This window comes from Petromyzon marinus, chromosome 3, assembly GCF_048934315.1.
Source record: "Petromyzon marinus isolate PM22_M1 ecotype Great Lakes invasive population chromosome 3, UKy_Petmar_22M1.pri1.0, whole genome shotgun sequence".
In the NCBI taxonomy this organism is placed as follows: Eukaryota; Metazoa; Chordata; class Hyperoartia; order Petromyzontiformes; family Petromyzontidae; genus Petromyzon; species Petromyzon marinus.
The window spans coordinates 14,998,647-15,070,735 of NC_133669.1; the positions used below are offsets into that span (position 1 = coordinate 14,998,647).

A 72,089-nucleotide genomic window follows, 5' to 3' on the forward strand; every position below is an offset into this window, starting at 1 on the left:
GGGCATCGATCAGCCTCCCATTATATCTGTACCAAATGGAGATTCCCCCGGTACAGCTATTGAAGGCTTCACGAACTACGTGGTCAAAATAGATGTTAAATAATATGGGAGCCAGAGGACATCCCTGTTGCACCCCAAGGTGAACAGGGAATGGCTCTGACTCCCGGCCACGTAGTTTTACCCGGGCCCGCTCACCATCATGAAGGTCCTTAATGATCGTGAGCAGAGGGTCAGGGACTCCAAAAGCACGAAGAACAACCCAGAGCCCAGGCCTACTGATGGTATCATAGGCCTTGACCAGGTCAATAAAGCAGAGATGTAGGTCTTGTTGGAATTCCCTACACCTCTGCTGTAGCAGACGGATAGAAAATATGGCATCTGTGCAGGACTGCCCTTTCCTGAAACCGCATTGGGGCTCTGCAAGCCTCTCCTCAGCGTGCCTGGCAAGGCAATGTTGAATAATCCTTGCCAGGACCTTTCCCGGCACACTGAGGAGTGAGATGCCCCTGTAGTTGTTACAGTCTGTGCGGTCCCCCTTCTTAAAGTGGGGGACCACCAGGGCATCCTTCCAATCCTGCGGAACCTGTCCAGTGGTCCAGACTGTTGTTATGATGTCATATAGGGCAGTCTGTGCACAAACGCCACCCTCCCTCAGCATTTCGCTTGGGAGATCATCTCTACCCGGTGCCTTTCCTCGTCTCAGACTCCGGATCGCCTTCAGTACTTCCTCAACAGATGGCACCTCAGCCAGCCACTCACAGGGGGTGACTTCTTCCAATATTTGAAGCACTGCAGCCTCAGCAGGGTCATCCCCACTTTGTGCCATGATGTTTTCCTGGCTGAGGGATTTCCCCTCCCCTAGGACCTCACAGAAATGCTCAGCAAATCTAAAAACCTGTTCCTGGGGGTCGGAGATTGGATCACCGTTTTTTCCCCTAATGATGGTAATAGGTGTGGCGCTGCAGGTTACTTTTTTGATGGAGATCACAAATCGAGATTTGTGATCGCGGGCCACTGAGGCAGACTCCATCTCCTCAGCAACCCGCGACCACCACCCATCCTTGCAGCGCCTCACGGCTCTCCGAACCTCCGAGCAAAGGTTGCGGTAAGCCTCCTCATTCTCTGACGTGGGATTCTGTAGCCGATGACAGTGGGCCTGTCGCTTTTTCTCAACCATCCTGAACACCTCCTCTGTCAGCCAGGGTTTCTAGGGAGGTCTGGACCGCGTACCCAAAGCGGCCATTGCAGCTGCATGAGTCACAGCCCTAAACCTTGCCCATTTACCCTCGACATCAGGAGGAGTGTGGGACGATGCCAACCTCAGCCGCACGCGATGATGAAATTCTCGCTTGCAACTTTCATCAGATAACTGAGACCAAGCCACTTTAGGTTGGAATGGGGTCCTGGGTGTACACCCACCACCGGAGTGGAAGAATGACAGGCGCATCTTACAGATGACTATTCGATGGTAAGAGGGCAGATCAGCTCCACGGTAGGTCCTGGTGTCAAGGACATGGGCTCACATCTGCTGGTCCGTCACTATGTAATCCAGCAGATGTTCTTGCTTGGACCCGGCATGCATCCATGATGTTGTGTGGATGCGCCGATGCCGGAACAGCATGTTGGTAATTACAAGCCCATGGGCTGCACAAAAATCTAGCAGCCTCCTACCGTTGTTATTGAGCTGATCTGGCCCATGCCCTCCAATCGCTCCAGACCAGGTGCCAGCATCATGACCAACTCGGGCATTGAAGTCACCCAACAAGATGACTATCCGGAGGGGCCACTTTAGCCAGCACCTGTGACAGGAGGTCATAGAAGGCATCTGACTCATCGGCTTTGCCTGCATCCCTCCACGGATGTTCGTCTTCGGTGGGGCATAAGTAACCACGACCACCACTCCTCACCTCCAGTTGATAAAAAGGTGAGCCAAAATTAGCCTGGGAATTACAGCTTCCCACACCTCACCGCCACGTTCCCACGCCCCCTTCATTCTTTTGTTCAAAAGAAGAGCCACACCCTGTTGTTTGGCAGTCTGCTGCCCCAAGTAGAGGACTGTCCACCCCTCATGGTGGCAGGAGCCAGAACCGGTCCTCCGGACCTCCTGAATGCCACAGAGATCCAGGCGGTACCGATCCAGCTCCCAACAGAGGAGTGGCAGCCTCTCCTCCGCAGTGAGCGTTCGAACATTCCACGTGGCCACACGAAGTGGCTTTTCCTTGTTTCTGGAGGAGCCCCGAGGGTAGAGATTTAATCTCCTGGCTCCGCCAATTGGGGTTTGGCCAGGAGACATCATAGACGCCTGTCCCCCCGGGGCCTCCGGCACAAGCTTATTAGTTAGATATTTTAGTGGTAAATTTTTGAAGGTGGAGGGGTTACCAGCCCCTCGCACCCGTCCAGAGCCCCCGTTTAGCCACTGTGGTGGTCACAGACGACATGAGGGGAGGAGCCAATCGGAATTGGCCCTCCCCCCACAGCACTGTCCACGACAGAGTTGCCCGTCCGGCACCGCACATGCGCACACATATTCACTCACTTTGAGTGAGATCCTGGGACTAATTACATCTCCCGGAGGATCGCTTCGTTGAACAAAATATTTTCGTGGTTCGGTTCACAATTGCGAGTTCGCAAGTCGGATGGTTAATAGAAAATGTATGATGGAAGCTCGTTCGTAAGTGCAGATGTTCGTAAGTCGGGCGTTCGTAAGTCGGGGGCTGACTGGAATCTGAATCCCACACGAGTCAACGTGTCGCACGTTATCCTTTCAGCGCCATATCACACACATAAAACAAGATGGCATTTTCACATTCGTCAGGCCCACAAAACCACGACACAAATCTTTAAATATGATTACGGAAATTTATTGCATTATCCCTGCCATTCAAACATTGTAAACACGTGGAAAGTGATGCTTTATTTCCAATTTTAAACACGACTCAGCAAATACAGCCAAAACAAAATCTAAACTGCACGTACAAAAAACATTCACTGCTTCCAAGCCACCTGCCTGACGTGTATACTGCTAATAAATATTGCTACTGTGCTTACACACGTTCAAACAGAGCCCGATCAGTGATACATATCTTGCACAGCATTGACAGATGCAGTTTAGAAACGCAGGGATAGGGATTCACACCCTGACAAAGCAGCCAGAGCATATGATATCCCTTTGGCGAGTCGCCCCAATGTTGGTGATGGAGACATTGGTGCCTTGACTCGAAAACTAAATTAACATTTGTCGCGGTGTAACTTTTAGCTCATTCATCTTGATGCTTCTATTCGGTTTGTTACGATTCACTTCCCACAGCGAGTCGATGCATTTTCACAATTCGGCACGACAATTTAATTCGCGAATTGATCATTTTTCCATCGCTTTTACCATTTTACGTCCGTTTTGTTTGATGTATAAGCCAAAATCCAACGTGAGCATATAATCAGCCGAAAGTAGCAAATTCTCACATGCACAATGCGATGCGTGTTTTGGGCTTAAAACATTCTTTTGATAGCTGAATTGAAGCATCTTTACGTGCATTTTTGTTTTACATTTCCATTAAACTTTGTAAGAAAGTCACTTGGCAAATATACCCATTCTAAGAGCTTATGTTATTGAGATGTTCTTTGTGTATATGGTTTCAGAGCTGCTCTAAACCAACTGAAGATTTAAAGAAAAAATAACATTTAAGATATGGATTTTAAACGTTGTACATTCGTGACTGGATTGATATGGACAAACCGGCTCAACGAGAATAACCTTATTAATCTCATCCCCGGACTTGAATCACAATCTCAGTGGTGTTGGTTCAGTGCTCTGGCATGGCCCTGAGATGTTAACTCTCGGTTGTAAGATGTTCACCCTCTCGCCTGTTATACAGGAGGCCGTGGGTTCGATCCCGACCCTGACGCCTTGGGGTTTTCTCTGGGTCCTCCGGTTTTTCCCTCCGAATTTAGAAACATTTATTGGGAACATTTGTCTGATATAAATGTCCACATAAGCCACTTCGTTGAGCTATCATATGTGACCAGGTTAGTTCTGAAAAATAGCTGTATAGCTCAGTGGCCCTTACCTGGTAAAATAAAATAAAACATTTTAGAGTCACCTCAACTCTAGGTATATTCAGATGACATGAAACAGAACCATGTTTCACATTTTGAGAATTTAAAAGTTGGTTGCTGCATCACTGCACAATGGCCAACTGCAGGCATTGGTTTCAGCAGCACAGTCTTGAGATTCACCTGGAATATGAGTTTCAGGCTCACAATCTCAATACTCAGCTCTATAAAACTGAGTTTCAGAATTCACTCGACTGAGGCTGGTCTCCAGGAAGCTACGTTTCAGAATTGGACACCCGATTTCAGTTTCAACATCTTGACTTTTGATAGCATTACAAATCTACGACTGAGACCTGGTGTGTAGAAGGCTAGGCTTTTTTGAGTCTCAATTCTACACTCTGAATTTGAAACCGAATAAATTTTGACTGAAATTGTATTCACAAAGTAGCCTCAAGTTTCCTCAATTTTAAATCATCTACCTATAGCAGTGCTGAGAGATGACAGAGAGATCATCATAACACATAATCAGCAAGCGAAATAAAATTAATAGCTTCAACATTTCCAAATTTTATAGACAGAAAAAAATAGAGAATGTGTATCATTCCTGATTTCATAATACAACGTTTTCCAATTTGTTCCTAAAGATGTTCAATGCCACTTCCCCCCCACCCAGATGCCTCTACTTGGAAATGGAACAGTCTGATGTGACGTCACCCATGTCTGTGCAGCAAACACGAGCCCCTTTTATCTAAAATGTAATCAAACTTCATTTCGTAAACGATGCAGGCATGGAAGCGCGACCGACCAGACTGTTCACACTATTTGCAATAACCATCCGGGCCTTCTATAGCCGCAGTAGTGACACGGATATCACTCTGGCCATGAGTGTGTTGAGATGGAATGATACACTGAGTGGCCACGAATTTTAAAACCCCAACGCCGAACCTGTGCATAGTTGTTTTTGAAATTAGCATATAAGGTGCATAGTTGATTTATTATCTTTTTTTCTGATATCTCAACAGGAAAGACCAAGTCATCAGATTTTATTTTCAAGAAGAGACGTGTGGCCAATTCGTCCTTGCCTCATTTTTTTTCTCCAATTTGTGCCCTGCTTTTCCAGGCACAACCCTTCCCGGTTTGCCTGCCATTTGCAGATTTTCACAGTTTTATTGTACAGCCGTATATCGTCATAAGATTGTGTTGCTTCATTGCTGTAATGATTAGTTGTCACGATAGGCACATATCCTGCTAAATGCAGGCTTGTAAAGTAAGCTGTGATGGTGCTGTTTGATGAGCTTTTTCATAACGCCAATGTGTACGGGATCCTTTTTTTTTAAAGTAATTCGCATATCGTTGAGCACCCAGTGTGTTTGGATACAAGCATTGCTCACGCATTTGCATGGGATATAACTTCACCGCACCCATGCCTGCCCCGTGCGTTGGGAGGATTCAGCGTTACGCGCGATGGCATCTTCACGTTGTCTTTCAGCCCGACCGGCCAACGTGAACGCGGCAAAGCCGTACGCGTGGTTTAAGGGACGATGAAGTTACGCCTCAACATGGGTTTTAATTATAAGTCAAAGGGGAAGCCATCTAGCAATGGAGGATTCTAGCGATGAAATATGAGCATTTATTCCAGAAGATTGTCGTTTCCATTGCTCTGTATTCGATGTTATTTTCTCACATTTACGAGGCAAAATGTTGTTAATCTGAAAAGATGACAAATTTCTAATAATGTCCTCACCCAGAGAAACAATTTTTCATGTATTTTTTTGTCCGATGTACCAAATGGGACATACAGAGCGTGACAGACAATTACGGATTATATATATTGGTACTCCTACATAGTGACTGGAATTCCAGCAAGTTAACTTTGGAAATTCGCACCTGTTTTCAAGAAGGCAGACTCCTGAGATTATAGGAAATTCAATGAGGACCCAGCCTCCATAAACTGAGAGTGCCGTTCCCAATTATTTGAGTATTCTGGGTTTGATTTACCTGAGAATCCTGCTCAATGTTAACAGATACCTGTCATAAAATTGTGAATGCTGGCCTACATGGGTGTACAGCTAAACGCTTGATTAGTAATACGTCTCACTTACAATTATCAAGAATCCTAAAGCTCAATTGAATGAAGACCCCGGCCTTGATTGTTGTTGTCTCGACCAAGAATTAGCCAATAAAGTTGGACGGCTTTAGGAATGCTTAGACACGATATATTTTTTTAAAGGAAGTTGATACTAATCTTGAGATTCGGCTTAATTTAAATGTATTCAGGATCAGTGTTTAAGACTCTGTTTTGACTGTCTAAAGACGAGGCTCAGGTTTCAGGATCAATATCTTCAGACTCAGGATTTGGACAGAAAGGACGAGGCTGGGATTGAAGGGGTCACTGCTCTTCCAGATGCCTGTAGGAGTCAGAGTAGGAACTTCCTAGCTGTGTCTTCACGGAATAATTGTGTGTGCTGGCTGTCAGCCGTTGGAAGGCCCCCTCCACGGCACATGCAACCGCCTTGCCTGCCCGCGACACTGCATTTCCAACCTTGGACTCCTTCTAAATGCGCGAGCATTCGGTGAGGGGACATAGAAGAAACAACCACACAACATGATCACGTTAATTCCCTGAATTAATTTAAGAGCTTAATTAATATTGTTGTTATCGAAATATATTCCGATTGTGCTATCAGCATCACAGTCAAGAGATGAAAACAAATTCGGTGGACGACTCTTGCAGATAACAGTGCACCAGTCCAGATGAATAGACCAACATACATGCCAAAGTAAATGTATTAATGGCGGTGGAGATTCCGGATTTGCTGGTCTCACCTGAACGGTGTAGGTCCCATGCCGACCGATTAGGAACCGCGATAAAAATGTGATGACGAGCAGAGCAGTGGGAACCAGAACACAGAGGCTGATGACCAGGGCCCGCCAGTCTGCACCAGACAGGACAACAAGAACATAATTGAGCAATACGAGGAGGAGGAGAGCAATGTGAAATTGCCACCACTTTGTGTTAAATTTGGAGTGCACTGAGCTGTCAGCGTATTCCATCATCAATAACGCCCGAGCCTGTCCAATCATCAGTGAGCGTTAAAGAAAAGAAGCACAATATCCTGTGATCGTTTATTTATTTCTGATTGGCCAATGATGTGCATGACAAAGCTTCCATCCCAGGTGCCCACGAGGAGCAATCAGAATTCACCAAATTGAGTCGACTAAATTTGTTTTACAATGGGCATTGATGTAGAAATCATTGCCCAATGGCAATTTCCGTCAACAATTGCCCTCGTGTATCATGGCCCTAAATTACACTGAGGTCTGCGAACGTGTGCTGTAATGACCTGTGGCCACCGCTTGCTGCTGAATGGTGTCGTGTTGTGTTATTTTACTATTATTTTAAGTGCTTGTAACAGAGCGTACATTTGTGTGAGTGAACAATTGTGCACGCATGCAATTGTGCCTATACGTGGATAACCAGGTGAGCCCATTTGTGATTGTGTTTGCAAGCGCATGGTACTGTCTGTGCACTCGTGTTTACGTAAATGCGGCTAAACTGTGCTGCAATAACAATCACCTGTGTTCAATGCCTGTGCCAAGTAGTATCTTAACTTGCACTGGGCCACCACTAGGTCAATTCAGACTTAAAGGAGTACATACCAGAACTGGTGTGAACATTGATAAAGAGGAGACAAAGTTGGCTGAGCGTGGTTATGACCAACCACTTTTGTGCGACGTGCAGGCCACATTGGATGCTCACTAATAGCATTCATGCCAACAATCTAAAAGCTCAAACTTTGGATGTTTAAATAATGTCTGGAATATTGTGTATAGATGTATGCCTCAGGGTGTTAGTGACGTATGCGCTTGTGTATGTAATGGTGTGTGTCTGTTATGTGTGGTGTGTGTGACGTGCGTATGTGGATTTCAGGATCACTTACTCCACTCTGCAGTAGGTGTTGATGGTGAGGTGCTTGAACTTGATAGAGGTATGGTGGTTGAGATAGGTGTGTCTGTGCTTACCAATATGCCTGAAAACATGATAGATGAAAACACTTCTTAATACAAATCACATTATAATATTACTAATTCATCGATTACTCATAAGTTTTATATATATACTAAATGACCTAAACTATGGCAGCAAGGGAAATGTCACACAAACGTGTGATTAAAAGAGCCCTCAATGAATATAATACAGAAAACTTATCACACTATCAGGCTTCAACAAAGAGCCTTCATCTTAACGAGAATTGTCTCATCTGATACAAAAATTAAAACACCGGCACGTTATAATTGTGCACTTATTGCACTGGTACATAGAATGCTACATTGCAAAACATCAAAATGATCTAAGAAAAAAACAATTTATTGACCAATCTCATGCAGGAATGAACACTTTTTGGCCCTTCGAGAAAATCTATAGTTTTTTTTTCACCAGCAGAAATTCTAAAACACACGCAACTCCACGCACCCTTTAAATAGGGTGTTTGTTATGGTTGTGTGATGGTTGCTTTTGTTCACCTCCGTAATCCTTCCCAACCATTTCGGACCCTTTCACCACAATGCTCTATTCTTACAGGGATCAGTGACGAGAGACTCCTGCCCTCAGCGCGATCTGCAGGTTGTGAGTGTGGCTGGTTCTCGTGACCTATTTGCCTGTGCTTTGCTGAAACCCAGGTGACAGCCCATGGACGTGTTTGAGCCTCTTTGGCTCACACCGTCACGATGTGAGCATATTTTATTGTTGTGGCAATAAATATTTTATTTTACCAGGTAAGGCCCACTGAGCTATATCTCTTTTTCAGAAGCGGCCTGGTCACAAAAGACAGCTCAACGTCTTTTCATGCAGAAATTTATAGCAGCCAAATACTACGACATTAACAGAAACATATGGCATCCTCCCTCAAATGACAATGCTCCAGAGAACTAAACATCCGTTTTGGACGACAGACAATGGGTTTTTGAAAATTACTCTTGCTATGTGAGTGCATGTGTCGGAATGTACTGGTGCAACTGAATGTGTGACGTAAACTATGGGTTATATATTGTATCTGCGGGGTATGCGTGGGTGTATTAGCATACATATTGTGTGAATTAAGTGTAAATTAGCAAACAGCTTATCCTGCTTTCAATTAGTTTGAGCATCACACTCTCTGGGAGGAAAATTACTTGATTCACTGATGATAAGGATATATGTATATATAAGTGTAAGAATTTTGAGCTGACCTGAAGCTATAAATAAAACTATTAAACCTGTAGGCCATGCGTTTTATAAGCCCACAATTAAAAACTAATTGCGGTATTGAAATTGTTCTTTTTACAACAATCTCAACTTGCTTTCTATTTTAGAACTTCACTAGACTATACATCCCTCACTAATTTCTGTTGTGTTTTTATGACTATATTACAATTTTTCGATTTAGAGCTTTCGTGACTGGTTCTTTCGGTAAAGTCACGTAGAAGGGAAATAATAAAATAATACAAACAAAACAATAAAATTCTCAGTGACTTTACTGAAAGAACCAAGAATATATATTACAATTAATAAACGTATTGATATTCTTTTACATATTGCTTGGCTTAAGAACGGAATTGCATCTGACAACTTCTGCTCCTACCACTGTGTGTCAAATTTAAATCAGGATAGGAGCCATTTGTGTGAGGATGATGCGCTTGGCTGTAGGTGACCTTGTAGGCAGTGGCTGTGTGTGGTGTAGGAGCCCAACAGCTGTGGCCGAATATATGTTGCACTTCTTTCGCACCGTACATAGCCAACCATGCTAATCGGAGGTTGCGGAGGAGGGGCAACAAATTGAACAAGTATACACGTGTGTTGCGCGTGTGTGACTCCTTACATTCCGTGCCCTGCCTTGCGCCCTCTGTTGTTGTGTACGCGGCCCAACAGCTGCACGTGAACAAGCCCGCGCCGCTGGGAATGCAATCGGCGTGCGGGTCGCAGTCGTTGCTATCCGCCGTGTCGTTTGCGCACGGGTTAAAGTCTGCATGGACACACAGACACACACATAGCCCACACACGTTTTACACACGTATACACTACACACATATACTATACACGTATTTACGATGCTGCCCATGGTGTTAGAATTGGCACGTTGGGCTTGCGACCCCGGAGGTCGCTGGTGCGATCTCCAGGCGCGGCAGTTTCTTAAATCCCCTCCCCAGACCCCTGCTGGTAGTACAAATGGGTACAGTACACCAGTTCGTGTGTGGGGGAGTTAAAGATGTGGGCAATGCCACTCGGGGGTGCAACTGTGGGGGTCGGCAGCGTGATGCGACGCATAGGGGCCAAACGAATCAACAGGTGAACAAGTAAAATGTGTTGAGAAAAAAAACCATTCAAAAACATTTATTCATTTAAAAAAATTACCTGTGGTTTACCATGCACCAGGCCCAGTTAACGCATCCGGCTATTATATCAATAGAACAGGATTAAGTTGCGCGATCCACAGCCCCTTTGAGTAAATCCTCGACCGATGGGGCTGGCATGGAAGCAGGCTGCATGATAACTTAATTGTGAGTATTGTATTGTACCCTTAATAAAACAAATGTTTTATTAAAACTGTCACTGTGAGACTGTCTTCCTCTAAACCCAACACACGGTGCAACCACAATAATATCGCTAGTTATAGTCTACGTATTATTGTATACGGGTCATCTTGCACAGCACCCCCGTTCAAATCGGTAGTTGCACCGCTGGGTGTGATGAAGAAATTTCACGGCTGCACCTTTATCACATTCTACCCCCCCCCCCCCAAATTAGCCTTGGTTCTCCCCAGTGCTCTTGTTTACTCATTCAAGGGCAAGTCGACCAAAGAGCGGTTCAGACATTCGCCACTGACATTGGTCGCCTGAGCGGGAATCGAACTCGGGTTTTCCGGATTCATAGCGCTGACCACGGCACCACCGCTCCCCACATATTGACACACACACGCACCTCCGATACGCACGGTTGACTGCGTACTGTGCGAAATATGTTCAACATACACCTACAAAGACAAAGATCCCCCGTATAGCCTTAACAGACTGTTGGGGCGAGTGCTGTGAATGACCACCTACAAAGACAAAGATCCACCGTATAGCCTTAACAGACTGTTGGGGCGAGTGCTGTTAGTGACCACCTACAAAGACAAAGATCCCCCGTATAGCCTTAACAGACTGTTGGGGCGAGTGCTGTGAACGACCACCTACACGCACACATTTGACCCTGGCTACTTCGTCGTCCTGTGTTTGACCTCGCTCAGCCTCCCCTTCCCCGTGTATCCCCCCGATCCCGTGCCCATGTCTCCTCCTTCCCTTCTTTAACCGCGTTCCTCAACTCTGACGTAGAGCGTCTTCAGATGTGCTTGCATTTAGATGCTCTTCATGAATTGCTGCTGCTGCTGTTGTTGTTACCCAGGAACGCGTTTTGAGTTATGGTCCTGCATATTGTGAATGGTTTAACCAATGCCACTCATGGGCAGCATGTGAGTAAGAGGTGACATGTAGTACGCAGATAAAATCCAAGCACGTGAAGGCACGGCAGTCAATCAAAGACGCCAACTCGCCGCCGCCCGATGTCCCCACGTACCAACCGGGGCTCGTATCTTGCTCAGCGCACGTTGACGACAGTTTTGGGTCATCGGCCACTCACCTGCCACTTTCACGTCCCCGAAGCTGTAGTCTGTACTTTCATTCGAGATGGACTGCATCACTTCGTCGAGCGCGGGGGAGCTCAGGTTGAGGGCTGTGTCCGTCGCCATGCGGACGTTGAAATCGCCGACGGTAGACACAGTGTCGCGTGCCTCCCGGGCGCGCGGGGACACGACGTTGCGGGCCACGCGACGGATCACGGTGTTGAACCTGTCCACTTGCAGCGTGAAGTTCACGTCGCCTCTCATGTTCAAGAACTTGGCGCGCATGCGTCTGTAAAGCTGTGACGGGGAGGAGGCATACGGGCTCGGCTCAGGATCTACGTTGTAGAGACATTACCCGTGTGGGTCTGAGCTGTGACCGTTTCTACATTAGCGTCAATACAACCAGCAGTTGTTTCCACCCGCTTAAGAATAACAATAATGATCATATTTATTTGTTATACAGCGGTGGCAATGCAACTGCATCACGCGCAATGCTGCGACATCCGCAATCTACGGAGGCGCGTAAATGGAGATGTCTTCAGCCATTGAATAAGTGTTTTACGTGTTGCCCTTCCCCGGCGCCTCCGACTAGTACAGGTGGCTCCGTACGGTGCGAAAGAAGTTCAACATAACATTAATGTGTTTAACACGTAGGCTTTCGCGACCAATATTATTCATAATAAAGGTTTTTGGGTTAGACCGCGAACCAAAGAGTAAGTTCAACATACATGCATACAAACTGGAGAACGGAGTGAAAATGCAGGAGGGACAGATGATATAGGGCCACACTCGCTGGAGTGTGGCCCTTTTCCTGGAGGTTTTCGAAAGAATTTGTGCAATCTTTTTTGGTGGATTAGAGGCGTGCATAGCCACCACTGCCGACTTTACTCGAACTGATGGAAATGACGGGGGGGGGGGGATTTTTGAAGCAGCGTTTGACAAAGTCTATTCCTCAAAATCCAACGCCATATATACATCTTTACCCGTTTACCTTCTGCCAAATTACAAATCGTTTCTTTTTTTTAATGCTACGCCCCCCTAATGCTTTTCAAACATGTATTTCGTGACGCAGAGGGTCCAGATTCAATGTAAGATATGTGCAGTGTGTGTGTTGTGTGTGGGGCACGTGGAGCAATAATCAGGCGTGTGCAGTGTGCAACGACGCTCAATTTGTATTTGAATGGAGTCAAACGAACCAACTGGAAAATACCGGAAGTACAAAAAGCGGAATTTGGGAAACCATGACAATATGTTGTGTTGAACTGACTTCGACTAAAAACAAAACAAATAGAAAATAAGCCTTTGGCCTTGAAATACAGATGCATGCAGAGGATGCTTGGATTATCATGGTTGGATAGGGTAAACAACTTGAAAGTTCAAAAGCGAATGTAGCAGGACAGCATAGTAGGAGGGCAATGGATTCAACATTCCCATCGCCCCTTCCGTCAGTACCCCCCCCCCCCCCGGCCCCTTCCAGCTATTGATTCAACCAGAAATTCTGCGAGCTCCAACTCAATTACGAATTAGGGTTTCAAACGAATGTGCAAAGTCAAATTTATAGTGGATGCAATACAGAAGAGATTTTCATATGAGGTACAGGAAGATTGCATCTGAGTGGAACTAAAGAGAAATAGAAGCTCCTGATCTCCTACACATTGGTACATGAGGATGTTGGGAACTTAATTCATGCATAGGGTAACACAACTTGGAATACTGTAATTTAACATTGAATAGCAGTGCATGGGAAGCAAGTGTGAACATCAGAGCACAGCGTGGAAGTAAAGATGGAATCATATGAGGCTGCGATGGGTGGTACGTGAAGGATGGAGGATGCAGGTTACTAATCAAGGCATTGGAGTGGCACCCAGAGGCCAGTGACCAATGGGAAGGCCTGAAAGCCGGATTATTGTCAATGCAAGTACATGTGTGTGTAAAGCGATGTTGAAGTTGATAGTGTTAGTATGTTGTTGTTGGTGTTTGTGATGGTGATGTTGGCAGTGGTATTATTACCTCTGTCATGAAATCCTTCTCATTGTTTCCAGTGTTCCAGTTTTTGATGGAGAAGGTCATGAGAAACACCATGCCATCTGTGAGAAACATAATCATCAGCCGTTAAAACACCATCCCTATTAACACCATCACCACAAACATCACCATCATGAAAATGTACACCTCTATCACGATCATCACCGGCATCATCACTGTGCTTCTTTCGTATCTACCGCTACTCCAACTGCTGTCACATCATCACAATCATCGCCAAACTACACTGGTATCTAATGCTCTTCCAATGCTGCCACTGCTGTCACTACTGCTGCTCGTGGTGCTCACTAATGATCCTTGTGGTGGACACTACTTCTGCTCGTGGTGCTCACTACCAATGCACGTGGTGGTCACTTGTAATGCTCGTGGCAGTGGTGAATGCTGCTGCCCGTGGCGGTCACATACCAGTGCTGACCGAGCGGTTGAGCTCCAGGCCGCTGCAGTATTTGGCTCGGAGTGTCACTGTGTAGATAGTGCCCGGGGACAGTCCGTCCATGGTGACCATGTTGTTCGATGTCTCCACGGTGGTGTTCTCGTGGTTATCGCCCACACGGATATAATTCCCGACCGGCTTGAACGTCACCAACATTGGGACAGGAGCCGTACTCCGCCGGCCAGGCCAGGTCCACGTGACACTCACAGAGTACATCGTTTGGTACATCGGATAAAAGTTTGACATCTTGATGCCTGGGTGTGGAAATACAAGAGTAGCACACATGCGAACACACACACACGCACACAGATATATCATCGTCCTTATCATCATATTTATATAATATTATATATAACATATATGGGGCGTCGAAGTGACGCGCTATTATCTCTATCGCCTGCTATGGAGGAGGTTGTGGGTTCGATACCAGAACCCTGCAGGGCCTCCGGTTTTGCCTTCTACATTTAAAAACATGCGTTTACATAATTGGTTACAATAACTTCCCATATATTATAAAAGCCACTTCGATGAGCTGGAATGTGTGGCCAAATCGCCTTTGATGAAATTGATTATTTACCTGGTAAATAACATAGTAATATAAAATTTATTCATAAACACACATTTTTATATTGCTGATTGTATCAAAGCCCCCTCTCGAACGCCTGCAGACAATGGGATGGCCAAGAAATCATCCCAGACAATAGGATGGAGTCTTGCGACTCGATTATGCTTTCCTTTATTGATACGTAAATAGCATTTTTATTAAGGAGTAATATGTGTCTCGCTGACACCTGCACCAATACAATAGCGAGCCCCGTCTTTGTGTCACTGACACCTTCACTAGGGCAGGAAACTCCATTGCTGAACTCTGTACATTTCTGACAAACAAGCCGGGCCTCACCACATTGACTCTGGCTGGTTGTGGACTTGAAGGTCGGACTTGTGGTTGTGGTTCCAACAATGCCTGCTTGTCCAATCGTGGTCGTTCCAGAGCTGCTCTTCTCGGTGCTGTTGGCAGTCGACGTTTGAACAGTCGTTGGTATTTTGGTGGTGATCGCTCCGATGGGTGTCTCAGCAAGCGTCGTGTTCAGCACTGAAGCGGTTGCTGTGGCTGTGATCATCGTTGCCTCGCTGCTGTTGTGAGTAGATGTCGCTGGATAAGTAGTCGTCGTGGTCGCCGATATCGTGGTATTTGCTTTGCTAGTCGTGTCAACTGCCACGCTTCTGGAAGCCCCCAAGGTCGTCATTGTTGTTACCATAGGTGCAGTTAATAGTATACTGGCGAGAGACTGGTTACTTGCATTGGAAGATAAGGTAGCCATCTCAGAGTTCAACAGACGTGTGGTGGTGGAGATTGGACGTTGGGATGAGTTGGTGGTTGTCAGGTTAGCTGCTGAACTGCTCGACTTCTCGGATTGGAAACTGTCAGTTTTGGTAGATGGTGAGTTGACTCCAGATGTTGCTTGAGCCTTGGTTACGTTGGTGGAAGTTGCTGTGGTCATCACAGTTGCCTGGGTAGTTGCTTTGCTAGTTGAAGCAAACATGTTGATGCCTGTTACGGTAGATGATGCGTTTATTCTAGATGTTGATTGAGACCCAGTGACGTTGCTGGAAGTTGCTGTGGTCATCACAATTCCCTGGGTAGTTGCTTCGCGAGTTGAAGCAAACATTCCAATGCTTGTTACAGGAGATGATGAGTTGATTGCAGATGTTGATTGAGCCCCGGTTACATTGCTGGAAGTTGCTCTGGTCAATATGGTTGCCTGGGTAGTTGCTTCGGTAGTTGGCGCAAACATTCCAATGCTTGTTACAGGAGATGATGAGTTGATTGCAGATGTTGATTGAGCCCAGGTTAGATTGCTTGAAGTTGCTGTGGTCATTATGGTTGTCTGTGTAGTTGTTTCATTAGTTGACGCAAACATTCCACTGCCTGTTATGGGAGATGATGAGTTGATTGCAGATGATAAATGAGCCCCAGTTACGTTGCTGGAAGTTGCTGTGGTCATTATGGTTGCCTGGGTAGTTGCTTCAGTAGTTGATGCAAACATTCCACTGCCTGTTATGCTCGACGATGAGTTGATTCCAGATGTTGATTGATCCCCAGTTACGTTGCTGTTAGTTGCTGTGGTCATCACAATTGCCTGGGTAGTTGCTTCGGTAGTTGACTCAAACATTCCACTACCTGTTTCAGTGGATGGTGAGTTTACTCCAGATGTTGATTGAGCCCCTGTTACGTTGCTGGTAGTTGCTGTGGTCAACACGGTTGCCTCGGTAGTTGCTTCGGTAGTCGACTCAAACATTCCACTGCCTGTTTCGGTAAATGGTGAGTTGATCCCAGATGTTGATTGAGCCCCTGTTACGTTGCTGGTAGTTGCTGTGGTCAACACGGTAGCCTCGGTAGTTGCTTCGGTAGTTGACTCAAACATTCCGCTGCCTGTTTCGGTAGATGGTGAGTTGAATCCAGATGTTGATTGAGCCCTGGTTACGTTGCTGGTAGTTGCTGTGGTCATCACAATTGCCTGGGTAGTAGCTTCGGTAGTCGACTCAAACATTCCGCTGCCTGTTTCGGTAGACAGTGAGTTGATCCCAGATGTTGATTGAGCCCCTGTTACGTTGCTGGTAGTTGCTGTGGTCAACACGGTTGCCTCGGTAGTTGCTTCGGTAGTCGACTCAAACATTCCACTGCCTGTTTCGGTAAATGGTGAGTTGATCCCAGATGTTGATTGAGCCCCTGTTATGTTGCTGGTAGTTGCTGTGGTCAACACGGTAGCCTCGGTAGTTGCTTCGGTAGTCGACTCAAACATTCCGCTGCCTGTTTCGGTAGACAGTGAGTTGATCCCAGATGTTGATTGAGCCCCTGTTACGTTGCTGGTAGTTGCTGTGGTCAACACGGTTGCCTCGGTAGTTGCTTCGGTAGTTGACTCAAACATTCCGCTGCCTGTTTCGGTAGATGGTGAGTTGAATCCAGATGTTGATTGAGCCCTGGTTACGTTGCTGGTAGTTGCTGTGGTCATCACAATTGCCTGGGTAGTAGCTTCGGTAGTCGACTCAAACATTCCGCTGCCTGTTTCGGTAGACAGTGAGTTGATCCCAGATGTTGATTGAGCCCCTGTTACGTTGCTGGTAGTTGCTGTGGTCAACACGGTTGCCTCGGTAGTTGCTTCGGTAGTCGACTCAAACATTCCACTGCCTGTTTCGGTAAATGGTGAGTTGATCCCAGATGTTGATTGAGCCCCTGTTACGTTGCTGGTAGTTGCTGTGGTCAACACGGTAGCCTCGGTAGTTGCTTCGGTAGTCGACTCAAACATTCCGCTGCCTGTTTCGGTAGACAGTGAGTTGATCCCAGATGTTGATTGAGCCCCTGTTACGTTGCTGGTAGTTGCTGTGGTCAACACGGTTGCCTCGGTAGTTGCTTCGGTAGTCGACTCAAACATTCCACTGCCTGTTTCGGTAAATGGTGAGTTGATGCCAGATGTAGATTGAGCTCTGGTTATGTTGCTGGTAGTTTCTGTGGTGATCACAATTGCCTGGGTAGTTGCTTCGGTAGTTGACTCAAACATTCCGCTGCCTGTTTCGGTAGATGGTGAGTTGAATCCAGATGTTGATTGAGCCCCGGTTACGTTGCTGGTAGTTGCTGTGGTCATCACTGTAGCCTCGGTAGTTGCTTCGGTAGTCGACTCAAACATTCCACTGCCTGTTTCGGTAAATGGTGAGTTGATCCCAGATGTTGATTGAGCTCCGGTTATGCTGCTGGTAGTTTCTGTGGTGATCACAATTGCCGGGGTAGTTGCTTCGGTAGTTGACTCAAACATTCCGCTGCCTGCTTCGGTAGATGGTGAGTTGAATCCAGATGTTGATTGAGCCCCGGTTACGTTGCTGGTAGTTGCTGTGGTCATTACGGTTGCCTCGGTAGTTGCATCAGTAGTTGACTCGAACATTCCGCTGCCTGTTTCAGTAGATGGTGAGTTGAATCCAGATGTTGATTGAGCTCCGGTTACATTGCTGGTAGTTGCTGTGGTCATCACGGCAGATTGGGTGGTGGTAGTGGTAGTTGCTCCAGGAGTTGACTCAAACATTCCGCTGCCTGTTTCGGTTGAATGGGATGTCACGAATGCTACTGCTGTTGACAGGACAGCAGTCGAACTGGACATCAGACCTGGAGACTCTGAATAAATATCTGTTGACCCGCTTGTTGTCCCTGTCTTCACCGTCGTAGTCGTATTACTGGTGGTGGGCGTGGTTAGTACCCTCTGCTCGCTGGTTCGCTCCGTTGGCAAAGTCGCTGTTGTGGTCAACTCCGAGAAGCCGCTGCCATCGTCAGTCGTCATGAACATTCCTTGGTGAGTTGTGGTCGTATAGGTGGATGTGGTGGGCTGGTCACTCAGCGACAAGGTGGAAGCAGCAGTCAAGGCGGTTGTGGGAGTAGTGATTGTGGTCTCATACCAACCACTACCAGTCTCGGTCTCTTGAGTCAGACGCTGGGTGGAGGTGAAGACAGCCCCGCCAGTTGCCCCACCAGTGTGGACCGATGCTGTGGAGGCCGCCTCAGGGTGAGAGGTCGTTTCATGGAGGCCGCTTCCATCTTCCGAGCCCCACATTGTCATGGTTGCAGCCGTGGTTGTTGTCGTTGATGCAGATGTGGCGGTGGTTGTGGTGGTGGTGGTGGTGGTAGTAGCCGTGGTCGTGGTTGACAGGGTTGGAGAAACTGAACTTGTGAATGTAATCGGACCTGAGAAGTTAGGAAAACAGAATGGCTTTAGCATACACAACTGTTGTCTCACCAAGTACAGCAATGAATGATTGACTGTATAAAGAGATTTGAGTGTTATCCCATTGTTATTCAATCATAGTTCTCTCAGGGTATTACAGTTTCCTCCCACATGCAAAATCATTAATTGGATTGACCAAATATCACGTGGCAGGAACTTCTGAAAAAGAGTCTTATTGACAACACACCGGTGGGCTAAAGTAGTGAATTATTTGTCTTTTGTCAACGTGACACTTTTTTTTTGCTGATTGGCCGTGTCGGGTGGTGGAGGGTTACGACACATTTATAAATAAACGCGATATAACCCAAAAACCTTTATTATGAAGTGTTCCAGTTTTAAAACATTATTGCATCATCTGGTTCCTATAATGGATAGGTTTTCTTAATGACATATAATACATCCAAACAAAATAGGTTGTTAAATACCATCAAAACAACACACCATATTTATGAATGCATTGATCGTTCACTGACAATTATAGTTTCGAGCTTTTAGAGCTGAAACATGCTAATCAAGTTAATAAACGAATGTTTTTGGATTGGTATACAGTCACTGGTGACCGGAATGAGCATGTCAATTCACTGAACGTGAGAATTCACTACAAGGATGCAACTGGAACATAATTAAGAAGCCAGGGCCTCAATGGTTAGTGCTTGGACACAGCCATTTTGAGCCACATAAGCGACCAGCTCCCCCGTCTCTCCTCACCTTCACCCGAGAATTCCTCCGTCACGCCACGAGGATGTCGCACAAGCAATGGCGCCTCCACCTTCTGTGTCGTGGAAGGATTCGCCATCTGGACGTGTAAACTCCTGATCACACGGCGTTGGACTTGAGCTTGCAGCGATGACTTCGCTAATGGAGTCGGGTTGCTCGTCGAGACGCTTCTCTCCTTCGTTGTTTTTACATTAGACACAAGGAGCTCTTCCTCTTTGTTAAAGGTGGCGGTGGTGTTAATGACGGCAATGTCGCCTTTTGTGACCGGGGAGGAAATGGATATGGGCTGTGGTTTCTGTTGGTCCATCATCAAGAACTCATCTTCGACAAATGTCCTCCACTCGAGCTTTGCTGAACGCGATCCACCGGCCAAAAAGAGTGCCACTATCGTCACCACGCTGAGCCACGTGCTGCCCACATGATTGGACGCCATTTCTTATTTTTTTGCGGCTGTGGGTTCGTGTGGTGACCTTTATTTATTTTTAACAACTTGTGCGTTGCTTGTAATTCTTATTGAGGTTGGATTGTTCTACTTTCTGTGCTGTTAAAGGAAGAAAAACAAAACAACATTTCAGAATATGATTCAATGTAACATATCATCATTTTGTACCATGATCAGTACATTAGTGCGTTGCGTGGTTTCCTGGCGGCAGTGTAGTCCAAACCCAACTCAGGGCAAGTGGCCCATGGAGGCGTCTAAAGAGAGGGGTGAACTGAGAGGGAAATCAGTGTGCATTTCAGTCAGTGGCATGGGCCCTTGATGCAAAGGAATTCAATTTGGCTCCTGTCCAATTCTCCTCCCAGCCCTTTCCTCTTCATAGCCGCCCAGCGCCTGCACCCCTCCCCGGCCCGTCACTCTTTCAAGCACATGTCCCAAATGAGCCAACGCTTTCGACACCCAATAGCAGGGTTTCCCAAACTCCAGTCCTCGCGATCCATCACACTTCACATTTCCGCATCAAAGCTGTCTGCGTCACGTGCACACACACGCACCCAGGATCTCGAGCATCATTTGAGTCGGCTCTATTAACGCAGACAGCGTTAATGTATAAGGACGTCACGTGGCACGTATTTAAAACAATCGTTGGGCGTGTGCTGCATGTATCGAGTTAATTTGAATACGAATGGGAGTAAATTGGTAAACGAGAAAATGTGTAGCGCGGTGGGTCGCAAGGACTGGAGTTCGGAGGCTACAGATTTCCCTCGATCAGTGTGAGTTCGGTTGGTGCGATTTTACATTTAAGCGGCTAACCTATTTTTACCCAAAATTTGCGAAACAGTATGCAGTTCGAATTAATTCATATGCGGCTATGCGGTCAGACAAGGAGACAACATTGCTCTGTGTGCTGTGTGAGCTACTCGGCAGGCAGCTGTGTCGTGCGGTTTCACTTTGCGCGCCCTCTTTTGTAACGTATCTACCCCAAAAAGCGATGTAAACCTGTATACATATATATTTTTTTGGGCTTCCACCCAATACTATAACGGCAAACGGTCAGAAGGTGGCGGTACAGCAATGAGAACCCTCCTGAAAAAGAGTCTTGAGACTCATTTAGTGTTGTCTGGGCATTATAAATTGGTGCACGGGTATTGACGATACAAGACCAATTGTAGGTGTAACTAACAATAAACAGTCCGGTATTTTGTAACAATACAGAATTGTGCGTGTTATACACCGTCTAATACGAACAACAATCAGTGCCAGATTAAGCTAGAGTGGGGCCTGTAGCATATGTTATAAAGGGGCCCTAAATAAATAAACATTCAAACTTTACTTGCATAGTAAAGTAATTGTATTTTTTTCATTTGCTATACAGCCAGATAATACGACAAATCGCTAACCTTAAACACCCAATCTTGATTAAACACCCAGTCGTTCATAAAAGTTGAAGGCAGTATAGTACTATAGTAATAGAACAAGTGCAGAATCACTGAACCGGAATTGATAGCTTGAAAGCATTTAGCGCGGGGCCCTTGAAAGTGCGGGGCCCATAGCTACACGTGTAGCTACTACTACAAGTAGTAGTAGCTACATGTGTAGCTACTTTTGCTACTGGGGTAATCCGGCACTGACAACAAGGCGTATCTTGCATACGCGTATAGCAACAGATGAGCGTCCGCCTCTGCACATATAGACATGTGGACACAGTCTAATCGACCTTGCGAACCCATGTTCCCGAGAAGTATTTGTTAAAGCAGCAAACGATTTCTGGAGTTTCCCAGGCGTTAAAGGCAAACATAGATTTCATTGTGTGAAGTGTAAAATGCATGTGAATAACTGGCGAAAGAAAGCCCGTATAGCGTGTTTCCGTTGGTCAACCCCATTCACAGGCATTCTCTCGGACATTATTATACGCGGCGACATGTGGAGATGTTTCCCGAAAATTGGATTATCAGAAACAACGGCATGAACGTTAAAGGAAAGAAAAACATGAACCATCGCCTTGATATTTAAGTTCAACACACGTACATATTTTCTGACGACCATAGTCACTATAACGTCCAATGGAATTTAACTACAAGATGTGTTTGAAATATCTATTTATGAAAGATGCTAGCTGAGTAACCGGAACCCGATTTTATAGATCGCCTCGCAGTGCTTGACTCAATATAACACTAACCTTTTAACAAACCCCAAAACGAATAAAACCACGATAAAAGAAATGCATTAGATAAATTAAAAGGCACAAACCCTACGCAGACTTTTCAATACGGGGACTAAGAGACTCAATCGACTGAGAATCCCTCACGGTCTGGGGCAGGGAGCGCTCCCACAGACGAGGGGACGCCCGGCGTCTGCTGCTGGCTGAAATCGTTGCGTCTCAATCACATTTAAAACAACAAAACACTGCGGTGAGGATGTATAGTTTTCGAAGCATTCGAGAGACAACGGTCGGAGGAGACCTCCCAACTAGAGAGCACGGTGGAATGTGCGTCCCGGCAGCAATAGGTGAAGAGCCGAGATCAAAACGATGAAGTGATTAACAACAGGCGGATGCGCTCTTGGAAAGCTGAAGTTGAGAGTGAAACGTGTGTGTGTGAATAGGAACGTTTTTCATTAACTGCGCGATACCTGTTGTGACACATGGATGAGTAAAAGTGGACAGTGACGAAGAGGATGAAACAAAAGCTGAAAAGTGCGAATAGAGAAGCAAGGATAGATGGACAGATGCTTGGAATTACATTGAGATATGGCGAAAACGTGAATTGGACAGCACACACACACGATGATGATGATAAAGGCAACATGTTGACTGTTAGGAAAACGTAAGTGGGGTTGGGGGAGGAGGACACGTTGCTTAGAAGGGATTGATGTTGGCCGGGGGCGGGGGTGAGAGTAACTCGCGAGTGGCAGCCCAAGGGAGCAACAGCGCGCAAGGGAACGATGAAGAGCGATCGAGTAAACGGGCGCTGTTGAAGCTGCTTACTGGGCGGATCGATCATCCAACAGTGGATTGATTATGGCTGCTGCTGCTACTGCTCTTGCTGATGGTGTGTGTAATGCAACCGGTAACAATGTAATATACTCTTCTGCACGCGCTTACACATGTACAAAATCGCATCGGGCCAACATGCACGCGCATCGTTTACGTGCTGGGTACATTGAACACAGTAACATGTAAATACACAGCAGTACTGTGTCGCGTTACGGGGTTTTCTTTCCCATATAGTCAATCGTGTCGCGTTATTGTGAACCAGATTAGATCCATCTGGGTCTGCTTCTATATTTTACATATATATTACACGAGTAACCAATTCGGGCTTTATCCGCGCTTTGGCGTCGCACTCAACATCAGCAAAATAACTGTGTTCACTAATGAGCGGGATCGTACACTGGGCAATATAGTTCGCGCGAGATTCCATGCGAAGTCGGTCCTTTAGCCCGAGTCTGCTCTATTCAGAAAAAAACAATTAACCTCAGGACCGACACATTCAAGACTCAAATTAGAATCTTTCGGTTTTCAGATTTTTCCCTTCTTATTCGCAATAGACTGGACTGTATTTGTACCAAATTTCTACTTTCTAACCCCTTTTGAACATCATTAAAGTGTATCCAGTGAGGCATAATCATCTGTATGCACATACATATCAGCACAAATATAATTATTCCTAGAAAATGATACACGTGGATTTTCTATAATAATGTTAACGTTCCTACATACAAGCCACAATAATTTAAACAGTTACACGCAAAATTGCATTTCCACACTTTAAATTCCTACACACTTACCCGCAACAAATGTTCGAATATGATGATAGACGTTGTCCAACTTTTCGTCAATTAAATCTGCGTCTGTCCCTGTCTAACTCTCAATTTCAGTCAGTCTGTCTCAAGTATTTCACTGCTGCTGCTGCTGCCCGTCTCTCGGTGTGTTCCAGCTTGTGCCTTGTCAATGTCTGTCACTGCGAGCCCAAGTCCCTGCACTCTTTAACAGCCGCACCCACCCCGCTCACTGACGACCATTGACGCACACACCGCCAGCACAACCTCTGTCCCCCCCCTCCTCCTCCTCCTCATCTCCCACCCCAAAACAAAAATAACTCCCCACCACCTTTTGCGTCAAGCCGAGTTAAAACCCCGCGAATCACCCCCCCCCCCCCCCCCCACATAAGCCCGCACATTGCAGGTGTGTGACACCGCCTGCCTTTGTTGCGAACGAGGTCAAAATAGCCCCTCTGCACCGCCACGCCATCAAACAAAGAAAGCTCTTGCAAAAAAATCCTGCTCCGTCAGCCTGAAAGCGGCGAGCACCTTGTGCCAAGTCACGGACGGGTGGCTATCTGCAGCGATTCGCGGGCTCTTGTTTTGGGGCTGTCGGGGGCTTTGTTTAGTTCAGAACAAAAACTAAATATGCGCATTTTGGTTTCAATAACAATGGGGGGAGATAGGAGGGGGGGGTTGCCTATGAATTTGCGTAAGACGAAATCATTGTTTTTTTATCTTTGGTAGCGCATGCAGTTATGATTCTATTACATTTATTCTGACAGAGAAACTATACTGACAAAGTGAGCAGCAATGGAAAAATACTTGCACACCACTTGAATTGTCTCCATCCACGTACCCCCGTATGTGTTTACAAATGTGTTAGTATGGTAACGGTGTTATACCAAACATTAAGATGAATATTTGCGGACATTTCTTTGTTAAAAGTAACAATATCATGCAATAAGGCAGTCGTGCAAAACAATATAAATATGCCTTAGTGTGGCTCTATTGAGTTGTTCGAAATTTCCCTAAATCCCCAAAGAACGTAACGTATGCTTGCAGTGTGTTTATGAGCAGTGGTGCATGGTCGACATGCGTTTCTTAAGCCAAGATAAAGCAAATATTCAGTGAAGAGAATTCAGTGTGCCAGCAACATTTTACAATTTTTATAGAAATGCATTCATGTAGAAACACATATTTTTGTATGTGTTTCTACATAAATACACAACCCTCCCTTAGCTATACTCTTTGGTTCTATTCGGTAAAGTCACGTAGGTAAAAAAATAAAACAACAAAAATCACGACGTTTCGGCCACAACACAAGTGGTCTTCATCAGGTGAAGGGGACCGTACTGTCCAGAGGACAGCGTTGGAGTGACTTTACCGAATAGAACCAAAGAGTATGGATCCTTGCAGTCACGAAAGCTTCAAATCCTCCCTTAGCTTCCGATATCTGCTGACGAGATGCGTGGGACGCATTCTGAGTGACTTGGCCAAAGGCATCGGTAACAGTCGTATGTTGCTCAATGCCTATTCATATGTAACTATTTAAATACCAATTTTAAAAAAAAAAACTTCGGGAATTGTTTTACATTAAACTAGCTGCCCGCACGTCATTTGGACCTGGCCGTCCGTCTCTCTCTCTCTCCCTCTAGCCAGTGAGAAAAAAAACTTTGTTCGACTATACTATGAGAGTATTGTAGCGTATCCCGCAAAGTTGCGCGGGTTGTGAGTGGGGGGGGGGGCGTGACGTCTGCACGCGCGAACCCGGCTCAACTGTGAGATGCGGGTGACGTCATCATGCCAATGTGCGCGGTGACGTCACCACCGCGAACGCGCATTTGGCCGTGCGCCAGACAGGCAGGAATCCAGGCAGCAAACTTTTATTTTTCGAATATAGTGTTGGTGTATAGTGCAGTTGCCAACTCATATTCACTCTATCGCTATGGCCTCTCTATGGATGTGTTATGCAGCAGCGCCATAAGGCAGTGTTATTAACGAATGATTTGAGTTTTATATTGTTCATGTGGCACCACGGCCAACGCAAAATCGCCAAATAATTTGCTTTATGATATAGCGGAAACACTCACTAATCATAACCATGCGTTTTTATTTCGCAGGAAGATCATTGCCGAGTCGACAGTTATTTTCAAGGGGGGCATGCATTGTAGTGTACGGGATAACGATAGATTCAGCAATGCATTGTAGTGTACGGAATAACGAGAGATTCAGCAATGCATTGTAGTGTACAGGATAACGATAGATTCAGCAATGCATTGTAGTGTACGGGATAACGATAGATTCAGCAATGCATTGTAGTGTACAGGATAACGATAGATTCAGCAATGCATTGTAGTGTACGGGATAACGATAAATTCAGCAATGCATTGTAGTGTACGGGATAACGATAGATTCAGCAATGCATTGTAGTGTACGGGATAACGATAGTATTCATAGGCAGTCTCCCATCTAACCACTAACTATACTAACTATATAATCTGGCTTCCGAGGTCTAAATAGGACTGCATTCACGTGGTCATCGGGTGTAAGGCTCAGCACGACAAAGCAGAATCGGTGTTCGTGGCCAGACCCAATCGCCTGCCACTACCACTTGAGAAGCAAAACTGAGTCATACCATTTTCTTCACATGGTCAATGGCATGCGGTGAATTGTGTTACTTAATCCTCTTTTGTTGGCCACACAAACAAATCGGTGGCATAGTAATAGGTTTTACCCTTTTAACTGGCACAAAAACTGACACCTTTATTCAAGGCATCATGTTTGCAATAACCACAACACAAGCAGTCAAAATGCAAACAAAAGAGACAACTCTGATAATGATATTGGCACTGTCCTTGAATTTGATTGGTCCACACCCGAGACGGCTTTTCTTAGAGCCTAGTCTCCACTGGTGTTGGACCAGAAGACGCCAAAAGGCGTACAACTCAAAAACAGCACACTCTCAGAGTATTGAGGGCTCGGGTTGAGCATTTACATTATGAGACCTCCTTTGCCAGTAACAAGATATAGTAATAGGTTTTACCCTTTTAATAGGTTTTACCCTTTTACTATATCTTGTTACTGGCAAAGGAGGTCTCATAATGTAAATCGGTGGCACTCAATATTTGAAACTCGTGCTCTGACACAACTGGACCATAAAAGATGTTTTATTGTTTACTCTGTACAGCGGGCCTCAGTGAGATGCGGTCGCATTGATACATTAGCATACTATATTATTTATTTTTTAGTTTGACTGGCTGGCTGGCGCGCGGGTAGGCAAGTGGAAGATGGTGACGTAACCGCACACATCTGCGCGATGACGTCAACCGCATGCCCCCAGCATTGAGCCGTGTTCTTGCGTGCTGACGTTTGCTCCTGTGTTAATTATCGTTAATATTTAATCATCATGTATTTTTAAATTGTTTGTTTTTATATATTCATATTTTTTTAGTACGCATTATTGAATTTTATTCATTTTACATTTTTAGAAGAAAAAAATTAAGTTGTTCATCTATTTATTCTAAACGTTTGTGTCGGCGTCGAAATGTTAAGCATTGTGTAATGAAATTTTCATGAATGGCGCTATATTAAAATGTTCTGTTTAAATTACTCGAAAAATCAGAAAATCTAATTATTCTCATTGGGTCTCCTAATTTGCACGGGCTTTCAAACTTTATTTATTTATTTATAGACCTGCGAAGGATGTTTGGAAAGGCGCTAAATCCGCATCCATAACAATATTTTCGATAAACGCTTCAGCATTTTACGAGACTGTACCTTTTTGCGAAGAGTGTGACACTGCAGCCGATGAAAACAAAATATAAACCCCCCTCTACCAATAGCCACACGTTGCAGCCCTTTCTGTGTTGTACTAGATATGGGTCACTTCACGACGGTGCCGGTCGTGAACGTTAAGTTAAGTTGACCATACTGGTCAGTGCGGGTTGGTGAAGGCAGGGGGACAATATACGTGGAAACATAAGTGCAGTGAAACAATACTCATTCACGCACGTGGCCTTGCACAACCCTTAGCTTCGAATATCTGCTGAGTGACTTGGCCAAAGGCATCGGTAACAGTTAAATTTATTGTAAGGCACGTATCGGATCGCTGTGCGTCAGAGCAATTCCTACAACTTATCAGTCGTATCCACGAATAGAAGGCGCATGACGTCTGCGTGTCGTATGTAAATCAAATTGGTAAAACTAGTTTTTCAAGCGATCGCAATATTTACGAAACAATGTATAACGGTGGCGAAATCTCGGGACATGTATCTGATGACGTCGGCTGGGTCACGAGCGTAAGACAAATCAAATACCCACGGCTCGTGGTCTCCGCCGGACACGACACGCGCAGCCCTGGGCGTTGACATGAAACACGATGCGCGTCAATTTGCGCAACGCGTCACGGCGAATTCCACCAGCGGTGGAAGCAGCGGCGGTCCCCTCTCGCGTGGAATCTACGATTCACGCATTCGCTTCACGTGGGTGTATTTAGAGCCGCTTGAAAATACCGGGCCGTGAAGGTCACAGGTCAACAAATGTATATTCTCACTGAAATCGGCCAACAACAGCTCTCGGTCTCTCTCATCCTCGCATTTAGTCCTGATGATGGGCGTATTTCTCGACCTCTCTCTGCCCCTCTATCGGGGCTCATAAGGACTATCCATGTCAGAGCACTGAACTACGACTAATTGACACCCTGCGTTTGACTCCGGGTTAATCAACCCTTGATTAAGGCCGGTTATTGTGCAGAGCAGCAAGATGCGTCTCAGCTTGGTCACCTATGACTCCACCAAATCACTTCAAATCAATGAGGGTTTACACTTTACTAAGCCAGGCCCATCTAAGAAGAATAACTCTTATAAATACACCTGTTGACTCACTGCGAACCACTCTTCACAGACTATGGAGAAACGCCAATTTAAATATCTGGGGCAGACTACATCGAATAACAGACTTCGATCTGCATATTCTTGGTTCTTTCGGTAAAGTCACGTTGAAGGGAAACAATACAATAATAAAATATATATATATAACAATATTGTTTTATATATATTTTAAACAATATTGTTTTATATATTTTATATATATTTCATTATTTTATTGTTTCCCTTCAACGTGACTTTACCGAAAGAACCAAAAATATGAATCACTGCAGTCACGAAAGCTTTCAATCAAAATTCGATCTGCATGTTAACCTATGAGCATTCCGTTCTCTTAATGGTAGCCTATGAGCATTGCGTTTTTTCCCAATAACCTATGGGCATGTCACGTTCCCCATGTTATCTTACTCGCATTCTATTCTCTGTTCATTCGTTTTAGTATGGCTCCCCGAATCAATGTATTACTTGGCTGTTGGTTGGATGACGGTATACGGCACTCATTTTACTTTCGCGATCTGATCTAAACATCAATTATGGGTACTGTTTTTAAGCTGTGAATATGATTTACTCCGCTCCACTACAAGCCTACTAAGTGACGAGTGTATACGTTTTGTTCTTCGCTAAGAGATAATTCATATCACTCAACACTTTGTGAGTGCTCTTGTACCGTATGCGTGTCTATGTTGTGTACGTCTGTGAAAAAGAGCTTCATAGCTCATCGGATTCCTCCAGTATAAATACAGATTCTGATCATAATGTTTTTTTGACAGTAGAGCGTCCTTCACGCCAGGACATCTCATAAAGCTTTTACACGCAGCTAATTGATTTAATACGGCCATTTCACAATGAGTCCGAATAAAACGGCTTGAACCATACGAGCTACTGGGGGTTTCGACTGCTGCAACAAAGGGGTTCAGGAGGGAAGGGGCGGGAGAGGAGAAAGGAGAAAGGACAAGGAGGAGGGTGGATGGGGAAATTGTGGGAGCGCTCCAGGATGCCGCGACAAAGCCAGATAGGCGTGAGACTGAAAGGGCGGTCTTTGACGGCTAGGTGTTGACTTTACAACAACTACATAATCTGGGGGGGGGAGGAAGGAAGTGATGGGGGAAGAAGCAGCAGCCTCATCCGCTTTGACTATGATACTCTCAGGCAATTGGTAGTCAGCGTTGCTGCGCAATAATGTTGCGATGCGTCGGTGAATTATATACGGTAGTAAACCCCCCTCTCTATCCGCGAGGGTTACGTTCTTGGAAACGCTCGCGAATGCAAAATTCACGAATATATAAACCTTGCTCCCGTGGGCAAATGCTGTTACGTTCCTGATACGAGTGAACATGGTGGGGGGGGGTGTTGTAAATGTTTAATAATAATGAATACAATCATTATAAAGAACAATGTTTTTTTAATTAACTTATGATGATGTATTTGACGACAATGGAGGTGGTGGTGGTGAGGAATTCAGGAGTATGACTTCCCGGCAGGCGTTTGATGACAACGCACAGCGCTAGCTGTAACACTCTCCCTGATTGCATTCGCGTTCCGTTTCATGGACCTCACAGCCGACTTGTTCTTCCCAAAATGTACAAGCGAGTCGATTGTCAAGTAAAAATGCACAATAGCGAGTTCAGAGCGGGATTACTGCGAGACCTGAGGACGGACGCGGTCAGCCGAGGGCTCGTGCCTAATCTTCGCAGACAGTTTCAAATGTAACAACATTCTGCGCTCACCTGTCAGTGGACTGGCATGTACACTCGCTAATACTTGGAGTTTGCCGGGTCGCGAATAGGGAATAAGTACACATTTAGTTACTCGCGAATATGCGAAACTCGCGAATCCAGAACTCGCGGATAGAAAGGGTTTACCGTGTTAACAGGGTTGGGTTTCGTTTTTTTTTTAATCACAGAGAGAACATGAGTATCTCCTCGTATCGGTTGAATGGCCTTCAGGAAATATTTAGAGATTTACAGAGCGAGTTTTACACACACAGTAGAGAGAGAAGGTTGGGGATATATCAGACGATGGCATGCTTCCCTGGAGCGCATTCAACGTTTCTGAATGCATTTGAGTCGTTTACTCAGAAGCTAAGAAATCGTTTGAAATACTAATAAGTACTTCCTTATTCGCGTCTGAATGGAATGTTTTTTTAATAAAACCACGTTTACGTACAGGCATTCGTGCGTAGCATAAGTGCATATCTTAGAGAAACACTGCGTCACGTTTTTCACAATCGTCATTATTCCCTTGCGGGGTACAAGAATGCGTAAGACGCGCCACATGCAAGCGAGCAGCATCCTCTCTGCGTAGCGGCGTGAAGGCGAAACGCTATTTCTCTCATTCTAGACTTGAAGTTACGTCTATGTTTGTTCATCTGGATGGCTATTTCTCTCTTTTCGCAACAGAAGCCATCTCAGCAGGCCTAGCCATCCGTGCCAGGGAGCCTCAGAAAGGTAAAGCCGTTCCAGAGTGCGCAATCGTAAAACAAATTGCTGCTGTGGAATATTGGGTCAGCAAAGGCGGCCAATGGGTCTAACGTGTGATTTTTTTTTCGTAGACATAGGCGCCGGACTTTTTAGTCCGTGTAATATCGGCATCGTTCACGCAATTACAAAAATAATCCTTCACCGCATCATTCATGACCAACAGGATGGGAGTTATAATTCGCCAAGGGGGGTAGGTGGCGCATTGGGTGTGAATTCTAGAACTAAAAAAATACTCCAGGTAAACGGAACAAGGCCATATATTGGACCTATATAAGTCAAAGAAGGATCCTAAAGTTAATCCAGAACTACACACGTGACCAATGTTAATAGCGCTTGAATAGGAGTGGTGTGTTCAGATGTATTTGTTCTTGTTAGAACTGGCGGCAGCGTTTTGTACAAACTGTAATAGACAAAAACACAACTAGCAGTACCCTACAAGAGAACATAACATTTAAATCGACAATCTTTGATGTTATAGGAAAATATCCGTTTTCAGAATCTGGCAGAGACAGAATAAAACTTGGTGAGGCAATATTTATTAAGTAAAAAATATATATTTTCGTTAAATTCCTAATATACGGCTCTGGGTCAAACAATGTCACCCAAAGTCCTAATCGTAGCCCTGAAATCAGAACGGGAAAACGCTCAAAGACAGATTTTAGACAGATTTGATTTATTTCAGCAGGAAGGACCCGATAAGCGGTCAGCTCAGTTTCATGGGCGTTTTGCGACTGTACAGATATACAGTACAGATCTTTTTGTCTGAGTTTAACGTCAACAACTCCTTGCGTGGAGTTGTTTTTTCTCGTACCCTACCTTGCATTTAGGGAAATTCAAACGCGTGTGAGTTTGGTTGCTGGGTTTGGTGAGATTTGACTAGCGCAGGGGTCGGTAACCTGCGGCTCAGGAGCCGCATGCGGCTTTTTAGGAACTGTTTCGTGGCGTTATTTATTAAGTACCGTCTCATATTCACATGCATTGCGGCTGTTCAAATATTGAGGGGTTTTTTTGTTATACAGAATTCGATATAAATGGCCCTTCTTGTTATTTTAGTTGCTGACCCCTGGCCTAGCGGCAGCATGACACGGGCCAGCTTTGACAGGGTATGAAAGGGTGGCGATTCACTGTTCACTATTCACTACATGAAAAGTATATATTATTGTCCACCATACTCTCTGCGATGTACCCTCTGATCTAGCAATCAAGAACTGATATCATATTCCAAGTCAACCTCGATTCAATGGATGATCAATCGTTTTAAACTGCTGTCCCTGATATCTGCAATTTGCTCTTTCTAATGGCTCTCTGCACTGCTCACTCGAGTCCGGGCTTAAGACTTTCCTCTTTCTCATCCATCAATTTCCAGATGAAATGGCTTGATCATCAATGGAATTATATCCACAGCACTTTGATCTCCATGAATTTTTTACGACAATATAAAATCGTATTTTCTACGACAAAATAAAATCGTCTTTCTCCACGATTGTATTCACATGTTTTTTTTTTGGACATTCATATTCCATTGTGTTGTATTGAGTGTACACACCACTGCCTCTGCCACCGTGAGATCAAGATGTCGTTTGAAAACCCAAAAGCAAACAATATGAAATATTTTCTTAAATAATTGCGGATGTGACATACACAATCAGACCCGAGCATCCGTGCACGCAAAAAAACACACACACCTCATGCATTCACGGCCTCCATTGTCGTTGCCATGCTTACACACACACACACACGCGTCACATGTGCACGCGTCACTAAAACAAGCGGACAGCTTCGCATGCTGAACTCTCCACCAACATCTCTCGCAATAGGGGCTCAAGCGAAACGACCAGCTCACACATTCACGTGCTCTCAACGTCACATCCATGAAAAATGTACACATAATTTGAGATCGTATGATGTGGATACCAGTGGTTGGGGGAATGATTGACAAAAGTGTTTAATTCTGTTCAGTTTAATTTTTTTTCGTTCCATTACATTAAAGGGCCAAAAGACCACGTGACATCAGAAAATGACTTCGGACGAGGTAAGTACAGCTCAACTTTATGCTTTATTCGCATATTGACTCAAAGCTTTCGTGACTGCAGGAATTCATTTTCTTTGGGTCTTTCGGTAAAGTCGCGTAGATAGGCTCAAAGAAAATAACAAAAAAACTACGACGTTTCGATCGCAACACAAGCGTTCGTCATCAGGAAGCTAACCCTTTAGAACAGGGGTCCCCAACCCCTGGGCCACAATGTTTGTTATTTACTCATTACCCGGTACTGGTCCGTGGCCTGTTAGGAACCTGGCGCACAGCAGGAGGAGAGAGCGGTGAGTCCGCGCGTGGCCAGCCTATACTTTTATTATTTACCACTTATGTCCGCGCCGGTTTCCCGCACCGCGCACTTGTCTCAGTCACAGTGTTGGTATGAAGCCTACAAGCTAACCCCTAGTAGCCAAAATGAGTAAAAAACAAACGTCGCTGGAGAGCTTCTTTGAAAAGGGGGAAAGACACAATGATGACCCCCCCCCCCGCTCCCGGTCCGTGAAAAAAATTGTCTTCCACGAAACCGGTCCCTGGTGCCAAAAAGGTTGGGGACCGATGCTTTAGAAGCTAACCCTTTATAAGTAAACTGAGTTTACCTTTAGAAGCTAACCCTTTAGAAGTAAACTGAGTTTACCTTTAGAAGCTAACCCTTTATAAGTAAACTGAGTTTACCTTTAGAAGCTAACCCTTTAGAAGTAAACTGAGTTTACCTTTAGAAGCTAACCCTTTAGAAGTAAACTGAGTTTACCTTTATAAGCTAACTCTTTAGAAGTAAACTGAGTTTACCTTTAGAAGCTACCCCTTTAGAAGTAAACTGAGTTTACCTTTAGAAGCTAACTCTTTAGAAGCTAATCCCCTCTTCCTGATGACGAACGCTTGTGTTGCGATCGAAACGTCGTAGTTTTTTGTTATTTTCTTTGAACCTATGTACGTGACTTTACCGAAAGACCCAAAGAATAATAATTTTATTCGCAGACAACGTGCAAACACATAGTCCATACTTATAGAGGCTGCACTCCAGAATGCAGCTCGAGATCTCTTTTGGGCCCCTTATATATCCTCTACCCCCCTTTCTAGCAGGTTCTCCCTTTTTATTCCAATCCCCTTTCTCCTTTTCCAACGGTGATCAACCATTCCTTATTCATGATTTCAATCTCTCTCGCCTCTTCCTTTTGCACCGATCTGATTTGAATGCTTCGATGCCTTCCAATCAGATTGGTGTGGTAGTGGCGTCGCCGACCAAGTCGGTTGTCAGTGGCTCTGCTACTTTTAAACTTGGCCTGTCTGTGAAGTCGTTAAGACTTCTGGCAGTCTACCCCCCCCCCCCCCCCCCCCCACACACACACAGACATAGGTTTGGCTGTTAGGCCTAACCCTTACACATGTGTAGTGAGTGACTTCCGACACATGTCTACTAGAAGGCTTCTTATTTATTAAGAGCACACAGGGCGATACGCTTTGTAACGCGGCTACACCCAGGCTCTAACACGCAGCCCATCTCCGTTCTTGCGCTACGCTGGCTGGTTGATGAGCGTAGCAGCGGTGATGGAGTTGGTCTTGCAGAAGAACAGCCACGTGGTCGAAAACGGAGGCATGACGACGGCAGCGACGCAACCAGGACCCAGACCCCACACTAACAGCCCCGAAGCTCTGGTTCGGTGCTCCTTATATCTGCCTGGCGTGGCCAAGCTCCACCTCTGGCCACGCCCACTTTCTAGAACCTACTAGACCCTTCGAGATGGTTCCCGGAGCTTCTCGACTGATACCACTCGTAACTTTTACCCCAGATACGCCCCTTCACAGTAAGGCATTATGTAATGCAGCTATGACCGTAATGACCCTTACAGGCCAGCAGGTGTCACCCTGTCATTACACTTCGTAACGACTCAATTCAGACATACAAAGGCGGCATCATAGCGATACACCACTCCAGTGTTCCTGACCCAATTGTCTGGCTTAAGGACCTCAATGTAAAATTATAGTTGTTGCTCTACATCAACATCAGCCGTGCAAGGAAGAAAAGGGTCAACGTTCCAAAACAAACATTCCTCGATAATAATTTTATAAGATTGATACAGAACAGAACGAAATGTGCATTCACGACCTGTCTGTTAATGCAATCAATGTGATTTTATATATGATATTAGTATTGGCTAAAAACCTTGAAAACATTTGATACAAAACCCTCGAAGAAAATCTGAATTCAACTTAGTCCTTCTTTACCGGATAAACGAATTACAGTTACATTTAATATTACTTAGCAAGTGATGGTTGCCTATGTGCAGTAACAACACATCTCTTACTAATGATGGCGTTTACATGCCATGTTTACTGTGCTTTAGACTTCCTGCACTACAACCCGATGTAAAAACAAAATGTGTTTACATTTTAATAAATCGCAGTATCTCACAGAATGTTCCGTACGAAGTACATTACAAAGGTGTAAATGGGACTGCTCATTACAGCCATACATTCTATACATTAATATCATTGTACATTTTACACCATTAGAGATTCTAGGCATTCACATCACTATAAATTAAATGTCTTAAAATCACAGTGGATTTTATAGATGAATACAAGGAGAGATTACTGTGTACAGATTCATAACCTCTATAAATTGTAAAGGTGCAATGGGATTGCTATTCTGTAAAATAGATTCATAGTACTATACAATTTATATGCTATATATATTTTATATATTCACATTTCCGTGGAGTCTACAGATCAATACCACGATAGATCACATGCACACCACTATATATTCAATAATTTAAATCACTTGATACTGTATATTAAATGTTCTATAGATCGACACCGCAATAAATTAAATGGAATTACATACTAAATATTATATTCACATTATTTGGGTCTTTCGGTAATATATTCTTACTCCAAGACATACAGCACCAACAATGGAATCTGCTGTGCTCCCCTTCTCTGTTGTCCAACACGTACAGCCCTACCACAGCCCATAGCACCTGTTATGCATGGTGGTTGCCCATACGAGCACCTGTCCTATCTCCAGTAAATTTTGTCGGAGACAATTTTTGTTACTGGAGGTGCATTTTAATTAAATATTATGTTTGTGCAGCTTTCCATTTATTCTTTATTAATGTGGAGGCTGGGGGGGGGGGGTGATTTACATTTCCTTGACTTGCCCCACTTGTTTACTTTGTCTTATTGTTTTTGTCATTTTCGTAACCTAGCAGAGTCGAATCTTGAAATTTAAATAGGGTCTCCCCCCACCCGCTCCTATTTGAACAACAAAAAACCCCAATTCAATGTGTTTCATCGCCTTCTTTCGTACGGCAAGGTTCAAATCTGCAACATCATCCGTGTACATCGAAGTAGTTAATAGCACCCGTGGAGTGAAATTTTACCGGAACATATCAACGCCTTGTGCCAATACTCTGGGTCTCATCGGGGGTACTGGGTGAGTGGCCGGGAAGCCTCGACCCCGCTGGGGGGGCGGGGTTCCAGATGCGGGGTCTCGTGACCCACGGCGTGATGATGTCACGCGGCTATGTCGTCATGTCGCGTGTGCAACTTCCCGCCAAAAAAAAGTTCAACCCTCGACCCGCCCCTGCAGGTATCCGGTGTTCATTTGCGTTAGTAACGCATCCCCGGTGAGCGTTTCGGCGTTGAAGTTCGCCTCGCTTTAAATCGCGATTCCCCCCATATATCCCCTCGGTGGGTCTGCGGCGGCCCGTGGTTAAGTAACTCGCGGCGGCTTTTAACGCTGCGATGCGAGGCTCGGCTAGGCCGGGGCCACCCCCCCACCACCCCGTAGGCTCCAGAGTGGAGAGAAACCAAAACAGCAACATTCGTGTCCAGCGTGGTGGTGGGTGGTGGTGGTTGTGGGGGTGTAGGAGTGATAAACAACGTCGACGATCGAGGCGACGGCGTCGTCGTTGTAGTGAGAATTTTGTTTTTAAATCGCTCGCGGAGACTCGAGCCTGACGTGGACGGGAGGGAATTCCACGTTCCTCGTTGAGGACAAAGAATGTGTCGTCGTGCACTCTTTATGAGAGTTTCATACGTAAGGCGGCCGCTGATGTGTGCTGTCACGATTTAGTACATATTTTATCCCCCCCCATCGAGGGAAAGGGGATATCGATTTGTCTGTGTCAACCCCCTTGGCCCAGATTTTAACTACAGTACTTGTTTTCCTTTCTCTGTATACCGTACGTGCGTTTGTTTACGTTTAAGAACAATACGTTTGCTAAACTTTACAGGACTTACTATGTAAAATATCACGTTAAGTGATTTACAATATTAAAGTATTGAGGGTTCACGTCGGCGCGCCTCTGTCGGTGTCGGCATCTCGCGTGTAGAACAAAGAGGCTTGGGAAAGTTCGCCGAGTAAACATCATTGACGTATACCTGGCATGCATTTCAATGCAAAACAATCACGCGGGATATACCGCCTCCACATATCTGTTCCCTCCACGTTAAAAAATATATATGTACAATTACATAAGCCATCAGCCGCACGGCATTCAAAGAACGCATATTTTTTTGCACTCGACCGATTTCGACATGCAAGAGTCTCATCAGCAGTCAGGCTTTGACTATATTTGAACACAATAGAGCGACTTATAATGCAGTAATAATAGAGCACGCCTGAAAGTCATTGAATGTCAATTGAACACGTAGGCTTTCGCGACCAATATCCATAATATAGGTTGTTTTTTTGGGGGGTTAGATCGCGTACATGTGTCACGTGATCTAACCCAAAAATAACTCGTGGATCACATTGAATGTGGTGTTGTTGCTCCGAGAAATGTAGATCACTTACTGAATCTTTTCACGCGTAACCGAAATTCTTGCGGGAGTGTGGTTGTTCAGAGTATCGAATAATCTCTTTCGTTCATGATTAAATAGAGCAACTATCATTTTACATATTGCGTGAGGAGTAGTGGAGTGAATCGCTGTGATATTGCCTCCTTCGTTTAGAGTATTTGGCTGATATGCATTTCCACATGATGAGCCACTTCATTGAGCTCTTATTTGTGGCCAGGTCGCTTCTGAAAAGGAGCTATGTTGCTCAGTGGCACTTGCCCGGTAAAATAAGCAAAGTTTGCTTTTTATCGTGTTTTTTGTATTTCTGGATCAGGCGTTGAATCATTATATGTTACATGGTTTGTTCTGGGTGACCAGAATAAGGCCACTTATAATTAGATAAAAGGCCCACGGAAAAAGACCTCGACTATAACCATACCTGTTAACCGCTTATCAGTGCCTACCTTATTACAGACCAATTCACACCTTATTGGTCACCCTGTGCCCTTATAAATCACCACGTTCATCCTACAAAGTCCCATCACAAGGGGGAAACACAAACAAATAGACATTTTGAAACTGCTGTACGCCCGTATGAACCTGAAAACTCGATTTCCCTGTACAAGAATACGGGTAAACCGTGTGGGTTGACAGGTATATGTATAACGACCATATAATGAATGACTTGCTTCCTATCGGCAGGGCGATGGCGTCCGGAGGGAGCGCGGTGCTGTCGGCGACGATGGACAGCGCCCGCACGCTGGTGTCGCTGCTGCGCGCCGTGCATTTCCGCGACCACGCCACCTTCCTCGCCACACAGCACGGCCTCAAGGCCACGGTGGAGGACTCGCGCACCCTGCAGGCCAACGCCTTCGTGCAGGTAAGGTGCCTCTTCTTCTTATTCTTCTTCCCCAAGGCAGCCCAGCGGTCCTGAGCAGTCACCAATAGTTCAGTCCTAAGTGGTCGTTTCTTTTTGATCACGTGGTTTTTTTTCTCCCATAGTATTCCTATCGGAATTGGTACTCATGCAGAGAAGTGCATCATCACCGAATGTTATAAAAGCAGAAATCAAAGACCTATTCGGTGGCTGAAAATTGGGTCTAGTTTACAAACACTGATATATAAAGTACACGCATCAATAAGAATCATCTTATTAAATATAGTCACCTTTCACAATCACATTTTCATATCATTCCAGAACCTTTTTGATTCCTTCCAGAAAGCACTTGTCTTCCAACTCATTCAAATACCCCAACACATCCTTCATCCTAAAAGCACTTTCCAACCAAAGAGTATGCTCCTCATTGTATTGGAAAACTGCTGAACTTCCCTGGGTGCCAGGTCTGGAGAATAGGCAGGATGTGGCAGTTCCTCACTGGTGGCATTGCTTAACAAAGCTGCCTTTGCAACATTTAAAGTGTGTACTGGGACATTATCATGCACAAGCAAGGGTGTGGTTCACATCTTTCCATGGAACTTTAATGGCCCTCATGCAGTAGATAGGAGAAGTCTGTATAATATTTACCTCGCTACGGTGGTAACATGCTAATTACCTCACCTGGTATACAGGAGGTTTTGGGTTCGATCCTGACCCTGATGCCTGTATATATGCCTGTATATTTGGAGTTTGCATGTTCTCCCCGTGGTCGTGTGGATTTTTCTCCGGGTTCCCCGGTTTTTACCACAACATTTGGAAACATGCATTTAAAGTATTTGGCTGCTAGAAATTTCGACATGATAAGTGACTTCGTTGAGCTATCATTTGTGGGCAGATCGCTTCTGAAAAAGAGCTGTATAGCTCGGTTGACTTTACGTGGTAAAATAAAAAATACAGGCAGTCTCCGGGTTACGGAAGGGTTAGCTTTCCGAGAACAATCCGTAACCTGAATTTTCCGTACATTTCAGAAAATGAACAATTTCCCCCCAAAAATGAGGATAAATTTCCATATTCAGAAATAGTTATGCCTCTCCGACCCGATTACTAGTTCGTTTTCTCAGTACTGTATCGCGCTCTTGTCCGTTTTCTATCGCTACCTGTATCCTATCGCGATACATACTCTTTTCACATCCTATTATGCTTTCATTTAATCGAATATCTACCCGAACACTGCCCATAATTAAACTAATGGAACATACACTGTTTACAATTCTTTATTAATGCCACAAAACATTTAAATATTAATTGTTAACAGGAAGCAGTCACTTACAAATGTAAATTTACCGTGCATTAGACTAGGCCTAGACTTCTCTGATCGCTGTTGGTATTCCAGAACAAAGACCTCAGCCTACATCCTAAAACATCTGCTTACCAGGCAGTGGTCATCACAACACTCCTTTACAGCTGCGAGACGTGGACCTTGTACAGTCGCCACATCAGGATGCTTGAAGCCTTCCATATTAGGTGTCTTCAATGCATCCTGGGGATAACCTGGCGTGACCGAGTGTCCCATACTGAAATACTCTGCAAAACCAACTGCATGAGTATGGAGGCTACCATCATCCAGCACTAACTCCATTGGCTCGGTCACGTCATCAGGATGCCAAAGGAGCATCTTCCACGTAAGGTCCTGTATGGCCAGCTGCACCTAGGTCACCAGCCTACAGAGGACCAGAAAAGGCGCTACAAGGACCAACTGTGAAGACAGCCATTAAAAAGTGCAGTCTGAACCCTACCCAGCTGGAGGACACTGCCGAGAATGCTCCATCTGGTGCCAGCTCTCCCAGAAAGGAGTGTTGAAGCTCGAAGAGGACCCAAGCGAGCTACGGAAAAGGAAGAGTCTTAAGAGACATGATGCCAGAACCACACCTACACCTCCAATCAGCGACTTCACCTGCTCTGTCTGTAGCAGACGCTGTGGGTCGAGGATTGGACTTTACAATCACAAAAAATCCCACAAATATAGGCAGAGGAGGAAGGTCATCATCAGATACAATGGACAACCCGAAGAAGAAGAAGAAGCATTTGAAGTGTAATTGTGTTAAATAAAGTATATACAGTAAATAACTCGTGAAATAAACTTAAAATGAAGAAAACTAGGATTAGAAAGTTACGAGACGATTTGGCGCGTATACGCACGGCAACAGCGTGACGGTATTCATCCGCAACCTCGCATGCTGCACTGCTACTTGCGCTTAAGTAAATAACGCAAAACTTTCCGCCTATTGATTTTTTTACATTATTTATGGGAGTATTTGCATAAGGTCGGATTTCCGTAAGTCTGGTCTTCCGCAACCCGGGGACTTACTGTAGTTGATAGTTCAGTTTATAGTGTCATATGCACCACACTTCCCAAAAAACCGGTGCACATGATCCCAACTTAAGTTTCTTGGGTGTTGGAGAAGTTGGATGTTTAGACTGTATGACCTGTCATTTAGCCTCGGGTTCATAATGGTGAATCCAGGTCTCATCACCTGTTAAGCTTGTCCCAATCTGCCTTGATTGTAAGGAAAAGTTATCAGATGCTCCCTATTGATGTCACGTCATTCTGAACACTCACTGTGCACACATCTTGTTTATTCCCACATGAGCATGTAACATTTGTTTCTACTAATTCCACACTTATGCACAAGCTGTCAGCTAACTGCAACAGTAAGAGCAGTCTTCCAAAACTACGTCATGCATAGGCTTGATGTTTTCCTCATGTCCTGCAATTGCAAGCCACGTCATGTTTGCATGCCCTAGTCTCCTGCATGTAATCCCTTTTTTTGCATTAATATGTCTCCAGTACGTACCCATGTATATCTATCCCCCCCCCGCCCCCTCCGCAGACTTCACTTTTCCACACGTACTCCCTGCTTGAGAACCCAGTGTCGTTTCGCGTGAACCTCACGGCATTGCTCAGCTGCCTGACCATGTTTGGTGGCTCCTCTTCGTCCACTGCGTCCTCCTCATCTGCATCATCGTCATCAGCTGTGAGGGGTACAACATTACCCTTAGAGGCACAACTTGCATTACAGCTTCACAGTGCATGGAGACTCACAGTTGTGCCATGGAGACTCAATCAAGAGTCCACTATGGACTCATACTCTGTGCACTCAAGTGGTTCAGTGGTCACAGAACTCAGCTGTAATTGCTGAGATCCTGGGATTGAATCCAGGTTTCTGCCACCTGTGATTAAATTGGGTTCTCAATTATAGCTAGCTGATCTCAGTCTGGCCTCAATTGACTGCACACAAATCACATTATTTTAACTTAATTTAGCTAAATTCCAGACTGAGAAAAATGCAGCCATAGCAGGTCCTGAGGGAAAGTGCAACAGTGTGTAAATATCACCACTGGGGAAACAAAGGCGGCCGGGTATGGTGTTGGCCACCCACCCCCTCATGTGCCGTGCCGGCCTTCATAGGTGCTCGCTAACAGCACTTTCCCGAACAGTCTGTTCAGGCTATACAGGGGATCTTTGTCTGGTATGTTTGGCAAAAAAAGCAACCCCTTGTCTCCTCAGTGGTGCCGGACGGTAACGCTGTGGTGGATGTGAGCAATGCTATGGGGGGAAGGCCAATTCCAATTTTCTGTGAGGAGTTGGAAGCACTGATGCTGAACCTGGAGCATGCCACTAAGAGGTGGGGTTTTATTATCAGCCCTACCAAAACTAAGCACCTGCCTGGATATTTTGTGCCATCAAACACTCCATCCCTCAACTCACTATTGGTGATGGAGCAGTTGTGGAGAGATTTCCATACCTGTGCAGTGTGCTTATGACCAGCTCCGGTTTGACAGCAGAGGTCTCGCTCTGAGTCAGTCGGGCGGCATTATCTTTTCATCATGTACGTAATGCTGTGTGGAACCTACCCTGATCTGTCACTCCACACGAAGCTTTGGGTCTTCTCGGCCACACTCATGCCCTCCCTTTATGCTTGTCAGACGTGGACCCTCGAATGAAACATCTGCGCCAGTTAGAAATATTCAGTCTGGCCTGCCTACGAGCCATCCTGGGTTTAACCAGGCTGGATTGTGTGAGCAGCACACAAATCCTTGAAAGATCTGCTCACGTTCCCGTCAGTGATCCCCGGCAGGGATGATTGCGTTGGCTGGGTCATGTAGTCCACATGCCCCCCCACTGCATGCTCAAGCAGCTTTTCTTTGGTCGGATAGAGGGGGCTAAATGGGCACAAAACGGGCTGGAAAAGAGATGGACTGATGCGGTAAAGGATGTGGAACTGAGTGAACTTATTGAAGACTGGTACCAACGGTGTCAAGATCGGCCTCCATGGAGGATGCTCATGAAGGACACTCCTGAGCAGTTGGAGGCAGTCACCCTCCAACAACAATGGACGGCAGAGGAGTGATGCTTACAACAGCGTGTGATGCGCTGGGCCACTAAAATGCAGCAAGTTGGCACAGCAGGGGGAATAGCTGGTGCATCTGCCAGTTATCTACGTCATTTAACCCATGGCACCTGGGTCTGTCCCGTGACCTGTCAGCAAGCCTTCATCACTTCTCGTGGGCTCAAAGGGCACCTAGTCTGGCACAGGCGTAGTGGTGACATCACCACCACTTGGTGGTGAATGGCAGCTGTTGTTGTTGGTGACAGTGCCTGCTTGTGTACCTATTAAATCTTCTTGTTTTTGAAGTGTCCATTTCAGTCATGTCACTGCACAGTTATGCTCTATAGGGTATGGTCGAGAGATGCAACTCTGTGATGGTCACCCATGAGGGAGTGTTTCCTTCCCAATGCATGTACGTGTGTTGCGCTGTGCAGGTGGGGCCGCACGCACAGTGGGACCTCCTGTGGCTCTGAGCCTGCGCTACGGGGGGTACGGATCTCCCCTCATCTTGTGCCTCGAGGAGGGGGGTGTTGTCACTGACTGCAGGTCATGCTCGGCATAACACGTGCTTGTGTGTGAATGAATGTGCGTGTGTGAATACATGCGTGTAAGTGTGGGGAGCCATAGCATTGCGGTTAGAGCGATGCACGATGAATCTCGTGGACCGAGTTAAATTCCTGCTCACGGCCAACACCAGGGACAATTATCTGAACCGGTCCTAGGCCTCCCCTAGGTCGACTCGTCATTAAATGTGTACCCTGGTGCAGTGTGTAAACATTGTCACTGGGGAGACAAAGGCGGTTGGTCGGGTCTGGTGTTGGCCTTGTGTGCTGCACCGGCCTTATTAATAGGTGCTCACTAACAGCAATTTCCCAAAAGGTCTGTTGAGGCTACAAGGGGGATCTTTATTGTATAGGGCTAGTGCAGTAACAGGTTCACATATAACACTGTGATCCGAGTGATGGGTTTGATTCCCAGCTTTGCACATAAATGGAAAGTGGTATCTGAACTGAACCCGAGTCTCCTCTGCTTTGACTCATCCTTACCTGATACAATGTGTTAAATATTTGGTCTACCCATAGCTCTGACCACCCCACCCTCCAATGCACCGTGTCGCCCTTAATATCTGCTTGCCAACAGCACTTGCCACAGCAGTTATTTGGGACACTTTCTGTATGCCTGTGTATTAGATGTGTCATTATTCACTCCCCTAACAAATCAATTTTATATTTTAAAAATACCATATCTATTATATTAATTGTTTTATTCTGTCTCACATAGTTTCTTTTCAAATAACATAAATGCAACAGTACAGTATTTGAATCTAACATGTTTGACCCATTGCTCGTATCATGAGCATAAGAATCTCAATTAAATTATGCATCATGACATACCTATTACATATTTATATACAGCACGTGCATCCGTGTATGTCTGTGATTGTCTATACATTCATGTGCGTTGATACTGTACGTGCCTGCCGGTGCCAGCCTGAGGACGCAGGAGCCAGAGGACCCCCTGGATTTTGAGTTTGGGGGGTCCGACGCAGACGAGGACAGGCAGACCCCCAACAAGGTGATCTTGAAGGCAGAGGGGCTGAAGGAGGCGTTCGCCGACTTAGAGCTGAGCTCGTCCGGCGCTGAGGTGTCTGTCCACATCACCATGTCCCCCGCTCGGCCACACTTCCGGTGAGCTGCCTCTCCACGCTCTCCAGTTACCTCCTTGCACAAGCCAGACACTTACTGCAGGAATGTGCCAAAAGTCAAAATGAAGGATCCTCTTGAAAAAGACCCTTACAATTCAGCGAGGCGTTCATGGCTTAAGGGCATTCTAGACTTGAAGCTTTCGTGACTGCAAGGATTCATACTCTTTGGCTTTTTCGGTAAAGTCACGTAGGTAAAATAAAATAAATGTTTTCATTATCAGAATATTTATACTGGAGGAATCTGATGACCTATGAAGTTATTTTTCACACATGTCCAGTATGGGCGGATCAGCAAGTTTATATGGGACAGTACAGAAACCGTCCTCTGCGACAACAGGACTTTTGATGTTTCTATTACCATGGGCAATGCGGACTCCGCCAGTGCAGTACTGGACCAGGAGGCGTGTAATAATACTTGTCTTTATTCGATTATTTGGGGTCACAGTTCCATTCATTGATTCTTTTGCCATCCCTTGTGTTAAAATCTCTAGTGGCTGTAGGTTTGACATGAACCAATTACATTCTTACAGGCATGATTGAATGTGTATTGTATAAGAATCGATTTTAATGAATGAATCGATGAATCAGTACATGCTTTGTAAACAGAGGGATTCAGCACTCCACTGATGCAATGAATTATCATTATTCCATCCCATTTTAGTCTACGTTTTACAATCTGTGTATATTTTTGCTGTCTTCGCATGATGCATAAGAATTTAGTTTAATAATTAAATCCATACATCGTTACGTGCCTAGACGGCTAGCACTGGCCAAGAGCAGCATCAGGGCCCATATCTGTGTCCCCGAGTTCTTTGGCCATGAAGCTCCATGGGCTGTGCTTGTATCCGTAAAGTAATATATGTCCTTGCTTGTCCCTGTGTGCATCCATGTATATCTGTTTGTCCACCCTTATTTGTTTTTTCTGTCTCAGGCTGTCCACGTTCGGACCGCTGGGAAGCACGCACTGCGACTTTCCCAGAGACTCGGACATGGTGGAGTCCTTCCACTGCACCAAGGCACAGACGAACCGGTACAGTACCGTTCATGCTTACTCCAGACTTATCACACTCACTAATTGCCCTCATCACACTCATAACATGTACATACTCATTACTAACCTTTAACACACTACCAATCCCAATTCTGTTTGTCTATTGACTATCATCCTGTCTGACCTCTGCTGGCGGCTGGACAATAGGAATCTATCGGCCAGTTATTACTCTTAACTACTCGTATACGACCGACTCTTATCACACCAGAAACAAGTACACATACGACTGCCTATCCTCATCGCATTACCAAACCCCAGGCATTCACTTCAGTAGTTATACTAAATAAATTTAACAACACACAAAGGTGCCCTCACAAACAACAGGAAGGCACATCTGCCATCTGTTTCCAGCCTGCATTTCACCGTCGTAATGCGTTTTTTCTCATAATTTAAACAAAAGTATTAGATTTGAGTTATAGTAATTGTTTTATGGGTTATTTCTCAAGTAGCTTTTTTCAGATATCAACTACGTTATGGAGCGTGCATTTTTGTTCTCATCTGTTGTACTTAAAAAAAAACGTGGTTTCTTTGTTTTTAAAAGGTACAAGGCATCGTTCTTGAAACCAAGTGCGAAGGCTTTGTCCCAGGCAAGCAAGGTATCTGTGCGCATGGACTGGCGGGGTCTCCTATCGCTGCAGTTCATGATCCCAAATGACGGGGAGGTGAGAAGGGATACAGCTCTCGTGAGCGCCGTTACCAGATTGCTTAATACATAGTGACGTTTGCACGGTTGGCTATGTATGGTACGAAATAAGTAAAACATAGTATTTTATTATGTATGTTTATTTCCACCATGTAAAGTCACTTTTAAGTCTTTCAAATTTGAGCTTCCTAGAACGCACTCTGATCATGACACAAAGTCAAAACAGAAGTGGGCTATGTGTACACCAAAACAATTCTGGTGAAAACAACTCAGGATCATATTATGGCGCAATAAATTGCTGTTTAATGTTTACATCGTGACAGACATTTCTGACATATATAAGAAAACATGGTTCTCCTGGGTACGTCTTTAATTCATCAGCTATGAAGCAAAAACATTTTTATTTCTTAAATTGTTGCCATGGCAGCAAACAGCCATGGAAAATGATTCGACTTCAATGGGTGCTTCATGAGGGCACCAAGATTGCTATATGGCAGTCGGCAAGCTATTGTAGTCCCCATAATTTTTATTTGCCAAATAGTAAAATGAAAATGTGTGCGGGTTCGTTTGTCATTAGTGACTGAGTTGATATGACCAAACTCATTAGACAGAGTAGCATGAATTAGTAATCTTTTTGTGGGTGAGAGTCCGAGGCTCAAGTCAGGACTTCAGCACTGCCGACTTCTAATATGAGCCCCATAAGTCATCCTGCCATCTGTTAGATTCCCATAGATTCTGGACATCACAAGCTTCCATCCCTGGGTGTCCACTGAATGTAATTCATGTGAGTTGACCTTAGTGGTGAAGGTATAAATCCTTCCGTAACCAATCTGTTACAAGGCAATTGTTGGCACCTTGTGAATGACAATGTATCTTTTTGCAGGTCAGCTTTGTCGAGTACTACTGCTGTCCTGATGATGTGCAGGAAGAGGAGGATGATGATGATGAAGTCAATAGTGACGACAGTTAAAGTACCTGCTTTTAGAAGAACCACGGTGTATTCATAACCCATGTTCTTTAGAAATTTCAAACACGACTAACAGGACTGGTCTTTAAAGGGGTTTTTAGACAAAAGCCTGACATAGCAGTCTCTTAAGGAGTCTTTAAGATGGACTGACAAGACTTGTCGCTCTTGCAATCTGTAGACAACTGCCTCTGTCAGTTAAGTTGGCAAATCAGTCTGAGTATATTTTACTGTTTACTAGGTTTTCCACACAGTCTGTAATGAGAAGCTTCATATGAGCCTGTATCAGTTCCCTCTTGTTAACGTACGCTATTGACATGTTTATGCTGCGTTTTCTCGTGCAGTAATTTGGTCACCAGAATAAATACAAAGTTTATCACTTTCTTAGCTCACCTCTTGCATGCGTTAAAATATTGTCCATAAATGAATAGAATTTGCTGCAGTCATTACTACATGCCAGCAATGTATTGATTTGTGGTGGGCTAACCCTAGGTAACTTTAAAAAAATGGTCACCTGTATTATTGTTCGGTGTATAAGTTGACAGAAAACCATTACAACCCTGCTGCAGTGGTTCAAATTCCAGTTGTGACATTGGTATCGTTATATTTTCAGTTACAACTTTGTGAAACCTTAAGCTTCATGTCCCAGAAGTTCTTCTGAAGGCACTTCAATAGGCCTCTATTTACGGTGGATGGTTCATGCCTTTTAACTTAAAGTGTGTAAATATGTAATAAAACAATATAGATGCAACTTGTGAATCTTGTAATTTTCTGCGTGGGTGAAAGATGTATATGAGAGCATGGGGCTGGGAGAGTAACCTTTGTGCTCAACAGGGTAGGTGCAGTGTGGTGACCAAGGATGATGCAGTTCGTCAATTTTGTTCTTATGCTCAGTCCCTGAGTTACATCATGTAAGAATACGTGTTTTTTTTAGTTTACACCATCCCTGAAGCCACAAGTCACGAAACACTGCACTATGAAGACTACAGTAATTGATTCTACTTGTACAGCGGTCCCCACTTTTACAATGTTTCTGAAAACCCCCGTTGTAAATCAGACCCTATTTTCCCATAGACCGTAGAAACAGAAATATATGTTGACGATGTGGTGTTTTCCTTTGATCAGCCATATTCAACAAGGTTAAATAGGTACAAAAACACTTCAGAACAAAAGCTCCACGCCAAATTACATTTCAAACCAGCCTATTCAAATGTGTTTGGAGTCATGTCGGAAGATGTCGTAAATCAATCCATGGCATAATGGTAAATGTGGATCGTCGTAAACCGGAGACCCTGTATTTGAAAGATGTGCAAAATACTTGCGTTTTTAAAAACCAAATACTTCAATGAAATAAATCAGGTGTTTTTGTACTGTAATGCAGCAGTGGAGGCAGGAAATTGTGAAACCGCTGGAACCTTGCTCAAGGTTCAAGAGCGCTCCAGTGACCTCGGCTTCCGTGACCCCAACTCCAGGGAATACAGAAAACTGGCAAACTGCTCTAACTGCAGGGCTTCGGAGCTTGGCCAAATTTAATATGGTGCAAAATGTTTTTTTGTGGTATTGTCCCCCTTAAGGCATCCTCTTGTGTCCATTTACTGAACCATAATATGGAGCCCCTTGCCATAGCTAAATGTCTCTGGGTGAAGATGTAAATCCCGGTGGTGAGGCATTTATCTACATCGTCTGGTTTGCAGGTTTTGGGTTTGATCCCAGCTTCGACGCCTGTATATTTGGAGTTTGCATGTTCTTCCCTGTTGTCGTTTTATATATATATTTTCCTCAATCCTCCGGTTTTCACCTCTACATTTAGAAACAGGTGTTTGGGAGTATTTGGCTGCTATAAATAGGCACGAACCACTTCATTGAGCCATCTTTTTTGCCAGGTCGCTTCCAAAAGATACTTGTACAGCTCGGTGGGCCTTACCTGGTAAAATAAAAAAACGTGTAGCTTAGAATTTCACCCTTTATCCAGAGATGAGATTTTTTTTGCAGTGAAAATGTCTGAACCAGGTGACCATCCAATACAGAAAGAACCCTTGCATCGGCCAATACAAAGACTTCGTTTTATTGGGGTGCCAGTTTGATGTGCTCACCAATTTCCTCTTAGCTGTAAACTACAGCCCTACAGGGGATGGATATTAGTTTGGGAATGACTACTAATGTGACCAGTTTTAATATCCAACAGTGTGTGGGTTCATGTGACAATACAAACGCGACACAAATGCACAACACTTTAATTCTTCAAAATATAACCGGCATTTTCATGGGGGTTCCCCCACGTTTTTAATATGCATTATTTTAGCAAAGGCTTCTATACAATATCTTTTCAAAATACATATTTACTACATCCATTGTTTTTTTTAATCCCTTTTTAGCAGTCAAAAACATGACTTATTATTTACATAATTTGCCCACTTTTAAACTTTAAAACCCTGTCTGGTAAAACTGAGCCCTGTGTGATGCTGTTTGTAAATTCGTACCTATATACTGCATTTCAACCACCCATACGGCAATGGTAAGAACGCTTCATTCGGAACCGTGTTCAAATCCTGCTTGGTGCTTGACTCACCCCATATTCCTACTGGGATTGACAGTAACTATAACTTTGCGAAGCCAGCAGTTGGCTCTCCTATTGTCCTGTCATAGCAATTTCTACCACAGGCTCAGGGCTGCCAATGATGATGAGCACTACTTCAAGGTTGTGTGAGCAAGGATACCCTTTGACTTGTGTAATATTTAGGGCCCAATTACCATCTGAATAGAAATTTGTCAGATGTTTTTTGGTGAAAATGTGCCAATGTTAATTATCAAAAATGGGAAAATTGGCACTGTTTTTGAGTTCATATTAATCTGGCACAACAGAATGTGCACAATGAAGTATAGTCTTGTGTATAAACCTGTGACTCAAAGCTATGACTTTTAATTGAGCCAGAGGGTCCCAAAGGGTCCCATTTGAGCACTGTACTACAAACCTTAACATTTGCAGCCTTATACACCGACAGCTTGTAATCTTATGAGTAATAATGTGATAACAGTTGAGCATCAGGGCTTCAAATCCTGAATTGAGATGACCAAATGTTGATTTAACCCCATCATCATTCCCCAAGGGATTGATTCAGTGATCTGGTATCAGAGGCTTCACCGCTTTAAACAGGGATGACGGAGCAGTGGCTGTCGTCTTTATACTCCCTGCTGCCAGTCGTGGAATTTTCACCACCGACCAAGAATGGCAAGAAGGCCATTCTGCCCAATGAGATACTTTGCCTTTAAATCATAATAAATAATGTCATATGAGTGACTAACCGTAACTATAATAGTAACAGCAATAATAACAGGAATACTAGTATTTTAAAATACATTTGGTTTTGTATTGCGACACTCAACAGCTTGCATAGATTTTTTTGTTTGTTCTTGCAACAATGATGGGGGGAGGCAACACACACCAAGCACTTGGGAGGGACAAACTGATTCTCCAGTCTAGTGTAAAAAATGTATGTTCATGTCCAATTTAAAACGAATTAACAGTGAGTGGAGTCAGCAAGGGTGGCTCTGCCTCTCAGGGCACTCAATGGCCATGTTAGGAACAGGGAGTCGTAAGTTTAATTCAGTCAACCCTGCCTCTCAGCTCATTTGAAAGATACATCACACTTACCAACCCCAGAGGGTTCAACACATTCTATGAGACTGAGCGAAAAAGTTTGGGGAAAACCCAAGAAACTGAGGGAAACCAAGAAACTGAGACACAGAAATGTGACTGCAAGGGCGAGTACACTTTGAGAAAATTTGGGGGGGGTGTTACTAAATGAGTTTCCATAGTAGCAATACGCTAATGTGCACTACTTCGTGAACACTCCCATAGTAAATTAAATAACCTTTAATAGTTATTACTTTCCTGACTCTCTCAGAAAAGGCTCTTTGTAAAGACAACTTTTGAGCTGACCCTTACATACGACCTGAACCATCAGCAGCCGCCAGTGAGGCACTGCAATAAATTGGACTGAGTATTAATTTCAGGTAAACAAAACATGTGAGAATCCATTGCAAGGCCGTGAGACACTCAACATTGTGAAAAACCGGAGTCTCAAGGGGAAGCCTCGAGTCTCCTTGAGAGTTGACATGAGACATGGAGAGAACCACACCTCCACATAGCTGAAGCGAGTGCAACCCAGCAGTGGTAGACCCATGAAGGCTGTTTTTGACAGAAGCATGAAGTACAGTGGTTGTCCACTGCAGATGCCTGTGATGTCACTACTACGGATAACTGTGAACACCTCAGACATCTAGCCATGTAGATTGAACCAAGGACCTCCAATGTGCTGCTTCAGCGCTTCCAATACAGCCATTAGGAACCACCTGACAAAGAGGGAGATATGCAGCTTCATTCATTGAGCCTAGGAAAGCAGGTGTTGATCTTAGCGCTCCAACATGGCCATTAAGAAGCTTCTCGAGCCACCTGGTCACCTCTCCGAGGCAGCGTTACAAGGGCCCTGGGGATCGGGTGAAATGCGTCTGGGATCGAACATTTGCGATGACAGAGCAGCGACGAGAGCGACAACACCATGACGACCGGGAAGACACAATGTACAAACACACGTGTTTTACAAGACTCGTGTATGTGTGTGTGTGGGTACGTGTTATTAAGTATAAGCGGGTTACGTGTATACTATGTGTACGTATCTGAATGCGAATTAACCAATTTGTGCATGTGGTAGTGTAAAATATTTATGCGTGTATGACTATGTACATGTGTGTGTGTGTGTGTCAATGAGATTACAGTATATACATGTATGCATGTTTGTGTACGTGTAAATGAAATGTCATGTGTGTATCAAATGCAATGCACAACCATCCTGACATACCAGTTTGATTTCAGGAACCGTGGTATAGGAATCAAATTTGGTCTGGGCCTACCTTAACTTGACTCGGTCGACAATGACTGCATCTGGTGCAGCGTATGAACATCATAACGAGATATAAAGGTGGCCAGGCATGTACGAGTGCTGGCTCGCACACCTTTTCATGTTATGGTGACCTTAATAGGTACTCGCTAACAGCACTGGCTCCAACAGTCTATGGTTAAATAGGGATCTTTGTTATGTGCAGTAGCAGAGGCATAGCGGTTTGTGCAATAGACTGCAATCCCAGATGAACCTGGGTTCAATTCTTGATCATGATGCAGATTTTGCAGTTGGTAAGTGAACTGGGCATGAGTCTCTCCCCTAGGTTATCTCAGCCTAAACTAAATACCTGGGGCCTTGAGAATATCTGCGTGGGAGATAATGGTTGTTGGTTGTGCGTGGCGCTAGTCACACCGAATCCTTCCCGTGTAATGCTGTCCTTTAACAGACACTTGCAAACTCGTGATTGCCACAACGGTCAATCCTGAACAAATTGGGGATTTTTGTTAATATAGTTTTAAATATAAATGCAGAAAGTGTGCTGGTCAAAGTGTCAACTTTTATTTTCCTTTAAGCAAAAAAATAGTTCCCTTTTTTAAAAAAATGTTTTAATAACACTATATATGTACGTATGTACACCCTTGTGTATTCATGAGTGGGTATGCTATTCAACGAATGTGATTGCGTGTGAACCAGTGTCACATTGTATGTGTATATGCCTGTATGCACGTGAGCATATATGCGTAAACAGATTTACGAGCGGATGTGCGAGTCCATATATTAGTGCTTGAGTGTGTATGCATGGTTGTGCATGGTGTGCTTGAGTGTGTGCAGACTAAACCTCACGCAGGTGCTGTAGTGGTGTCACCACCTCTAAGTTTGTTGCATTTGTGTGTACTCGAGCACCCAATTGTATCTGCATCTCTGTGTGTCTATGCATCTATGTCTTCCCACATATCTATCTGCATGTTTGCATGCATCTCTGTGTACACAATGAGTATAAGGCTGCATGTGCATCTCTGCCTTTGTGTGTGATAAAAATGTGCTCATCTGTGTGTATCACTGTGTGCACATCTGAATGTGTCTATGCATCTGTCTGCATATGTGTGCGCATAAGTTTATACTGTGCATGCATCTGTGCGCGTTTGTGTGTTCCAGCTGTCTGTGCGCATCTGTAATTGTGCACATCTGTGAATTCCTGTGCATCCGTGTGTATGTATCTACGTGCACCTTAAATGGCACAAGCGCCGTGGTGACGTTACCGCCACTTCGCGGTGAAAGGCAGTTGTTGTTACGTGTCTATACCGTGTGCATGCGCTTGTCCATGTGTATGCAGGTTTATGTGTGTGTGTGTGTGCACGCAAGCACATTTTGCGCTACTGACAGATGCCACTTTGCTCCAGGCAGGTGGAGCGGGGCCCAGCCTCTGCCAGGTACAGCTTCCCATTGGGGCACGAACAAACCTCGTACACGGGGCCCCCCGCACCTCCCACTGCCCCTCCTGACCCCCTTGTGCCCTCGGGCAATTTCGGCAGAAGCACACGTGCAGCGTCGAGCACCACCTGTCACAAGCAACACGTGCCCACCACGGTCAGCCAGGCAAATCCTTCCTCCAGCGTACCTCGCTTGACCCGGCGAACCCCCATTCAATTTGTGTATTACCAATAATTTTAAATGAGTGCCTGTTAATATTACACAGGTGAGGACCCAGCAAGATGCTGTGTCTGATCATGTATTTTGCAGATATGCACCTAGAATATGCCTCGAGGCCATCAGGCCTGAGTTTAAAACTTAATTCATGGGGTGGGAGGGGGGGAATGGGAAACACCTTAAAATCGTTTACGTACACAATTTAGTAACATTATTTTGTATGACTGCGCCCTCTTTCATGTGATGTTGCAGCACTGACATCACATGATTGAGCTCCTTAAAGGCTATTTCAAAGCTTTAAAACCTTTGCTGGACAGCGTGGGACACAGCCTAGGCCACACAGTCTGCGACTCAGCCCATTTACTTAGCTACATGAGCTGTTTAGCTGCATTTCCTTTAACGAGGTGAGACCTCTTAACCCGATCATAACCCAATTAATATTGAATATTCATAATTATACTTTCATATAATTAAATTCCGTATCTTCATCCACATCCACTATTAGTCTTAACCTGATGCCATGCAGACAGAGGTGTGCACGTGCCTACTTGTGCACACGTGTACACATGCAATAACATTTGGATTGATATAGAATCTAAATGCAACTGCATATCAAGACACTGCATAAAACAGTGGAACTTGTGCATCACGGAGAGATTGAGGCGTATATATGTCATGTATAATGTCTAGAAAGACAGTCAAGCATAGGCAGAGCAGAAATGCAAAGGTCTCAAGCCTGGAACAGAGGCAGCACAGATGGCTGGGTCAAGGCAGTTGCAGACCAAACGGGCAGCTGACAGCAAACTCTCACTGAAAGAATGTTGACTTGGGGCTTCGAGGGAATGCCATGGGCTGCTGGAGCACAGAGCGGTGGGGGCATGGTGCTGGTCACCGAACGCCTCGTGTGCCGTGTCGGCCTTCATAGGTATTCGCAAATAGCACTTGCCCCAGAAGTGTGTTATTGCTATAAGAGGTGTGTTTGTCTTGTACGTACCGAGCCTTCTGTGGACTGCAAGGTGATGTCCGTTCGACACATTGCCTCGAGCCCGCCCGCCTCGGCCCGGATGCTAACTCCCTTGGGTGCGTCCATGGTCAGAGACCTCGTCGGGGCCTCCAGCCTGAGGCAAGGGGGTGACACCATTATTGCAGCATTGTGGGGAACATCGATGTCGTGACAACATGTGAAGAAGCATTCAATTGGCCTTTGGTATTTCTATATTTTATCAATTGAGTTTTCAGTTAAGATTAATTAATTTTCAATGCGTTATCTCTAGGTTTATTAAACTGAGATTGGGTAATTGAAGATTTTTTTACTTGAGATATAAGTTTGTTAAAAGTATATATTGAATTAACAAGTGTTTATTAAATCTAGATGTGTTAAATTGAGATGTTAATTCAAGATCCAATTAATTGAGATTTAGTAGATTAAAGTTGAACAGATCAATATTCGTTCAACACGTTCATTAAATCCAATCACTAAATGTATCATCTTTAGATGAAGGCCCATTCTTTCAAAGTTTCATTGTCAACTCCTGCCACCTCATCACGCTCGTACTTGAGTTCTTTGAAGGCCTCCGCTCTGATCTGCGGTGTCTGTACCGAGTGCTCGAAGATGGCTCCTTCGGCCCCTGGGGAGCAGGGTGTGTAGGGAAAGGGAGCAGTGTGAATGACGTGACACATGCAACTCATTCACGCATGCACGTAGCGTCGGCACTCACTGAATTTACATCACAATTGCAAGAGGCCTTTATCTCGTCTGAAAGGGAGATCCCAGCATTGGCAATGGTGTTTAAACACAAGCTGTTGGCCGTTCCATGCATGGCATCATTTCCAAGAGCATATATGTACATGCATATCAAATTGATACAATGTTGAAGAGCCTTACTTTCCAAAACAGAATCTCCATGGTGCATCCTTTTATTTAAGAGTATAATGATGTGATACGGCTTCTCAACGCTTCCTGGTTACAATGTTGTAAGCTGTCTTTTCAAGTGTGATATATGGTTTTAACCATGACAAGGAATGAAGAGTAAAGTATTCGTCTCACATTACAGCGACATACTGCAGGTGCCCTTATCCCTGCACGCATATATTCATGCCTTCTAGTTTTGCCCAGATATCCAACATTTAGGAGCCATTCAATACAATTTTAAACCTAGTTGAAGCTGTCTTCTCTTAAATTATGTCTGTTGGGTAAAGACCCGCAGGAACTAACTTATTTCAAGGTATTGTTTTTCTTCATGTTTATTTTAAAACAGCCAAATTTGTAATCTTTCATCGCCGGCAGCAACGGCAGCCTCCCTCCATTGCATTCTGATGCAAACACAATGTATGCAATTGATGCATTGGAACGTTGAAGCTGTAGGGCAGTTAATGTATGAGTGTATGCTGAACTTCTTTCGCACCATATGTAGCCGACCAATCGGAGGTGCAGGGGAACGACAACAAATTATACACAAAAATCAGTTCCAAATAAATCATTTTCAATCTCAATTTAAAAGTGCATAGCTCCAGTGGCTTCCTAATATCGTCAGGAAGAGCGGTCCAGACAACTGCAGAAGCGCATCTGAAAGCACGCGATGCGGTGACCGTCTTTGTTCGACGGTGAGCCCAAAATCACTGCGATGATGACTGGAGTTTGCGTGATGGTTCATGCTCCTTGACGAGTCAAGAAGCATGGCATTATGTTACCGGCTTGCCATTCACCCCTTCGCCTCCCTTTCCACATCTAAGATAACTTAACTTCAGAAAGCCCTGTTTGTCTGCTTGCACATTAAATCAATCCCATTGATCCCCACTCTCTTCCACTGTCTACTGACATCAACTTTTGTTTTCCATTTTTTAAGAAGTATTTTTTCATGAGAATGTTGCATTGACAATTTTTGAACATCTGAACTATACACACCTATTGACACATGCCATGCTGCTTTCGTGAAAAGCAGAATCTTTATTTATACAGGGGGAATATGATTAACTATGAAGCTCTTTTTCATAGGTGTCTAAAGCTATGAATTGAATCGGTCTTCTGGTGCTGCTTTCATGCTCCTACTGCTTGGTATGGTATCTTCAATCATGTTTGTTTGTTCTCCGATTTTCACCCTCTGTTTAATCATAATAGAGTTTGGAGTATGCTATATTATGTTTGGAATCTGTCTCTTTTTTATATAATTCCTCTAAGCTTGTCTCTTTATGTTTTCAGATAATTTGTACTTTTACGCTAATTAGTGGTGAAACATTTCATTACGTTATACCTCTGAGCAACTGCATTTGCTACTGAAATCGGCTACCTCCTAGGTTAGAATAATGATGTCAGTGTTGTATTTGCCTGTAGCTTTGCCCTCTTGTTAGCTACGCTTAAGTGCAACTTGCATCAAACTGGTCTGACTGTTTCCTGTGTTGATTGTATTGGGGACAGACATGTCTGACAAAATATGGATTTGCCCATTGGAATAATGTTAGTCTCATTTAAAATTTTCACCATTTGGACTTCTCCGCTTCTTTTTCCTAGTCTTTGCTGGCTGCAAACCGTCATTGCTCACTCCATTGGCAATTTTACCAAATTACCATCTCGTCTCTGCACATTTGCATCATCGTCACCCAATGCAATACTCTTTGGGTCTTTCGGTGAAGTCACGTAGGTAGAAAAATAACAGATCACGACGTTGCGATAGCAACACAAGCCATCGTCCTCAGGTGAAACAATACAGCAGGCGGACTGCTGAGGCAATGTAGCGAGAGAGCTACTGCCACCAGAGGTTACAGACGTTTGTGGTGGGGGTACACCCAAGGGTAAGTGGGCGGGGCCAGGGACGAAATTTGTCAGTAAATGTAAGGCTCGCAAACAGAAGGCTAGCAAGCGTCAGCTAACACGAACGGAGGGACGGAGGGGAGGGGCTGCCATAACGAGCGAGCGGGTGGGGATGCAATTCACAGAGGGGTCGGTGGCAGGAGGAGAGAGAGGGGGGTGGGGCAGAGCAAGAAAGTGGGGCTGCGCGTGAGGTAAGGGGGAGAGAGAGGGGGGGAGGGCAGCAGGAGGAGAGAGGGGGGTGGGGCATAGATAATCGGTGGCAGGGGGAGAGAAAAGCTGTGCTGGTGAATGTGACTCAGAGAGCCGAGAGAAGCTGCTAACATAAGCGGGCAGGAAGGGGACATCACAGCCAGTTATGACCTAAACTGGTTAATAACGTCCTTCCAATGATTATTCAGTTTGTGCCCATCTTCTCGGTTAAAATTGTGTCTGTGTTTATATATCTGGATGGCTTCAAGGACAAATCTTTTATGGTAGCCCGAAGGTTTTCAGAGTACCTTGGTCTCGGAAAAAACAATATCATGTGAGCCCACCGCGTTAAAACAGTGATCAGCCACGGCAGGTGTTGGTTCTGCCGTGTTTCAAATCTGCCTTGTGTTCGCAAACACGGTCCAAGACATGTCGTTTCGTTTCCCCTATGCAACTGCTACCGCAGACACAACTTAGTTTGTAGACACCAGGGTATTGCATGTCAGGAATCACATCCTTCACAGATGGGATCAAATCACGGATTTTGTGTACTGTGTTGAATCGAACCTGGATCTTGTGTTTGTTCAAGATTTTGGAAATATTTTTGGTAACACCTGCTATGTATGGCAAGGTGATGGTTTTGATTGGGTCCTCAGATGAGGATACAGCTTTGCGGATTGTGAAGTCTGAATATCCATTCATCTTGAGGGCTTGGTGTACGTGCTCAAGCTCACTGGCTAGGTAGTGCTGGTCGGAGATGCAACGTTACAATGTTTATATACATGTTAACCTAATTTTAACAGTTTGTTAATGTTGGTACAAATATGGTGTACTTCATCATCAAAGCTTGTTGTTGGAGAATGTATTTTAATTCTCTTTAACGTGAAGTCATTCTAGAGCCTGATTGTTCATTGGACAGCTCTTTCCAATGTACTCTTGAAATAAAAATAAATCTATATTTGATCACCGAAGAGACGAAGAATCCCAATAATTATTGTCACTCTTCCTCTACGATAGGAAAGGTTGCTAATGTTCAGAAGTAGTATAAAGTTTTTTTTTCGTTGGGTTAGATCGCGTAAATATAAATGTGTCGCTAAGCCACCACCACTCGACACAGCCAATTGTTAAGGTGAGTAAACCCACAACATTTACTATTGGAGTACGACGTTTTGCCGGTGAATACAACCAGCTTCATCAGGCGATTTGCCAGAATTGTGGAAGTATCTCCTTGTATGCAAATATTATATATACACCAAGCACGGTGATCCATTTTAGTGGATCTCAACAGGCTCCACTTCATTGACATAAAGTACGAGTCCCATCTATTGGTAGAAGTTGTTTTTTTATGTATTCATTTTTAGTTGGGGATGTTTATTTGTCATCAGCCAGAACGAGAATTATTGTCTGCTGATGTCAGTGTTCTGATGAGTCCCGAATTCCACAAAACATCTTTTGCGATCCACCCGTGAATCACGATCCACAAGTTGGCCACCAGTGCACCATTAGATGTGTGTATAATAGCAAAATGAACATTTTCTTCTATGTTGAATCAACACCTACACGGTGACGTGTCTGGTCTCCATACCCAACACCATTTACCCCTTGTGCCTTTCCCCCCACATTTCTTTGTGCTTTACATGGCTCCATGTCTCTCCATGACCCCTTGTCTCCCTGTGTCCCCTTGTATTCCCTTGTCCTTCTTTACTCCCCTGTCTCCTCATGTCCCTCATATCCATGTAATCCATGTCTCCAAGTCTTAGAGTATCTCCTTAGACTCCTGCGTCTCTCCATACCCCTCTGTATCCATTTGTCCCACTGTCTTTGCATGTCTCGTCTTCCTCCCCTGTGTCTCCCCATGTCCTTGTCCTTACCGGTAACCCGTAGGCGGTCGGCCCCGACCACCACCTCGTCATCAGAGGCCACAAACAGAGGTCGGCCCTGGGGCGAGGTGATCTCGAAACGTGAGCCCTCATAGTGAAGCGCATCCGCTCCTGAACAACCACACCGTCGTCGCATGGCATAGCCGACATCGTCATCAATGTACAGCCTAGCCAACTTCAACACAACATCATCATGACATGGCATAACCAATAGCATCAACATTATCACATGACAGACATCATCATCACATGGCATCTATAAATACACAACACACATAAATCATCATCATTGCAGGAAACGGCCAGCATCACTCTTGTCACTATTTTGTACAAGTGTAGCGGGTATAAATTGACGAATAAACTTCTGATGAGGCAACACGATATTTATTGTCTTTCTTACAAGTCCCTAACACAAAGGGTATATCGGTCCCTTTACCCAATACCTGGGGAGGTATGGCCTCCGGACTATACGGGTCCTATCACTGGGTACCCCGTTGCCCTTCGTCCTCCGGCTGGGGCCCTAGGGGAGGCTATATGACCCAACCGTACCCGGTCCGTGGGTCCTGACCACTGGCCTCACTGAGCTCCAGCCCTTAGAAGGATATCGGAGCTTGGGGTCCAGGGTCTTATCTTCAGCCCAGGTCTTCGTTCTTCAGCTTGCAGATGACTGAGCCAGACCTCTGAGAGGTCCGGCTTATATACTGGTTCATGGCTTGCTCCACCCTAGCCACGCCTCCCTACTAGAACTTTCTGGAAGGTGACATCATCCCCCGGTTCCCCCTCCCGGGGCCCCGGGGAATGTGTCCCAAGATCCGTTTGCTAGGGTTTGTCGTTGGGCCCTTTTTGGGCCATGGACATTAACCCTGGCATGGTAGCGCTTCCGCCCCCTATCGACAATAAGGGGAAACTACCAGCCCACAGAGTGGTGAGTGACGATTACCCCTACACAAGCACAACTCTTTGTCAATCCACTGCTGATGATGGCCACCCAGCATAGTGCCAATCCTGGGGGATATTTAACCACACTGCACCATGCCAGTTGGTAACAGTGGAGACTATAGATGTGGGAGAATAGCAGTAAAGCACAGCAATAGATGTTTCTGCACTGCTCTCTGCTTCCCACAATATAACCCCACAGCCTATAACAACCAGCTGCACATGGTGGACACCGTATCCAGGCAATATCCAGGCTCAATACCGCTTAGCTTTTGAGATCTGATGAGGTAGGGCACTCATTCCGGGTGATTTGATTACCAACTACAACTGTAATTACGAATACAAACTCTGTCAATGTCACAAATATCAGTAAGACATGTAACCACCACCATCAAAGACAAAGATCCCCCGTATAGCCTCAACAGACTGCTAGGGCAAGTGCTGCTAGCGAGCACCTATAAAGGCTGGCACGGCACATGAGGAGTGGTGGCCGGTTCAAATAATCATCACTGGTGTTGGCCGTGAGCGGGAATCGAAACCCGGGTCCGCAGGTTAGTAGCACAGCGCGCTAATCGCTACACTACCGCTCCGCACAGGCCACCACGACCACCATCACAATTGCATGACATTGTAAAGCAGTAGGTGTCTCTTTCTCTCTGCCGCTTCGTGTCTCTGGGGATTGTCTCACCCACTGTGAGTCGGCCTGTCACGTGCCCATCCGAGTTGCGTGCGTTCACCGTCACGTTCCGAGCTGAATGCATGAGCAGTGGGCTCTCCTGTACATTTGCACACACACAGAATCGGACACGTACAAGCAGAGACAATGACAAAGATCCCCTGTGAAGCCTTTCATAGGCTGCTGTTGTTGTGGCAAGTGCTCTTAGCCAGCAGACATGAAGGCCAGCATGGCACATGAGAGGATGGATGGCCAACACGGCACACGACCATCTGCCTCCCCAGCGCCGATGTTTACACACCTCACCATATACGCGTTTAAGGTTGAGTTGATATAGGGGAGGCCCAGAACCAGTTCAAATATTCGCCACTGTTCTTAGTCGTGAGCAGGAATCGAACTCAGGCCACCGGGTTCATAGCACAGTGCATTAACCATTGTGCCACCACTCCCCACAAGCAAACACACATACATATACAAGTACACACACCCGTGCCCAAGCACAGGTACACACCTGCACATATAAACACAAGCAAGCGCACACACATGGAAGTGACGGAGAGATGTACGCACACACAACAAGCGCATGCATACCCACACATGAACGCACACACACACACATGCGCACACGTGCACACCTTGCGTGAGTGTATCTCCTTGGCATACAGGGGGAGCAGGAATTCGGATTCTCCCTCGAGACGGAGGCCATCCTCGGACATTCTGAGATGGCCCATCCCATCCTGCATGTGAGACACAGAAACAGCATGGACATCTAATGTACAAGCACTAGTGCTAGTTGAGCTATTGTGTGGTCAGGTCGCTTCTCAAAAAACAATGAATAGCTCAGTGGGCTTTACCTGGTAAAAATAAAAATAGTTTAGTTTTAATATATTTGTTTGTAGTGATTTGCTTACTTTTCCGGTACTTTGCACTGCTATTTTTTTTGCATAGTTTGTTGATGTAACTTTCTGACCTGCCCCTCCTGAACATGTGTGAAAAAAAGCTTCATAGCTCATCGGATTTCCCCAGGATAAATTTGTGATGCCAGTGTTCATTGTGTCAGTGGTAATTATGGTGAGGAAGATGACGATTGTGGTGAAAATCAAGGTGAGGATGCTGTTGATGGAACAAAGCAGTTCAACTCAACTAGATTCTTACACTCATAATACACGCATCAAATTTTGCTCGTGAGAAATTCTAATTTTAAGTTCATGTATGTTGTACATAATAGCGTTGTATAATCCTTGCAACCAATAGAGGCGCTACATTCACCACAATGTAAAACATTTCATTCTTGAATCAAACTACGACAATGACTCATGATAATTTAACCATAAGGGTGGAGAAATCGTTAAATGCCGAGTTTTGATGTGAAGTGTGTTCATGACAATGGTGGTGATGTCAATGCTGACTGGTATTGATTTGCGCTATGTTGGGAACATTAATATCAGTGTTAATTATGATGGTCTTATAATGTGTTGATGACTATAATACTTTTGATTTAAAGCTTTCGTGACTGCAGGGATTCATATTCTTGGTTCTTTCAGTATTAGTCACGTAGATGGGAAACTATAAAATAATAAAAATGTTCTTGCTGTGGTTTTCACACCTGATGATGCTTGTGTTGCAGTCGAAACGTCGTGAGAATTTTATTGTTTTATATTTTATTATTATTATTTTATTGTTTCCCTTCTACGTGACTTTACCGAAAGAACCAAGAATATGACTATAATACTCTTTGGTTCTTTCGATAAAGTCACGTAGAAAGAAAATAAATTAAATTAAAGAGTACGACGTTTCGATTGCAACACAAGCAACCATCATCAGGCACAACTAAATTTGAGAGAGAAACAAAACACAGACACGGAGACACGCAGACAGACAGTCTCTCTCTGCTTGTGTGTCTGTCTGCGTGTCTCCGTGCCTGTGTTTTGTCTCTCTTTTCAAATTTAGTTATACCTGGTGACGACTGCTTGTGTTGCAATCGAAACGTCGTACTCTATTATTTAAATTATGTTCTTTTTACGCGACTTTACCGAAAGAACCAAATAATAATTCCTGCAGTCACGAAAGCTTCAAATCAAGACTATAATACTAATGGTGTTGACAATAATGCTAATGGTGTTGATAATGCTAATGGTGGTTATGCTAATGTAGTTGAAAGAGCTGATAATGTGGTCAAGGCTAGTTTCTAAATACAACTTGATCCCTTAATTATCCAACCACCAGGGAGTGCGTTTTCCCTCGTGGGAAATTGACAGTCCAAACAAAATGGTCACTTCTCAAAATGAATTGACCCTTTTGGTTTATTTGTGAATTGTTGACCCTGCTGAGACCATTAACTTGCTACACTTGAGACTGCAGTTTGATCATCTACTCAGCGGTGCTGACTCAGTTTTCTGGCCCGAGCTACCCCAACACCACCCTTCTTTATTGATGGCGCTTTTTGGTAGCTATTTGTCTTTTTAGATTGGTGATGACGATGCTAGTAACATTAATGCTGCCAATGGTGGTGATTGTGTTGATAATGTTGATATTTAATGCTGGTAATAATTGGAATGCTTGATGAAGGGGTGGAGGCCATTCACTCCCTGAATCCTCATGATCCAGGGTTGAAAATGAATGTAATAATTAATTATTTAACTTTGTGTTTAAAGGTATCATGTCTGGCTGCTGCAGGGTGACCTGAACCCATTACGTTCAACATGTAGCATCTGAAACACGTTTTTACTTACACATGCTACTTGACGTATATATCATGAATGTATCATAATAACGTGCGATCCCGAGCGATAACTGCGTTGTCGATGCCGATGGAGATGACGCTAATGGGACTGTTGTGGCCCTGCTCACCAGGTTGAAGTGCATGACGCGGAGGATCCACATGGTGAGCGCAAGGTTGACAATCAGGATAACTGTGAGCAGCAGCACCAACAGGTAGAGGCAGCGCTTGCGCCACCCGTAAACTCCCACGTGATATTCGGTTCCCCCGGGTCCATCGACCCCCCGCTGACTTGCCGCTCCGGGGAACTCATCTGCCGCCATCTGACGCACGCACACACAAAGATCACAGATTCAGCTTCATCGACTGCAAGAACAAGAGCTACTTAGTGAACACTCGTCAAGGCAGGAGTGATACAGGTGGTCGTGGTGGTGGTGGCTAACACCACACCCAGTTGCTTTTTTCTCCCCAGTACTGATGTTCACACACAGAATGCACCAGGTACTCATTTAAAGCTGGGTCAACCTCAGGAAAGCCCAGAACAGGTTCAGATACTCATTCACTGACCACAGGTTGGGAATCGTACCCATAGCATAGTGCATAGTTCATTTATTTGGTATAGCCCTGTGAGCCATTCGGCTCTTGAATCGGGTGCAACCGCAACAAACAAAAAAACATGAACAAGAAAACATCTTAAAGTGACTTTGTGACTGTGCAAACAGAAAATCCAGGAAAAAAACATCAAAAACATTCCTGAAATAGCACCGTACACCAACGCTGTGTGCAAAAAATCCCAGTGGGATGCAAGTCAAAATAACAACAACAACCACAAGAAAACTAAGATGAAGGCCATCAGTCTAACTCCGTACTACAATAAACAAAAACATGGCCAAAACAAAAAAACGTTTTCGAAATCACCAAAATAAAAGCCATGAATGCAATGTAACAGTGATCATAGGGACTGTGACCGAATTTTTAACAACAAACTACATAAATAAATTATAACACCAAAATCTAGAGCCATATTTTAGGCCACTGAATAGCAGTGGCTGCTAGGGGTGTACAACTCCTCTAGAGCAGTTTTGAGTGAAGATCTCATAGGTAGTAATTCAAGTTGCAGTTTATTGGCAATAGCATTCCAGACCCTGGGGGCATCAATAGCAAAGGCCCTTTCTCCGGTTTTTGTACGGCAATAGGGAATGTAAAGCTGGTAGATGAGCAAAGACCTGAGGTCAAATTTGTTCTTTGAAACAGAGAGGAGATCCAGCAGGTAGTATGCGGATTATTTTGTAAGTGCATCGTGAATAAATACGATCTGGTGCACAAGCCGTCGAACATTAAGAGATGTTAAGTTTGACCCAATGTAGAGATCACAGTGGTGAGTCCTATATGGGCAGTTCAATGCAAATCTTAAGGCCCAGTGATATATGGAATCAAGCTTTTTCAGTACAGTACTTGGGGCTGATTTATACACGATGTCACAGTAGTCAAGTAGAGGCAGTATGGTAGCTTTTATCAATTCCAAACGGAACATTGGGGGGAAACAATGCTTGTGTCGCATGAAACCCCCACTCAACACCTAAGACAAAGACCTCCCCTATAACCTTAATAGACTGCTGGGGCAAGTGCTGTTAGTGAGCACCTATAAAGGCCGGCATAGCACGAGGGGGTGGGTGGCCAGCACGACGCCTGTCCACCTTTGTCTCCCTAGTGGCGATGTTTACACACCACAGCAGGTACTCCATTGAGACTAAGTCGACCTAGGGGAGGCCCAGGACCGATTCAGATAATCGTCACTGGTGTTGACCATGAACGGGAATCGAACCCGGGTTGCCAGGCGCAACACGCTAACCGCTGCACTACCGCTCCCCACTCATCACCTGACATAATATAAACATAGTAATTTACAAAAGCATATAAACAACAACCGTCGTTCACCGCTAAGTGGCAGTGACATCACCGCGGCACCTTGCAAGATGTACTTTGAGGCTGTGTGGTGTGGTGAAGTTTCCGTGATAGCAAATTAAAGGACAGGCCCAGGTGCTATCGGTTCAATTACTCTGGTTAATGACAGACGCACCAATTTCACTTCTCACTCTGCCAACTGCCTTTGGTTTAGGTGTTCGACACACTGACTCTTGTTGCAATCATGGGAAAACATTTGCACCTGCTCAAAAGAGACAAAGATTCCCTGCATAGCCAGAGACAACTGAGACAAGCAATGTTGTCAAATACCGATCACAGGCAGTGCTCGTCTTACGCACATCCGCACTTACGAAAAAGCTTCCACGAGAAGTCAATTTTTTTGAACATCAACTTGCAAACACGATCTCGCACTTGCAAACTGAACCGCAGAGCTTTTTTTGTTCAGCGGAGCAATCCTCCGCAAGATATGACTCCAGCACACCGCTGGGAATGAGTGTACGTATGTGTGTTCGTGCATGTGTATGTCAAAGTGAGTGTGTGTGTGTGCATATGCGCGCATGATCCGTGTGTGGGGAGCAGTAGTGCAATGGTTAGCGCACTGCGCTACCAACCGCGCAAACCAAGTTAGATTCCCGCTCACGACCAACACCAGTTACGATTATTTGAATTGGTTCTGGGCCTGGTGTGGTGTGTAAACATCGCCATTGGGGAGCCAAAGGCGGCCGGGCATGGCGCTGGCCACCCACCCCTTCGTGTGCCATGCCGGCATTCATAGGTGCTGCTCCTCAATAGCAATTGCCCGAACAGTCTGTTAAGGCTATACGGGGGATCGTTGTCGTTGCCGTATGTGTGTGTGTGCGAGTGACTCCGTGTTTGTGCAATTCCGACAAGCAAGCCAGCATCAGGACTCAAGGTATGTGAAAATAAAATGTATATTTTTCTTATTTGTTACTTTATTTTGTTTTATTTACTATACAGTATTTATTACAGTATTATATGCAAATGTACAATATTTATTATTATTTGTGAGTTTAACAATGCTTCCCTTTTTTGTTAAACCGTAACACATTTTATAACACCAACCGTGTGCATTTAAATACAGTGTATTACTAGCTTATATACCCGGCGTTGCCCGGGTCAAAACAATATTTAAAACCTACTCGTAAAAATCTAACAGCAGTGCGTACTGACTCTGGTGGTACCTGCTATAATTACAGCAGTGCATACCTACTGTGGTGGTACCTGCTATCACTACATTAGTACATGCTGACTCTATAGCAGTATTTATCGACTCTATAGCACAAAGTACTCACCTGACAGAGTGGCGTGGTAAGGCCTAGTACCGTGCAGAGCCTCTGGCCTCGCCTAGATTGTCCAGCCGGCCGAGGTGGCACCTTGGCAGGCTGGGGCTGGGCTGCTACCCCCCCCCGCCCCAGCTACGATCTCCCCGGTCGCTCTGCAGTAATATCTATGGCCTATCGTGGTAACATCTACCGACTGTATAGTAGTAACTGCAAGCATCGGGGTGGGGGGAACATCACACAGTGAATAATTTACCTGAGCGTTTAGTGTATCTTTAGCATTTTTTACGCGAAAGAAAGTCCCCCTCACTCCCACCAAAGGCGTGCGACTTGGTATGGACCGTCCCCCCCACCAACGGCGCGTGAGTTGGTATGGTCGTGCATGCCTCATAAATAATTAAATAAAAAGAAAGCGCACAGAAATCGCACAAAATCGCTAATTAAACTCATTAAAAGTTGAGGGATGTGAAAAAGGAATAGCGCTTGCTCACGGCGTGGCTTACGGCGTGGTACCTGGCTATTTTTATTTTACGTAAACCCTCACCGTTGGAGAGCCAAATCCTTCGCAAGCGCGCGAACACACAAACCCACAATTTTTGACTTTTATATATATTGAAGATTGTGTTCCGACTTACGAACCGTTCGACGTACGAACGGTCTCAGGAATGACATCCGTTCGAAGTCGAGGGCTGCCCGTACACACACAGACATAACAATGTACACTAGGCAAGTGTTATTTGCAAAACATTGCTCATATAAGGGCGAGATGACCTCAGAGATGCACAAGCCTATTCTGCATCCATCTCCTACTGATGAGCATGAACAGGCATTGAACCCGAGTCAACAGGATTCGTAGTCCAGTGCAATAACTGCAATATCATTGCCAATTTATACATACACACTGTATGCGCTGTGGGAACAGTGGGAGCGAGTCTAGTGTATTTGTGTCTCCATGTGTCACTTCATGAGAGGATCAATGTCGCCCTTTAAATAGAGCTCCCCGTTAGCCAACAGGCACTCGCACATTCTCACAACAACAGACTGGGACGACTTCAAAAGGTCCGTCGTTTATCTTTACAGAACAAGAACAGGAGCTATTCGTGAGCACCGACTAATGCCGGCACAGTGCACGAGTGAGCGGCGTTGTCAGAACCATTCCAGACTGCCGTTTATTTGCCCAGCGCCACGTTCACACATCACACCAAGTACAGTAAACCCTCGCTCTAAGCGAGTTGTGCATCCGCGAGTTTCGCGTATACGCCAGTTTCAGTATTCAAGAGTGTAGGTGCCAGACCAGGGTTGCGCGCAGAGTTTTACATCTGCGAAGATTGGCAACGCACCCTCGGCTAACCCGCTTTGTCCTCGGGTCTCGCAGTAACCCTGGTCTGAACTCGCTATTGTGCATTTTTACTTGATACATACAGTCAATTCGTTGACACGTTTTGGTATAAACGAGTGGACTGCGAGGTTCCACTAAAAAGGGACGCGAATTAATGTGCGTTATCAAACACCTGCATCTCCCGAGAAGTCATCCTCTTGAATTCCTCACCATCACCACCACCTCCATTGTCAAATAATCATCATCAAAAGTGACAAAAAAAACACATTACTCTTTATAATGTATTTATTTAATTATTATAGCAATTGTTATTAAACATTTACCATTTCCCCCCATATATTCATTCGTAGAGAAACTTAACCCCGTTTTCCCCATCGGAACAAGGTTTCTGCATTCGCGAGCTTTTTCAAGAACGTAACCCTCGCGAATGGAGAGTGTTTAGTGTACTCGTCAAATGGCGAGTCAACCTAAGAAGCGCCCCAGCTGATGTCCACATATACCACTTGTCGCTTGTGTTATTCTCAACCAAGATTCAAACCCAGGTCATCACACGCACATGCAGGCACATGTACAAGGGGGATGTAGACGTGAAACCATGACAAAAATAACCTTAGTAAGTACATCCTGGGCAAGTATTTCATTCAACTCACAGAGCAAATAGCTTCAATGTACAAAGGTCATTACAGCCAACACCTCATCATCATCACCTTCTAATACATCTCAATTGCAGTCGACACCAAACCTCTGAGATTTGCTCTTACGGTATAGCTCAAATTCGTGATTTAGGTCTAATCTTTGGTTGCCAATCCACTCCGATGCCTGTTGTGGTATAACCCGCTCTCTTCCATCCTGTATATGTATCCCAGCCATCACAACCTCTTCTTCCTAGTTTCATTATAATACTTTCTTGGTTGTTCCAATTCAAATTTTTCAAGCTACTTACCCTATCTTTCCGTATCTTTCTGTGAGATTCCAATCGTGTACACGTGCATTCAAACTAAGCTATGTATATTGTGCGAGAATTGTAAGCATGCATGCGAGTTGCGTGTACGCACGAAAGCATTTTCCATGTGTCAGGTGTCTATGCGAGCCATTGTTAAGACTGTGGACAAAATTATGATACGCGAGTTGAGTGTTTATATGTAACACGAGTTACGCGTGCATTGGTGTGCGTGTACGAGTTGTACGTGAGCTAGCACCGTTATACTATATGCGCAAGAGGTTATACTTTGTGTGATTTACGTGCATCTCTCCCCCGGCTTGTGTAATGCGAGCTGTGCGTGCAAGCGTGTGCATGCGAGAGTTAAGGGTTGCGTATGTGCGGGTGTCTCTAAGCCGCGAGTTCTATTTTGGGCAGGCGAGCTTTACGTTTTATAATTGGGTTCCTTATCCCTCGACAAAAAGGCATCTGATTATTTATTTAAATTCATGATACAGTTTAAATTCATATTCTTTAAATCTTTAATGCCATCTGTCACCAGCGGGACGTACTTTCAAGTCCACGCCTGAGCGTGACGTTTATCTGAGCTGTGATGAGTGCTTGAGTGTATTACCATGTGTTGTGTGTGTATGTCTGTCTATTACAATGCATTGTGTGAATGGCAGAATGTGTCGCTGCGTGTCATTGTGGGGGGTTTGTTTTTGCGCAGGTCTGTGTGCATTAAAATGTGTGTACACGAGCATGCGTGTAAATCCGTGTTTGTCTACAGAAAATCGGAGTGTATGTTATTGTGTTCTTGTATATACATTTATGTTTACAAAACGTTACGTTTGCGTACAAGTCACGGTGTGTGTACACATGTGTGCATAAGGCATTGGGTTCAAGGGTATATAAGTACCGTATACGATTTTGTGTGCATAAACGTGGTCATGTTTGAACAAGTGTAAATGCACAGTATCATGAGTTTCAATGGATATGTATGAAACAGCAATCTGCATTTCAGTCTGCACATAGATATGCATGTGTACCATCAGTGTGCACTTGATGAGTTAGTTGTTCATAGACATGCATGTGTGTGAACCATTGTACACGTATCACTAGTGTTCTATTTCCATGAGTCAACGTGTGTATGCAAGTCTGCAATTGTGTACAAATGATCACTGTACGCATGCTGCCATATGGCGACAATACTAAAGTATATCATGTAAAAGAAGGTTCATGGCAATTGTATCATCCGTTTTGCTAAATTGTTGTTCATGTTATTGTTTAAATACCTTATTTCGTGACATATCAACTAACTAAAACGATTCGAAATAGCCAAATGACAATTTCAACATTCTTGCTTGCCTGCATGAGTGTTTAAAAATAAGCCTGGGCTACAGCAGAGACGTCCCTAATTATTTATTAAATTTTTACACGACTGCCGCCAAGTATATTCTATATAAGCATTGTAGATAAGAACTTGCAATGCTTAGAATACATATAGCAGCTTATGTTCAGCAAAATGTATTCGAACTGGAAGTACAGCAAAGGGTAAATACTATATAATCGAAATGTGACGTACAGCTACAGAGTATGAAACATTGATAATTCGATAATTGTCATGTCGTGAAAATATATATATCGTGCCATGAAAAATATATACCGGCCACTCTAGTGATCGGTAGTTTGTTTATGTATGCGATACTGTATGCATATATGTGTGTGCATGTTTAATGCGTGTGTAAATGCCAGAGTGTAATAATGACAGATCCCCCTAGATGCAGTGAAGGTCGGTATGGGACCAAACAGCCTAGAGGCATCAGCATGGCAGTGGTGTATACCTTACATACACTTTGCCTGCATGTGTGTGTCTGCGTGTGTGTCTGCGTCTTTGTATGGGTGCAGTAACACACATCACTTTCCTACCTTGTGTCTAACGGTGCTCCGTGCTCTCTGCTCACCAAGTGCTGTGGAGTGGATAAGTATTTTCTGGTTGGGGGGGGGAGGTACAGGGCTCTAATGACAGGAGTTATTAATATCACGGCAGGAGAGTGAGCAAGCGACAAGTGAACGCAGCCAATGTGAGCTGCGAGTAAGAGTAGAGGGCAGCGTCTCTCGACTAATCGTGAAATTGATTAAAATCTCGGCAGCGCTCCAATTGATTCACTGAATGGTCGC

General features: G+C 44.7%; 3 protein-coding genes across 17 annotated transcripts in view; 1 reads left to right on the forward strand and 2 right to left on the reverse strand.

The window, feature by feature from the left end:
- Nucleotides 1–2,845: 2,845 nt before the first annotated feature.
- On the reverse strand, nt 2,846–24,106 carry LOC116954737 (uncharacterized). Of its 2 annotated transcripts, XM_076074629.1 has the most exons (10): nt 23,878–24,106; nt 19,641–20,190; nt 15,065–18,892; nt 14,136–14,417; nt 13,698–13,774; nt 11,705–11,984; nt 9,909–10,052; nt 7,992–8,081; nt 6,877–6,986; nt 2,846–6,604 (listed from the first exon to the last, which is right to left on the reverse strand). In XM_076074629.1, exons 2-10 carry the CDS (start codon nt 20,080–20,082, stop codon nt 6,440–6,442), a joined length of 5,418 nt encoding a protein of 1,805 aa, XP_075930744.1. In that variant the 5' UTR covers nt 20,083–20,190; nt 23,878–24,106; the 3' UTR covers nt 2,846–6,439. The 2 variants fall into 2 exon arrangements, with proteins under 2 accessions (XP_075930744.1, XP_075930749.1); XM_076074634.1 differs by lacking the exons at nt 15,065–18,892; nt 19,641–20,190; nt 23,878–24,106 and having other exon boundaries at nt 13,698–14,260.
- Nucleotides 24,107–33,218: 9,112 nt separating this feature from the next.
- On the forward strand, nt 33,219–48,418 carry RAD1 (RAD1 checkpoint DNA exonuclease). Of its 8 annotated transcripts, none has more exons than XM_032975525.2 (8): nt 36,764–36,843; nt 38,739–38,916; nt 41,805–41,955; nt 43,739–43,850; nt 44,795–44,992; nt 45,941–46,039; nt 46,602–46,722; nt 47,587–48,418. In XM_032975525.2, the coding sequence occupies exons 2-8, from the start codon at nt 38,743–38,745 to the stop codon at nt 47,671–47,673; spliced, it is 942 nt and encodes a 313-aa protein (XP_032831416.2). In that variant the 5' UTR covers nt 36,764–36,843; nt 38,739–38,742; the 3' UTR covers nt 47,674–48,418. The 8 variants fall into 8 exon arrangements, with proteins under 8 accessions (XP_032831456.2, XP_032831466.2, XP_032831448.2 ...); XM_032975549.2 differs by having other exon boundaries at nt 43,739–43,793; XM_032975585.2 differs by having other exon boundaries at nt 36,799–36,880.
- Nucleotides 48,419–49,716: 1,298 nt separating this feature from the next.
- LOC116954787 (gamma-sarcoglycan) overlaps nt 49,717–72,089 on the reverse strand; it is a 36,790-nt gene continuing 14,417 nt past the window's right edge. For 4 of the 7 annotated variants that reach the window (XM_032975615.2, XM_032975599.2, XM_032975608.2 and 1 more), the window contains 7 exons: nt 64,555–64,746; nt 62,340–62,441; nt 61,717–61,804; nt 60,084–60,203; nt 55,771–55,843; nt 55,210–55,333; nt 49,717–54,127 (listed from right to left, as the gene is read on the reverse strand). In XM_032975615.2, coding sequence (XP_032831506.1) covers nt 53,942–54,127; nt 55,210–55,333; nt 55,771–55,843; nt 60,084–60,203; nt 61,717–61,804; nt 62,340–62,441; nt 64,555–64,746 — 885 coding nt within the window. In that variant the 3' untranslated portion in view covers nt 49,717–53,941. Of the gene's footprint in view, nt 54,128–55,209; nt 55,334–55,770; nt 55,844–60,083; nt 60,204–61,716; nt 61,805–62,339; nt 62,442–64,554; nt 64,747–67,662; nt 68,450–70,517; nt 71,491–71,837 lie in introns of those variants that run through there. The other 3 variants (XM_032975629.2, XM_032975639.2, XM_076074676.1) reach the window with 3 other exon arrangements.

Coding starts and splice junctions, on each gene's coding strand:
- LOC116954737 (XM_076074629.1), bottom strand. CDS start 20,082: ATGGCGTCCAATCATGTGGGCAGCACGTGGCTCAGCGTGGTGACGATA. Junction 13,775..14,135: donor CAACCGCTCGGTCAGCACTG/GTATGTGACCGC, acceptor TGTTTCTCACAG/ATGGCATGGTGTTTCTCATG. Junction 10,053..11,704: donor CGGGGACGTGAAAGTGGCAG/GTGAGTGGCCGA, acceptor GTGTCCATGCAG/ACTTTAACCCGTGCGCAAAC.
- RAD1 (XM_032975525.2), top strand. CDS start 38,743: ATGGCGTCCGGAGGGAGCGCGGTGCTGTCGGCGACGATGGACAGCGCC. Junction 38,917..41,804: donor AGGCCAACGCCTTCGTGCAG/GTAAGGTGCCTC, acceptor CCCCCTCCGCAG/ACTTCACTTTTCCACACGTA. Junction 44,993..45,940: donor CCCGCTCGGCCACACTTCCG/GTGAGCTGCCTC, acceptor TTTCTGTCTCAG/GCTGTCCACGTTCGGACCGC.